General features: G+C 51.1%; 3 protein-coding genes and 1 long non-coding RNA gene across 4 annotated transcripts; 3 read left to right on the top strand and 1 right to left on the bottom strand.

The window, feature by feature from the left end:
• Positions 1–22,613: 22,613 nt before the first annotated feature.
• TRIM63 (tripartite motif containing 63) lies at positions 22,614–40,818 on the top strand (the record flags this gene model as incomplete). Its single annotated transcript, XM_079720240.1, has 12 exons — positions 22,614–22,772; positions 23,679–23,851; positions 26,676–26,844; positions 27,638–27,733; positions 29,143–29,376; positions 30,143–30,165; positions 30,506–30,630; positions 32,879–32,950; positions 39,745–39,778; positions 40,208–40,449; positions 40,531–40,600; positions 40,680–40,818. The coding sequence occupies 12 exons, from the start codon at positions 22,614–22,616 to the stop codon at positions 40,816–40,818; spliced, it is 1,536 nt and encodes a 511-aa protein (XP_079576366.1).
• Positions 40,819–41,100: 282 nt separating this feature from the next.
• Positions 41,101–49,186, top strand: SLC30A2 (solute carrier family 30 member 2). Its single transcript, XM_079696890.1, has 8 exons — positions 41,101–41,279; positions 41,948–42,165; positions 42,885–43,031; positions 43,703–43,856; positions 44,608–44,782; positions 45,524–45,629; positions 47,970–48,104; positions 48,593–49,186. Exons 1-8 carry the CDS (start codon positions 41,230–41,232, stop codon positions 48,736–48,738), a joined length of 1,131 nt encoding a protein of 376 aa, XP_079553016.1. The 5' UTR covers positions 41,101–41,229; the 3' UTR covers positions 48,739–49,186.
• Positions 49,187–51,985: 2,799 nt separating this feature from the next.
• EXTL1 (exostosin like glycosyltransferase 1) lies at positions 51,986–63,636 on the bottom strand (the record flags this gene model as incomplete). Its single annotated transcript, XM_079728451.1, has 11 exons — positions 51,986–52,458; positions 52,610–52,784; positions 53,504–53,664; positions 53,954–54,040; positions 54,762–54,851; positions 55,662–55,768; positions 55,968–56,100; positions 56,625–56,744; positions 57,580–57,687; positions 57,991–58,081; positions 62,864–63,636. 11 exons carry the CDS (start codon positions 63,634–63,636, stop codon positions 52,276–52,278), a joined length of 2,028 nt encoding a protein of 675 aa, XP_079584577.1. The 3' UTR covers positions 51,986–52,275.
• On the top strand, positions 54,567–55,446 carry LOC307070198. The gene is made up of 2 exons (XR_013811534.1): positions 54,567–54,677; positions 55,186–55,446. It is a non-coding gene; the product is annotated as an uncharacterized lncRNA (long non-coding RNA).
• Positions 63,637–69,786: the final 6,150 nt, after the last annotated feature.

The raw sequence follows: 69,786 nt of genomic DNA, 5'->3' as shown, positions 1-69,786 counted from the left end.
CCTTCCAGGCCTCGCTGGCAGCACCTAGCCCCTTCTCCCGCCAGACACCCTCCACCTGCAGTCTAGGGTCTGGGAAGGTGCGAAATTCCTGCATGAAGTCAAGCTCCAGGCAGTCAAATTCTCAGTCCCCTAAGGACACAGCACTGTCCTTCCAGGGATCCAATGCCCAAGTGAGCAAGGCCCCCCAATGGTGCCCCCAGAAGAGACAAATCAACTCATGGAATGGTGGAATGTTGAAGGTGGAAGCGGGCTCAGAGAGCCCCCAACCCACCCTAGTGGCTTAGAACTCAGCCTCTGGACTCAGACAGACCGGGGTGACTAGGAAAAATCTATATCTCTTAGTTTCCTCCACTGTTAACTGGGAACAATATTTTCAAGTCTTTCATGTAATATAAACATTTTCATTTGGCTGTTGAAAGAACGAATGAAATAACTCATATAAGCACAGGGCTTAGTGTGCAGTGTGTCTGGTAAAGAGTAGGTGTTGGTAGTATAACCTCTTCTTTCACACGTTACTTCCTTCTTGCTTCTTCCCATGTGAGTGGCAGACCTCAAGGAACAAAGCTCTTCCAGGAATTTCCCATTCCCCCACCTGAGCTAAAAATTTTACCAGACAGTGCTTCTTTGTTTTGTTAAATGACTTAAAAAAATTAAAACTTTAATTTTTTAGAGCGTTTTTAGGGTCACAGTAAAAGTGAGCAGAACGTACAGAGTCCCCATATACCCCTGTCCTTCCCACCCCCTGCCTCCCCCACCGCACCGCAGCAGTACATTTGTTACAGTCAATAAGCCGGCATCAGCATATTATTGTCACCCAAAGTCCATAATTGACATCACTCTTTGTGTGTATGGGTTTTGACAAACATTTAATGACGTGTATCTACCATTAGAGTACCATGCAGAAAACTTTTATTGCCCTGAAAATTCCCTGTGCTTCACCTATTAATCACTGCCTCTCCCCAGGCCCCTGGCAACCACTGAACTTTTTAACTCTCTCCATACTTTTGCCTTTTTCAGAATGTCATATTGTTGGAATCATACAATATGTAGCCTTTTCAGGTTGACTTTTGTCACTTAGTAATATGCCTTTAAATTTCCTCCATGTTTTTATGTGACTCGATAGCTCTTTTTCGGTGCGTGTGCTGAATAATATTCTATTGTATAATGGGTTGTCTCACAGTTTATTTATCCATTCACCTACTGAAGGACATCTCGGTTGCTTCCAAGTTTTGGCAATTGTGAATAAAACTGCTATAAACATTCACATGCAGGTTTTTGTGTGGATATAAATTATCAACTCATTTAGGTAAATGTCGAAGAGTATGATTGATAGATCATATGGTAAGAGTATGTTTAGTTTTGTAAGAAATTGTCAAACTGTCTTCCAAAGTGGCTGTACCATTTTGCATTCCAAATAGCAATGAATGAGAGCTCCTGTTGCTTCACATCCTCACGAGCATTTGGTGTGGTCAGTGTTTTGGGTCTGGCCATTCTAATGGGTGTGTAATGGTATCTTGTTGTTTTAATTGGCAGTTCCTTAATGACATATTATGTTGTATGTCTTTTCATATGCTTATTGGCCATCTATGTATCTTCTTTAGTGAGCTGGCCAGATCTTTTGCCCATGTTTTAATAGGGTTGTTAATTTTCTTATTGTTGAGTTTTAAGACTTCTTTGTATATGTTAACTTCTTTTTTTCTTTTAATATTTATTTATTTATTTATTTATGTGGCTATGTCGGGTCTTAGTTGCGGATGGGGGACCAGTAGTTGTGGTGCGCAGGCTCTCTAGTTGTGGTGCACAGGTTTAGTTGCTCCACGGCATGTGGGATCTTAGTTTCCTGACCAGGGATCGAACCTGCGTTCCCTGCATTGGAAGGCAGATTCTTAACCGCTGGCCCACCAGGCAAGTCCCCTGGATAACAGTTCTTTGTCAAATGTCTTTTGCAAATATTTTCTCCCAGTCTGTGGCTTGTTGTCTCGTTCTTCTGACTGATTTTTATTAATGATTCAATATGTTTTTTTCCTGTTATTAAAAAATGTATTCTTTTAATTATGTGTCACATGAATAGCAGAAAGTCTTGACTTTGCCAGTGCTTTCATCTATGAGGGACCTCACTTTTGGCAGGTGCACCAGGCAATGTGGCATGCTGCATGCTCTGTATTGTGGCCCAGAGAGGGAGTGTGACTGGTGGAGACTGCACAGCTTGTTCTCAAAGATGATACGTCCAACTCACTTGCATAACCTTCACAGGTAACCAGAGAACTATCTTATTTGGTCTGTATGAGATTCTTGGAATTCTCCTTTTTTTCTTGACTTTAACAAAAGTATGGAAACCATAATATGACAACAGCAGATATTTTCTGAAAAGGAAAAAATTTAAAAACCATCCAATTCATCACACCATTTCACTTTTCTGAGAATTTTGTCTATGTAGCAGATGTTGGGACAAGATAGCATCTTAGGGTATCTTGTACTTTTTTATTTTACTTGTTTCCAGGTTTTAGTTTTCAAAATGATATTTTAGAATGGTTGCATTATATTCTATCTGTTCCTCAAGCATGCCAAGTTCATGGCTACTCTGGAGTGGGCTTCCCCCAGGTTGCTGTGAGGCTGGCTCCTCCATACCATTCAGGTCCCCTCCTTGGGGGGCCTTACTTGAACATCTTATCTAAAACAGTCCCCCCAATTGCAAGTCTCTCTCCATCCCATTATCCTGTTTTATTTTCTCGATAGCATTTATTTTTATAAATTTAATTAATTAATTAATTTTTGGCTGCTTTGGGTCTTCGTTGCTATGCACCAGCTTTCTCTAGTTGCGGCGAGCGGGGGCTACTCTTCGTTGCGGTGCGCAGGCTTCTCTCACTGCGCTGCTTCTCTTGTTGTGGAGCACCAGCTCTAGGTGCATGGGCTTCAGTAGTTGTGGCGCACAGGCTTAGTTGCTCCGCGGCATGTGGGATCTTCCCCGACCAGGGCTCGAACCCATGTCCCCTGCATTGGCAGGAGAATTCTTAACCACTGCATCACCAGGGAAGCCCGATAGCATTTATTACTATCAGAAATTCTTTATTTATTTCTGTGTCTGTCTTCTCCCAATTCCACAAGGACAGGGAACTTTTCTATCTTGCTTGCTCTGTATCTCCAGTGCCTACAACAGTGCCTGGTACATAGTAGCTATTCAATAAATATTTATTTAATTGACTCAAGAATTCAGAAAACCAGAGTTTTTCTAGTCGGTCATTGATTTCCCTTTTTTTTTTTTAACTTATTAGTTGATACTGTAATCACTGTCTTGGGGAATCAGCGTATCAAGGGGTTTGGGAGGAAGGTCTTGGCAAAAGACTTGGGTTCCTCTCTTACCTCTGTCATTTACTAACTTTGTGACATTGGCCAGTATATTTAACTTCTCTGAATCTAGGTTTCCTTATTTGAAATGAGGATAATATTAGTGCCTACCTCATAGAGTTACTGTGAGGACTGAATAAAATAATGCACATAAAGCACTTAGCACCATGCCCATGAAATACAGAGCAAGTAACATTAGCCAACCATTACCAGTGCTCTAAGTATTTTCCAGGTGTTGGCTCATGTAATCTTCAAAGCCGCCCTATTTGCTGGTTACACACCTGTGCTTATTTTGTGAAAATTCACTGAGCTGCACATTTATTTGTATATTTTTCTGTATTTGGATTATAGTCAATAAAATTTTGCTTAACAACAATAACAACAAAAGCCCTAGGAGTAGGAATCTTTATCACCTCCATTTTACAGATGAGGAAACTGAGGCTCAAAGAGGTAAAGTCACTGGTTCAAGATCACAGAGAGTAAGTGGTGAGGCTGAGGCTCTGGAACCTGCACTCTCAACTGCAGCTCTTAATGCCCTTCTCAATGCCTGGCCTGTTCAAACACTCACTAAACAGTAGCTTTTATTACTGTAAGATTTAACATTATTGTTGTTAAAAATTTTTATTATACTTTAAATAATGTTTCAAAGTATACCTTTGGCCATTTATGGCTTTTCTCTGCTTTTAAATTATTTCCCTTAGATACAATCCCAAGGATAGACTTAAGTGGGGCAAATGGGCCCCAGAGTCACCCGAAAGTGACTTGCTCAAGATCACATACAAGTAGCGGTGCTTGGAGTAGGGACATCATGCACAGGTGTATGTGTTGTTTACTTCACAGGGGCACTGGATCCAGGGGTGAGTGGACTTCCCAGAGGAGGTCCCGTGGGAGCCAAGCCTTGGGCAGGGTTTGAACGGGCAGAGGAGTGAGGGCACTCCAAGTGAAAGCACATAGGAGGGGAGAATGAAGAAGATATGATGGTGAAATATGGGAGAGCAGTCTCAAAGGAGTGGAGAATCAGAAAAAGGGGCATATTAAGAGATAGGTAGGGCTGGATCTTTCACTCATTCCACAAATGTTTGCTAGGCTCCTACTATATGCCAGGGATTGTGAATCTATCAGTGAACAAGCCCATCCAATCCCTGTACTCATGAAACAGATACTTCATTGGATGGAGGTGGTGACATTAATTGACAAGGAAATTGAGTAAAACAATTACAGATTGTGATACATTTAAGGAAAGAACAGGTGCTAAATCCAGGGGTAATGGGATGGGGACCTATTTAAATAGAGTGGCTAATGAAGGCCTCTTTGGAAAGGTAACATCTCAGTTGAGAAAGGGAAGAGACTATTTTAGGCAGAGCACACCACACGTGCAAAGGCCCTGAGATGGGTGCTTCAGAGAGGGCATTCAAAGCCAGGTAGAAGAAGGTCTTGTGGGGGTTGTAAGTTCAGAAGTCATTTCAGACAGTCTTGAGCAAAGGACATTTCCTTCCATCCCAGGCTGATCTTTCTTCTGAGTTCAGCTGTATTTTTCCTTCTGTCCACTGGTTGACCTCACAGAGCAGTCACCCCAAAGTCATGTGTCTCCCCCAACCAGCTCCCTATCTCCAACTGTGCTTCCAGTTCTCTATACTCTCCCAGACTGTTGCCAAGCTCTTGATTCTTCCTTCCTCATTCTCTCACTTCTATCCCTTCTTTGGCCTCCTTTCTAGACCAGGGAGGCAACAAGGTACTGTGGTGCAGTGGGTCACACACAACAAGCACTTCGGCAGCACACAGACCAGGGTTCAAATGTCAGCTCTGCCATTCAGTGAACTTCACCAGGCCTTGGTTTTCTGGCAGTTACACCTTGCTGGTGTTTAGGGAGTCAGACGAAATGATGATGTTCGTGGCAGCAGCTGACACACAGTAGGTGTTTGATGAATGACAGTTCCTTGCCCTTTCCCTACCAATCTTGGGAACAGTCTTGTTTTCTTCATACCTTCGCTCTTCATACTGTAAAGCAGAGAGATGGTAAAGATCTGGGGCAAACATTGACTCCCTAAGTCTCTCTCTGGAAGAACCAAATGCCGAAGTACTCCTTTATCAAAGTATTTTAAACTGCTTAATTTGTAATCTTAATACCTATCATTAACTGGAGGTTTACTACATGCTGGTTACTGTGCCAAGTGCCTTATATACTCTCTTCTCATCCTCATGACAATCCCGCAAAAGAATTTCCATTATTATCCCCATTTTATAGTTCAGGAAACTGAGATTCAGAAAAGTGAAGTGACTGGTTTAAAAATCACATCGCTAACGGGCTTCCCTGGTGGCGCAGTGGTTGGGAGTCCGCCTGCCGATGCAGGGGATGCGGGTTCGTGCCCCGGTCTGGGAGGATCCCACGTGCCGCGGAGCGGCTGGGCCTGTGAGCCATGGCCACTGAGCCTGCGCGTCCAGAGTCTGTGCTCCGCAACGGGAGAGGCCACAACAGTGAGAGGCCCGCGTACCGCAAAAAAAAAAAAAAAAAAAAAAATCACATCGCTAATTAAGGCGTGAAATTGGACCTTGAGCCCATGTTTTTCCAGCACCAAAAAACCCAAAAGAAAACAATCCTGTGTGCCCAACCATTAGGCCATCCTGCCTCATAGCCTATCTGCAAAAGCAGGGGGAGCCAACATGTTTCATTTCCTGGATAACAGGAGGCCTGGTGAGATGAGAGATTTTCCCAGAGTCTCATAATGGACTGGATACTAAGCCAGGCATTGGTGGGCCTGGCCCCAGACCACAAACTTGCCCCAGCAGAGTGAACTGGGTGCTCTGAGACCTCAGGGTGGCCCAGACCTTCCTCCCTGAACTGGAATGTCTCCACAGAGCAACAGAACCATAAACACAAGCAGCCCTTTCAACAGGACACTGGGCCTGAGTCATGGAGTATTTATAGATGGGCCTCTTCTCAACTTTGCCAGGATTTATCAAGTTCACTTGGGGTTCGAAGGGTGACAACCTGTTTGTTATCCAAGGTGCCATAGCAGGCTGTTGAGACATCCTCCAAGAACAAGGCCTGGAGTCCTGCCCATGTTTAGACTTGACCTGACCCCTCCACAGCAGACTGAGGCAACGCTCCCTACCCCAGCTGTGCCACCTTCTCCCAAATAACCCCTGCACCCGCCCCAGCACAACCACACACACACATGCACGTGCGCGTGCACGCACACGCACACACAGTGAACTCATGGTCTCAAATTTAAAATGGGACAGGAACGCTGCTTCTCTCAGGAAGACCTCCTGGATTGATCTGGGAAGTTTAAAAACCTTCCCTAGCCCCACTGCTCCTAGGGAGTGAACCTTCTCATTGGTCAGACTATTTATTTATTTATTTATATTTTGCGGTACGCGGGCCTCTCACTGCCGTGGCCTCTCCCGTTGTGGAGCACAGGCTCCGGATGCACAGGCTCAGCGGTCATGGCTCACGGGCCCAGCCTCTCCGCAGCATGTGGGATCTTCCCAGACCGGGGCACGAACCCGTGTCCCCTGCATCAGCAGGCAGACTCTCAACCACTGCGCCACCAGGGAAGCCCTTGGTCAGATAATTGAATTATATATAACATTGTCATAATAACATTGACTGAGGACCTTCTCTGTACCAGATATCATGCTAAGAGTTTTAATATTACCTTTTTTAATCCTCAAATAATTTAATAAGTTGGATATTAATTTAATATCATCTTTATAGATGAGGGAACTGAGGCTCAGAGAGGTAAAGTAACTTGCCCAAGACCACACAGCCAGTAAGTAGCAGGGCCAGGCTCAAAATCTAGGTCTTCCTTGGTTCCAGTCCAAGCTATGGGTGACCTTGGGCAAGTTACCTCCCTTCTGAGCCTCAGTTTCTTTATCTGTAAATTGGAGGCACTAATACCTACTTCTCACAGTTGTAAGGACTGAATAAAACTGGTACATAGTAGGCTCTCAACCGCTAATGACTACCCCCACCTTGTACCCAACAATGAGAAAATTAGCTTGTCTTAAGCTGTTTAGGACAATCAGCCAGGTAACATCTGGCTCAAACTTCAGGGACTTGAATCCAGGACCCAGGCTGTTCTAGTCCCCATGGCCCAACACTTTGTTTCTTTCCAAAGCCTGAGTGACTCAGAACCCAGGGCTGGGGCAGGGGCAGCAGAAGAGGAAGTGAGGGGGTGGAGAGGGAGTTGGGGGGTTGGGGGTGGCTGTGTGCAGAGGTGCAGTGGACTGACTAGGCTCTCTCTCCTGGGATCTATGTTGGATGGTACTAACCTCGGGGCTGCCAGCAGAGGTGTCAGTGCTGAGTTACAGAGTGGCCCCTGGGGCCAGATTTAGTGGTTGAGCCCTGACCTCAGAGGGGTGGCATGGCTGCAGACACTGGGCAGAACCTACTTTTGTGATTCCTGGTAAGCTGGGGGCTCCCAAGGCTCTGAGCCCTGCAAAGAACTATAGGGTGGGTTTTTGAGTCTTTGCCAAGGGCAGCCAGCTCGTCCCTGCTGTCTTCGCCCCCTCCCTCCCCAGTCTAGTGCAGAGCCCCTTCTTGAGGTTCAGACTGATTTGGGTTCAAGGCCCAGCTGTTCTATTTACTACCTGTGTGACCTTGGACAAGATCCTTAACCTTGGCATCCTGATCTAGAAATGAAGACAGTCATACATACCTCACAGGGCTGTGTTGATTAAGTGGGGTCCCCGGGTAGGGCTGTGACCCCTTCCATTTCCCCCCTTTCCTACCACCACTGGGGCCCATGTGGGCAGAGCTAGTTCTCCTGCCCTCCTTCTGCCCAGAGGGGCCTTAAAATGCACTCCTCACGCCTTGACCTGGCTGTTCTGGGGTCTCACAGTGCTTCCAGAAACCCTGATCCTAAGTCCCCTCAGGCCTCCTGACCAGGGCCGAGCTCTGACAGAGGGGAGAGCCCAGCTCACTCAGCTGTAGCTCAGATTTCCTCCTGGACCCGGTTAGAGGCCTCAGTAAGGAGCCCCAGCTCCTTGAATTTTAATCCATAGGAACAGTAACTTTTTAACAGTAAGGATTTCTGTTCAGCCATTTTCGATGCCTGTACAACATTTTTGATATATAAGTTTATTTACACATACATACATATTATTTTTAACAGAAAAAATCAGATTACATATATTTAGCAAGTATTTTTCTGTTTGTGCCTAATAATATATCACTGACATCTTTTCATGTTGGTATTCCATATAGAAAGCTCAATGTCATTTTTTTAATTGGATGAATATTTATGTATATATGATTTTTATTCCATAGACAGTTGGAATGCTTATTGGGGTATGCTTTTGCTTTATTTTTTAGGAAACTTTTTCTTTAAGTAAATATACATTCTGAAAAGGGCACAATCCATAAGTGTACATACAGTTCAAGGCATTTTCATAAAATAGTGTACCTGCATAACCTACACTCAGGTCAGAGACAAGATCACTACCAGTATTCCTGGAGCCTGGTTTCTGTCCCCTTCCAGCCCCCCCACTGAGGATAACACTATCTTGACTTTTTTTTTTAAATTTTATTTATTTATTTTTGGCTGTGTTGGGTCTTCGTCGCTGCGTGCAGGCTTTCTCTAGTTGCAGTGAGCAGGGGCTACCCTTCTTTGCGGTGCGAGGGCTTCTCATTGCGGTGGCTTCTCTTGTTGCAGAGCATGGGCTATAGGTGTGCGGGCTTCAGTAGTTGTGGTGCATGGGCTCAGTAGTTGTGGCTCGTGGGCTCTAGAGCACAGGCTCAGTAATTGTGGTGCATGGGCTTAGTTGCTCCACAGCATGTGTGATTTTCCCGGGCCAGGTCTCGAACCCGTGTCCCCTGCATTGGCAGGAGGATTCTTAACCACTGTACCACCATGGAAGCCCCTATCCTGACTTTTAAAAGCTTAGATTAGTTTGGGCTGTTTTGAACCTTGTGAAGATAGAATCAGACAGTATGTACTCTTTTGTTCACCATTCTTTATGAGATTCATCTATGTCTTTACATGTGGTAATATTTGTTCATTCTCATTGCTGTATACTATTTACTATGCGACCACAACAATTTCTTTATTTGTTCTGTTGATGGACACTGGGGTTGTTTCCAAGGTTTTGCTACTACAAACAATATTGCAGAAAACATCCTTGTATGCAAATAGATTTATAGATCTGAATATCTATCTATACCTATCTAGCTAAGTATGTATATCTTTCTGTCATCATCTTTCTAGTTTTTTGATAAAATAGATTCCTCAGAATACAACTGCTGAGTCACATGTATAAATATATCACATTTTGAATTTGTCGAATTGCACCCCCTCCCGCAAGGTCAAGAGTAGTGGCAGGATCCGTTGCCCTACACCTTCACCAACCTTGGATACTATTAATCTTTAATTTTTGTCAACCTGATAGAGGAAAAATCAGGTTTTATTGTGGTTTTAATGAGATTTTTAAAATTAGTGAGGACCAGTGCCTTGTTTTGTTTGGTTTTGGTTTTGGGGAAGGGGCATTGGCATTTATTCTTTTGTAAGTTGCCTTTTTATAGCCTTTGCTTGTTTTTAGAACGTTAATATATTATGGCTATCGACACGTGGGTTTCTTCTGTTTTCTCCCAACGGTCACTTGTCTCTTAATCTTTGTTTATGGAGCAACTGCAGGTTTAAATATAGTTTGTTTTCCGCCTGCTTACTGTTTATGACCTAGATCATCTGAGGGTGTGTGTGGCAAACCCCAGGTTCAAGCTGGTGGGGGTGGAGAGCAGCAGGCCAGGTGGGGTGGGGAGCTGGCCCCCAAGACTCTCTGGGGTACAAGCACCGGAACATCAGTGTCAGCACTGAGCCCTGGGCCTTGAGTTTGCCATGAGCTTCCTCCAGCCCCTTTCCGGGTCTTCCCAGTGCCGCCCTGGCCTCTCTATCAGTGAAGAGAGTCTCTCTGAATAGCCCAGGGGCCAGGCAGGGGTCAGGGTGAGTCAGGGCCAGGGTTAATGGGGCAGTAGAGGGAGAGAAATTTTAAGAGCAAGGGCTAAGCAGCCCCAACCCTCTAAGTTCAAATCCTGAACTCCGTGAGTTCAAGTCCTATCTTGGTCTGCTCGAGGTGCCATAACAAAATACCACAGGCTGGGTGGCTTAAAACAATAGAAATTTATATCTCATAGTTCTGGAGGCTAGGAAGTCCAAGATCAAGGTGCTGGCAAGGTAGGTTTCATTCCGAGGCCTCTTTCCTTGGCTTGTAGATGGCTGCCACCTTTCTGTGTGCTCACCCGGCCTTTCCTCATGTGTGTGCATGAAGAGAGAGGGGAAGCAGGCTCTCCTGTCTCTAAGGGCACTAGTCCCATTGGACTAGGACCCCAACTCATGACCTTATCTAACCCTAATTACCTTCCAAAGGCTTCATCTCCAAATACCATCACATTGGGGGTTAGAGCATCAACATATGGATTTCAGGGAGACACAAACATTAAGTTCATAACAATTGCCCCAGACTATTTCCTAGACGTGTAACCTTAGGCCTAATCTCTCTGTGACTCAATTTCCTTATCTGTAAAATGGGGATGATAACAGTATTGACTTCATGAATTAATAGATTAATTAATAGCTATAAAACACTTAGAACAGACTGTGATAACCAGCCTCCAAGATGGTCCTCGGTAATTCTTGCCTCCTGGTACTCATATCCTTGTGTGGTCCCCCCACCATTGTGCTGGGTTGATCTGTGTGACCAATAGAATACAGCGGAAATGATAGTGTGAGATGTCTGAGTCTAGCTCATCAAAGACATTGCTACTTTTTACGGACCCTCCCAAGTTGGTCCCCAACATGGGTCCTTCTGCCTGGTGTTGTTCAAGCCAATAGAATGAGACCAAGTTTGTTTCAGAAGCAATGGAAAGCTTTACTCTTTTTTTAAAAAAATAAATTTATTTATTTTATTGATTTATTTTTGGCTGCATTGGGTCTTCATTGCTGCACGCGGGCTTTCTCTAGTTGTGGTGGTGGGGGGGCTAGTCTTCGTTGTAGTGCACAGGCTTGTCATTGCGGTGGCTTCTCTTGTTGCCGAGCACGGGCTCTAGGCGTGCGGGCTTCAGTAGTTGTGGCATGTGGGCTCTAGAGCGCAGGTTCAGTAGTTGTGATGCACAGGCTTAGTTGCTCCGCGGCATGTGGGATCTTCCCAGACCGGGGCACGAACCGGTGTCCCCTGCATCGGCAGGCGGATTCTCAACCACTGCGCCACCAGGGAAGCCCTGGATCTGGTCCCACAGTTCTTATGGTGACATATCCCCTCTAAGCATTGAGATGCCCAACCCCACGTTGAGTTGGGGGGCTTACCCAAGAACATGTATCCTCTTCGTAAGTGCACCAGCCCTGTGTCATTGGTTTGAATCTTTGAAGGGTCAGTGCTCTATTTTTTCATCCATGTAAGTATATCCAGGGTCCTATTAGGGCACCCAGGTACCAAACTCGACAGTTTTCCCTCGTTGGACTGCCTGAGTCACATAATTGTTGGTGCTCTTGACGCCTAAGTGTCACAGCTGGGACCAGCTACGACTTCCACTTGTTAACAGTTTACTACCTGCTGGGAAGAGGGTGTTATTTAATGCCTCCTCCTTGGTTATTGGGGTTCCTCTTAAATATGTTTGACGGTCCTTTCCTGTTTCAGGTTGGACGTGACACAGATCCAACAATCAGTGAAGTTCCGTCCTTCCTGAATATCTCTGATCATGTTATAGAAGAAAGTTTTTTGCCATATGGGGTGACAGTGGGGAGGACGTTTTAATTCCCATAATGGGAAGTATAAATTGGAAGTATAGGGCCCTCATTTTGCGAGCACTGGGGTAAATGTGTCTGCGGAGGAGGGGGCAAAGAAGACTCAGCACGATGGCAGCAATTACCAGGGTATCTTGTGTGCTGCTGGTTTTCCAGGTTTTTAGGTTCACCCAGTCTCCTGGCTGGAAGGAGTGTAGGGCCAGGTCAGTGGGTGCAGGAAGCACCTGGTTACCTTATTCGTTGACAACTTTCATGGTTTTTCCTACCTGGAGGGCAAACTTGAGTTGTTCCATTTCATGGGGGCTAAGGTGTCCCTTCTCTCGGGCTTGGGAATAGGTCTACCAGACATGAGTTCAGATGCACTTAACTTTAAACTTATCTCTTGGGGCTAACTGAATGCAGAGCAGGGCAATCAATAGCAACTTCACCCAATTTTCTTAGGTTTCCTGACATAGCTTGACTAAGGCCCATTCCAAGGTTTGATTGGATCTCTCTACTTTCCCTGGTGATTAGGGCCTCCAGGCTGAGTGCAAGGTCCATTTTATGCCCAAGGCACCCGTTATCCCCTTCATCACTTGAGACACAAATGCTGGACAATTATTGTTTTGTCCAGGGAGGTTTGTCCTCAGCCATTAACATTATCATCTTGTGCCCTTTGTCTAAGGGAATACCAGTCTCCAATTTGCCTCCCATTAAGTGGATAGTAGCCCACTATTTGTGTAAAATATCTCTTCCTAGCAAGGGTATAGGGCATTTGGGGACATACAGGAAAGAATGGTGGGTGAGCATGTGTTCATCCAATTTACATTCTAATGGCTTTATGAATGCCCATTCTTGGGCCTTCCCTGAACCATTTTACATTTTACCCCCATCATTTTACGTCTTGTGACCAGTTTTGCCTGATCTGGGGTTCAGAACCGAGTAAGTGTCAACTAAGACTTCAATAGGCTTTCTCCCCTATGTGCAGTGTCAGCGGGGCTCCTCGGGGGTCAATTGCAACGCCAGCTTAGGAGCCCCCTGGCCTGTCTTTCTTCATCTATTTGGACCACCTGCCTTTGAGGGTAGTGGCCAGAATCTGCCATTTCTGCCCCCCTTCAGGGGTGGCAAGGACATTCTCTCTTCCAGGGTCCCTCTTTTTTACATATGGCACACTGATTGGGTCCTAGTTTCCTTGGCTTGAGATAGCCCCCTTGGTAGGGGCCAGGGGTCACTTACTGGAGTTGAGAGTCTCTGTGGGCAGTTAGTCCAGATTCCTGTACTGACCAGTTGACATTGGAGGGTAATAGCCAGTAGGTGGGCTTGACTCTGGGCCCTTTTATCCTCTGACTTTTCTTCCTCTAGAGCTCTGTTATCTTTGGCGAGCGGTTCATAGGGCTCCCCGGCCCACTTCAGAGAAACTAGCACTGACCAGAAGAGGTCAAGTTACCACTTACGTACCTACTTTGGGATCCTTTTGCACTCAGGTGTCCCTGGAGCCTTTTCCTGAACTTGGATTGAGTGTCCTTGTTCCATTTTATCAGGCATCCTCATTACCTGGGCCTTTTCCCAGTCTCACCTCTTGGCTCACAGGGCTGGCCACTTTCCTTTACCAAACTGAAATGACTATGGAGAATGCTACTGTTGACCCCTGGAGGTCGACGAGGAGAACAAAAAGCCCTGGTGCGGCCACACTGCCTTGTACAGGGGCCAAGAGGAGCACTACTGGCGAGACAGTGGGAAGACTGCTGTAGCTCCCCCTGGTCCACAGGTCCCCAACATTCCCCGGGTGTCTGGTATGGAGAAAAAACCAGTCAGAGGCAGTGGGCAGACATGCACGAGTTTGTCTCCAATCCCCAGTGATGCCACAGTGTGATCCCCTCAAGGGGGCGCAGTCCAGATGACTCAGTGCTGTGCTGTGTGTGCACCACACCCGGTATCAGTGTGCTGGGCAGAGTTACACCGAATTTGACTGAAGCCTGTCAGAGTGAACTCAAAGATCAGAGTCAATCATTCTCAGGTGAACCTCCCAAAGCCTCCGCCATCCTCTTGCTGGAGCCAGGGCAAGTTCAGAGCCTTGTGGATAAGTGCAGGTTAAAAGGGCACGGTGTGCCCCATCCTGGATGCCAAAATTTTGTTACTGACCCTCCCAAGTTGGTCCCTAACAAGGGTCGTTCAGCCCCAATGTAGTTCAAGCCAATAGAACGAGACCGAGTTCTAAGACTGAGTTTGGTTCAGAAGCAAATGAAAGCTTTATTCTTTAATCGAGGAATGGAGAGGTGTGAGCTCATGTTCTAGAGCACACGCTCTCTTCAAAAGGCCATTAGCAGGGCTGCTTTACAGGGTTCCTGTCCACAGGGAGTAGGGGCAGAGCTCTTGTGGAAGAGGTGCAGCTGTGCTGCTCACAGGTCCAGATCACAGTGCTGGGCGCAGCACTCCTGCACATGGCCCACCACTACCATCTTGAATTGCAGTGTCGTGTGCAGCGCTTCGAGCCCATTGAGCTGAAGTGTTGGGCGCAGCCATTTTGCACTAGGAGCTTTGGTCTGAAGTGCCAGGTGCAAGGCCTCTGCATGCGGTACCCTATGAGCAAGTGAAACTAGACTAAACACAAAGGGGGAAGAAAAAGGTTAGACACTATTTTATTACCCAGATTCTATTTGTATTTCCTGGGAATTGTTAATGGGCTTTGCTGACGGCAACTTCTGTCTTGCTCTTTTAGGTCAATCTCTCTGCGGGGGAAGCCATCTCTGCGGGGGAATCCAGACACCATGCTACGAGGATGCTCAAGCAGTCCTGTGGAGGGATACAATTGCTGGGGAATTGACACCTTCCACAAACTTGCCAACCATGTGAATGAGCCATCTTGGAAGTGGATCCTCCAGCTCCAGTCAAGCCTCAAGATAAACTGAACTGTACCCCCAGCCAACATCTTCACTACAACCTCATTAGGGACAGTGAGCTGGAACCACATGACAATAGTATTGACCTCATAAGTTAATAAAGAGCTGCTCTTGAATTCCTGACCCACAGAAACTGTGTGAGATAATAAGTGTTTATTATTGTTTTTTTGTGTGTGTGTGGTATGCGGGCCTCTCCCGTTGCGGAGCACAGACTCTGGACACGCAGGCTCAGCGGCCATGGCTCACGGGCCTAGCCGCTCTGCGGCATGTGGGATCTTCCCGGACCGGGGCACGAACCCGTGTCCCCTGCATCGGCAGGCGGACTCTCAACCGCTGCGCCACCAGGGAAGCCCTATTATTGTTTTAAGTTGCTAAGTTTTGTGAAAATAAGTTGTGCAGCAACAGATAACACACAGACCATGCATGGGGTCATCCGTAGTAACTGTTCAGTAAATGCCAGCCAGTATCAGTCCCCTGATAGAAAAGATTAGCCACAACGTTTGCTGAGTGTCTGTCACTTGCCAGATATGTGCCACGTGCCTGGGCAAATTGAGTCCCTCCTCTGCACCGTGAACTTTCAGCAAGGGGTAGAGTGTTGGCAGCAGTCACCCAGAACCCTAGACTTTCCAGGCTGGAAAGACCCAGAGATATCTTTACTCTACCTAACTCTCATTTTACAGATGAGAAAACTGAGGCCCAGAGGTTAAATAATCTGCTCAAAGTAACAGAACTGAAATGTAGAGGAGCCTAAACTTGAACCCAGATCCATTAGTGCCTGGCAGCCTCTTCCTTGTTGCTCTGCACTCTCAGGGCCTTATAGTAAGTGTTTATTGCATCTCATTATTTATAAAGCACTTTTGATACTTTAGTTCAGGGTCATTTATGTAGAGCCCCCTCCAGACCTTATTCGCAACCCATGTTCCCTGTCGCTGGGGCAGTCCCTTTCTCTAAACGCCATCCACTCCCCAGAGCCCTTGTAGCTGCTCACAATGGTCATCTGGATCTGGGCATAGGGGGAAGCGGCCTATAGGGCTTCCAGCCCTGAGTGGTGAGATCCTGAGATGCTCTGCTGCCCTTCCAGGCCCAGTGGGCTTTGCCCTGGCACCTGGGGCACTGCATCATGACCTAGACCCCATGGACCTGCCTCAGGCAACTGCTCTGGCTTTAGCCTCTGGATCCAGTGACTATCTGTTTGATCTTGTGATTTGGGATGATTCTTCAATGAGGATGACATCAAAGCATGTGACAGGAATCTCAAACCACAAGAAAAACAGTGCCCATACCACACCCTTTCTGAGGGTACTCCAGGAACGAAGGAGGCTCAAGGGGAAATCCAGAGGAAGAGGCGAGGCAGGCCCAGCCCTCCAGGGAAGGTCATGAGGGCTGCAGGGGAACAACACACACCACACCTGTGGAAAGGATCTGCTCTATGATGTACCAAGAAAACATCTAAGCAAGCCGAGCTATGTGGAAATGAAAGGGGAGATGAGGGTGGTTCCTCCCCAGCATCACTGCCCCCAGGCCTTCCATCCTGGGAAGAGTTCCTCTGAGAACCCTGCCACTGGGGAGGGGCAAAGACCTTCAGGGATCATCTCTTATGCTCGTTCCATTTGGCAGATGAAGACACTGGAGGTGGGTGTGGCTTACTGGGCATCACATTGCTTGTCTCTGACAAAGCTGGACATGGAGCCCAAGTATCTGGGCCCCAGGCCAGGGTTCTCTCTCCCAACCAAGAGGCCTCAAAATCTCAGGTTTCTGAAAAGTCCCCTCTCTAGTGACAGTCAAAAAGAGCACAGGGGCTTCCCTGGTGGCGCAGTGGTTGAGAGTCCGCCTGCCGATGCAGGGGACGCGGGTTCGTGCCCTGGTCTGGGAAGATCCCACGTGCTGCGGAGCGGCTGGGCCCGTGAGCCATGGCCGCTGGGCCTGCGTGTCTGGAGCCTTGCTCCGCAACGGAAGAGGCCACAGCAGTGAGAGGACCGCATACGGGAAAAAAAAAAAAAAAAAAAAAAAAAAGAGCACAGACTTTGGGGTTAAATTGGCCTATTCCAGATCTGCCAACACTAGCTGTGGGACTTGGGGCAACTCCATATGCCAAGCTGTGCCTCAGTTTCCTCATCTGTAAAATGGGGATAAGTATGACCTACTCATGGTTGTGACTAGGACTGAATGAAATAGTGCCATGGAACTCTGAGTAGATGCCCAGCCCCTTGGGAGAACTGAATCAGCCAAAAATAGTGTTAGTATTGCTATCACCTTCCATCTTTACCTTTTCCTTGTCAGGCCCAAACCATTCTCCCTGCTGCTTTGCCTGATGGCTACTCAGCTGGGGCCCCCTCTGGCACTAAATCTCCTCCTTCTAGTAACAGACTTTGGGGGCAGTCCCAAATGAGAAGTCTGTCTCTTAGCTGGGTGACTTTCCATAAATCACTTAACCTCTCTGAACTTCAGTTCCTGATATGTCAAAAAGAGAATCATAATAGCCATGATCATTCTCGGACAAATTAGTGACACAAAGAATGGTAGGGAAGGGGATTGTTATAGATTAGAAGAGATTAATGAGAAGAAAAACAACAAAATGCTACATGTAAGACCTTATTTGGATCTGATTTGACAAATTAACTAAAAAGACACTTGAGGGCTTCCCTGGTGGCGCAGTGGTTAAGAATCTGCCTGCCAGTGCAGGGGACACAGGTTTGAGCCCTCGCCCGGGAAGATCCCAAATGCCGCGGAGCAACTAAGCCCGTGTGCCACAACTATTGAGCCTGCTCTCTAGAGACTGCGAGCCACAACTACTGAGCCCGCGTACCACAACTGCTGAAGCCTGTGAGCCTAGAGCCCATGCTCCGCAACAAGACACTGCAATGAGAAGCCCACGCACTGCAACGAAGAGTAGCCTCCGCTTGCTGCAACTAGAGAAAGCCCGCGTGCAGCAGCGAAGACCCAATGCAGCCAAAAATAAATAAATAAATAAAATTTATTAAAAAAAAAAAAAGACATTTGAGACAATCAGCAGCCTCTGAAAATGGTCTGGGATTTAGATAATATTAAGAAATTTTTGTTATTTTTGCTATGATAATGGCATGTGATTACGTAAAAAAATCCTTATCAGTTAGAAATGCTTACCAAAGTACTTATGGGTGAAATGACTCGATGACTAAGATTGGCTTTAAAATATTCTAGAAAATGGAAGTTTGTTGGGGTATAGATGAAGTAAGACTGGGGAAATGTTGAAAAGAATTGAATCTGGGTTTGGTCACATGAGTTCATTATACCATTCTCTCTACTTTTCTATGTTTGGGATTTTCATTAATAAACAGTAAAAATGAAGATGCGTGGAGACTTGCAAAGAGCGAAGCAGTAAAATATGGTAGTTAAGAGCTCTGGGCTCAGATGCGCCACTGCTATTCCACGTTTGTCTTCGTCTGTCAGTCCATAGCTTCACAGCTTGTTCTAATAACTGGTAAGGATACTGTTTTATAACTTCCTGCTTCTGATGCTGGCTTTGCCACTCACTGGCTGGGGGACTTTGTCCAAGTGACTTAACTGCCCTGAGCCTCTATAACTCAGCTGCAAAATAGGGAAAATCATGATCCCTGCCTCACTGAGTTATTTTGAAGACTGAACAAGAGGGAAAGATGGAGGGACTTCCCTGGCAGTCCAGCGGTTAAGACTGGACACTTTCACTGCAGGGGACACGGGTTCGATCCCTGGTCGGGGAACTAAGATCCCTGCATGCTGAACGGCCTGGCCAAAAAGTAAAAAAAAAAAAAAAAAAAAAGAGAGGGATGGATGGAAAGGACTTAGCACAGTGCCTGGCGTGCAATAAGCACTAAATAAATGCTTCAGTGCGACGAACACAGGTTTAGGAGTCAGGCTACCTTGGATATGAACCCCAGCTCAGCTCTGCTACTTGTGGCTGTGTGACTCTGGCCAAGCCAATTAACTCTCTGAATCTCATTTCTTCCTGGGAAAAACAAAGATCAAAATATCTCTCTTGCAGGGCTGTTGTGAAGATTAAATGACAAGACATGTTTTGCTGCCCAGCATGGCCCATGTGAGAATTTCCTTTTCTCACCCCTTGACTTTCAACAGTGCTGGCCTTGCCAGCTCCCAGGCTGGAGTCGATCCCACTGTCTATTTGCGTGGCTTTTGCACCTGAACTGCCAAGTGTGGCTAGAGAAAGTCAACAGAGCCACGTGAATGACTCCTGTCAAATGGCAAATCCGTGTTGAGAGACACCCGCGAGGCTCTTCTGCCCACAGACAGTCCCTCCACCCCTCTCTCGGGCGCTTCCTCTTATGCTTCACACACTCATGTTCCTCTTCTCCCTGCCTCAGCTCAGAAGGTGACCTCAGCTCTCTCTTGACTGACGGGGGTTATCACTATGAGCACATTTCTCTCCATCTCCCAACACCGCTAATTCTAACCTCCATCCTTTCCTCTTTCTCATCCTCCCAACTCAAAGGTTGGAATGTCCCTCTCCTTCCCAAGGCTTTTGGATTTATGCCATCAACCTCACCACCCAGCTCCACTGTCTGTACCATCTCAGCCAAGAAAAACTCACTCAACTACCTCAATCTCCCCCAAGTCTGACAGTAACCTTGCTGCTTCTATGTTTAATTTGCTTATTCACTCATCCACCCATTTAAGAAACATTTCTTTGTGCCTACTACATGCCAGGTGCTGGAGGTACAGAGACAAATAGAGACAGTCTTTGCCCTCAGTCTTCTAAGTCCAGAGGGAGAGCCAGACTCACAGCTGGCAAGATGACAAGTGAGATGTAAAGTGAGATGTAAAGGTGGACCCATGTTTGATGCATGGGATGTGCAGGAAGGAGGAAGGAGGAGCCCCAGGATGGCTCTCAGCTTTCTGGTCTGTGCAAATGGCTGGATGGGAGTGCTGTCCACCGAGACATGAGACAAGGAAAACGGAAGCAGGAGCTTGGTTGGGGGGGAGGCGGGGAGGAGATGGTGTGTTCTGTTTGGGGTATGATGAGTTTGAGGTGCTATGAGGACATCCCAGTGGAGATCTCCAACACGTCTTCAGCTTAAGGGAGAGAGGGGTCTGAACTGGAATTAGAGATTCGAGAACCAGTGGCATAAAAGAGTTGGAACCATGAATGGATATAGAGTGCTCTTCTGCAAGGAACAGATTAGTTACACTGTCCTGACATTTGTTATCTCACATTTTAGAGGGCACTTCTGGGGGTGGGTAGACTGGCAGCACAATGATGGCATCAACGACCCCAGTGCTTTCTGTAGTTCGTCTTTGCCATTCTAGGGAGTTGATTTCCTTTTCAGACTTGTCCCTTCGTGATTGCAAGATAGCTGCCTCACCCTCTCCCTCATTCAAAGGCAAGAATGAAGCTTTCTTCTTGCACTTTCCTTTTTATCAGGGAGGAAATCCTTTATCTTTAGCCCACCTACACTAGCCCTTGGATCTCCTTGACCATAACTATGCCACTTAGGCAAAAGAGAATGGGATTCCACGATAGGCTGAAGCCTTTGTCTCCTGTGGCAGTGAAAAGGCCCTCCTTCCTGGAGAACGGTGTTACCTTATGCCTGAACAAAACTGAGCAAGGAAGAAAAGATGGCCTCTTTTCAACTCTCATCCTCCTCCAGCCCCTGGCTGGCCTGGCAGTGTTGACCTACAGTTCAGTAGAGACTTGAAGAGCTTGGACTCCTGAGTCAAGCGTATCTGGGTTTTGTCCTAGGGCCCCTTCTTACAGCCTGTGTGACTTCATACAAGTTATTTTACTTCTCTGTGCCTGAGTCTCCTCATCTGCGGAATGTTGATGATACAATAGTTCTTACGTTGCTGGCTATTGAGATGATGAAGTGAAAATAATGTGTATGAATTGCTTAGCCCAGTGCCCAGCATATAGTAGGCGCTCAGCTAAGACCAGCCATTGACATTTTGGGAGGACTACCCTCTCCTTGAAATCGCCCACTCCTTGTCCTCTAGGCCCCCTCCTCTTTCTGTGACTGGTTGCCCTTCTTCTTCTCCTTCCCGTTCCCCTTCCTAAGGTTGGCTCTTACGCCTTCACTACTTACTAGGTCTCGTCTCAGGGCTCCAACCATCAACTCCTCTCCAGGCTGAGGCCATCAAACCTACTCTCCTGCTGCCCCTCTTTCGTGAGATCATGGACACCCCTCCTGTAGGTTCTACAGCCTGTTAGGCTCATCCTGAGGCCTGATGTTACTGCTCCCACTCTTGCCCCAGCGCCTTATACCAATGTCTCTTTGCATGACATTCTACCTCAAAGACAGCCGTTGGAACTGCTCTAATGACTTCTACCTGCTGACATGGACGACGGTCAAGAAGGACGTGGGGAAAAATTTAAATTTGTGCAGAGAGCAGACAGGAACATCTGGATAATGTCTAAGTGGTTAGGTAGGGCTTCGTGGCACTACGTGATATTTATTTCTATCTGCCTCCCTCCCTAGGCTGTGAGTATCTCAGGGCAGGGAAAAGGATTACTCATTTATCTATCACCTTGGTGCCTGATGTATAGTTAGTACCCAGAAAATGTCTGTTGAATGAATAAGATTCCTGGCTTTGCCACTTACTTTCCAAATGACTTTGAATAAGGTCCTTCCTTTCTTAGACCTCAGTGTCAAAATCTATAAAATGGGGCTTCCCTGGTGGCGCAGTGGTTGAGAGTCCGCCTGCTGATGCAGGGGACACGGGTTCGTGCCCCGGTCTGGGAAGATCCCACATGACGCGGAGCGGCTGGGCCCGTGAGCCATGGCTGCTGAGCCTGCGCGTCTGGAGCCTGTGCTCCGCAACGGGAGAGGCCACAACAGTGAGAGGCCCATGTACCGCAAAAAAAAAAAAAATCTTCAAAATGAGGGAAATAGACTCTGTCTCAAGGGAGCCCTTTCAGTGTTAAAGTGGAATTAGGGACTTTCCTGGCAGTCCAGTGGTTAAGACTTCATGCTTCCACTACAGGGGGTACGGGTTCAATCCCTGGTTGGGGAACTAAGATCCCACATGTGGTATGGCCAAAAAAAAAAAGTGGAATTAGTGGTCGAAGGATGGAGGGATGGGCTAGCCTGAGCATGTGTCGGGGGCGGGGACGGGGCGGGACCAAGGTCTTTAACAACATGCTGTGCTGGGGATGGGCCTCATCTGGGGAGCTGCCCAGGACTCCAGAGGAGGGGACAGACCTGATTTAGGTCAGTGAGAGGGCACCGGCTATTAACCCCACAAATCCCAGTGGCCCACTCCCTCCTTACCAGCCTACTGTGGGAGGAGACTAATTTTTGGAGGAAACTCTGGGTACCCAGTCCTGTCCCGAGCCTGTCTATGAACAAGCTGTTCTTGTTTACGACCCCCGTCCCAAGGGAACAGCGATTGCTCATCCTTACATGTGATTTGAGAGGGCTGGTCTTTCAGGCCTGGAGGAAACTCAAGCCTCGCCAGCAGCTTGGCATTGGAATGCTCAGCTGGTCCCTTCCTGGGGCTCATGTGACCAGTTTCCAGCTATAAATATCAGAGGGGCCACAGACCAAGGCAGAATTCGGGCTCCAGGAGAAGAAGGCAAAGAGGCTCCAGGCGGGTATTTTGTGACAAAGGCAAGACCCCAGATCTGCTTAGAGCGAGGCAGGTAAAGGAGACAGCCAGGTGGGTCCCCACGTATCCTGACAATATGGATTATAAGTCAAGCCTGATCCAGGATGGGAACCCCATGGAGAACCTGGAGAAGCAGCTGATCTGCCCCATCTGCCTGGAGATGTTTACCAAGCCAGTGGTCATCTTGCCATGTCAACACAACCTCTGCCGGAAGTGTGCCTGTGACATCTTCCAGGTCAGTGCTGGGCATGGCCTAGAACTGGGGCCTCAGGCAGCTACTCAGTTTTCCTGCAGTGAAAACTAAAAGAAAACTTCTCTCTTAGCCCAGGACCCTTCCAAACTGGGGCTGTTTTATCCCCCTCTGAAGTGAACCCCTGCAGAGGCCTCTGGAAGGGGCCGAGGGGGGTAGGGAAGCAGCTCTGGCTGCCCCATTCCTTCTCCATGACGCACATTTCCCCTCCCCACCCTGCCTGTAGCTATTCCACCCCTGTCCTGAGCACCGCAGTTGACTCTCCAATCAGGATTCCAAAAGCCTCAAGTGATAAGTGGGAGAGACGGGCGGAGAGGGGAGAGAAACCAGACCCTGGGGGCTGGAGCCAGCTCCAAAGTGGCAGGGTGCCCAGAGTTTTAGGAGGAGGGTGGCCGAGAGGCACTGAGCCATAGAGGCATCTTCCCCTTTGAAGCTGTTCCCTATAATATGGTGCAGGAGGGACTTCATCTCTCTAAGAAAAGAATGGGAGCCATGTGCATCCTGGTTGGGAGGCAGGCCTCAAAGTTCCCCAGAAGCACTTTACAGAATGATCTCTCACTATTTTTTCTTTAAAGTAGCAGCCCTAGGAGCTGGCTCTAATTATATGCTCATTTCATAAATGGGCAAACTGAGGCTTGGAGAGAAAAAGTTGCTCGCCCGAAGTCATTCAGAGAATTACTGTGACTTGAGCCTAGGTCTGCCGACCTCCAAACCTGTTGATTGCTTGGTTACTTCTCAGGTGCTCCCTGTGTAAGCGGGCTGGTTCTCTCATTTCAGGATAGGGAGCTTTAAGTCATCTTGGAGCGAGCAGGGGGAAGGATAGTCGGAGGTCAGAAAGGGAAGGAGTTGAGGAGGGAGCCCAGGCCTCACCTCTGCTCTTGTCACCAGCAGGCTGCAAATCCCTACTGGACCAGCCGGGGTGGCTCGGTGTCCATGTCTGGGAGCCGTTTCCGATGCCCCTCCTGCCGCCATGAAGTGATCATGGACCGTCATGGAGTGTACGGCCTGCAGAGGAATCTGCTGGTGGAGAACATCATTGATATCTACAAGCAGGAGTGCTCCAGGTCAGCTCACCCTGCAGCTGGGAGGCCATCCCCTCTCCCCAGCTCATCCTCTGAGCCCAGCTCTCCAAGGCCCCATCCTCCTTCATCTGCTCAAGATCCAGTCCCCTAGCTGGAAGAGCTATGCTAGCCAATCCAGAGAGCCATTTCCCTCTTCCCCAGGCAGGAACGGAGGCTCATCTTATCCCACAGCCCTGGCTTTTGGTGTCACCCAGTGAATGGGAGGGGATCCAGACATTAGGCTGTCCTCCTGGAAGATACTGAGACAGAATCCAGGGGAAAGATGAGTTGTAAGAAGGAGAGAGAGGCACTGGAGCCAGCTAAGTGGCCCTGAGAAGCAGAGAAATCACCCAGTGAGAACATAGCCAGTTTCTCTATAGTGATAACACCAGCGCGAGACACTGGGAATGCTTCCTGCTGCTGCTTCATGACAATCCTATGGATCAGCATGGCTTTCATCATCCCTATTTCATGGATGAGGAAGCTGAGGCTCAAAGAGGTGAAGTCAATTACCCAAGGTTTCCCAGCTGACAAGTAGAATTGCTGGGACTGGGCCCAGTCCATCTAGCTCCAAGTCTCCCTATTTGTGAAATAGCCACTCATGCTCAGGCAGAATTTGTGTGTGGTCGAAGTTGTGCAGTGTTGGGCCTCAAACTGGGGAGAGACACAGCTACCAGGGAGATCTTTACAAATCAGGACATCCTGACAAGACTTCCAGGCTGCTGACCTCATGGCCCTTGTTGTCCCAAACCTTCACCAAGTGCCTGCCTACGGGCAGTGTCTGGCCCCCCAAAAAGGTGACAGACCAGTCCTCGCTTGAGAAAGCTCTGACCTGAGAACTGTGTTTGCTACTCTGACTCTGTTACTCATGCAGTGTAGAATAGTGGGTAAGTCTTTGGGCCTCCTTTTCCCCTGTCTCCAGAAAGGGACAGTGAGATTTGTTATTGTGACTGTCAAGTAGGATTTTGATGGGAAATGTTAAAGATATCAAATATTTATTGAGCAGCTACTGTGTGCAGGTACTGCACTAAATATTTTCCGTGCATTATCCCTGTTTAATTCTCACAGTAATCCTGTAAACCGTTCTTACCCTCAATTTCTAATGAGGAAATGGAGGCTCAGAGAGCATCAGAGGTTTGTCCTAGGCCACTCAGCTAGCAAGTGGTGAAGCTGAGAGGGAGCCTGTCTGACTGCCTGCCCAGTGAACATTCTTAACCGCTACTGTCTCTTATGTAGCTAGAGTTTCAACACTACAAAAATGCAATGATATCGTTGATGATGATAATAATAATAATAAAATTAATATTGCACCAAAATAGTAGCCCACCCAGTGTCGACCTAGGAAGAGCACGTTGTCAAGGCCTTTCCACAGAGTTGAATGATGATGATAGTTTCTGAGAGTCTGCTCTGTGCCAGGCACTGCACATTCAGTACAGACAATTCCTGCCATGATCCCAGTAGCTCTGGGATGAAACCAAGCCTCAGAGAGGTGAAATCATTTGTCCAAGGTCACAATGAGTAAGTGGCAGAACAATCTGGATTTGAACCCCTATGTTGGTGCCTGGGGCTGGGAGGATAGGTAACTGGGATGACAGAGGACACAGGTACCAGACCCTCAGGATCTTGCCTCACCTCTGCACCTACTGCCACCCCAGAGCTCCCTTCCCAGGGGATAGAGGCAGGTGGCAAAGGGAGAGCCCTGCCAGCATGGGGGGACCCTGGGCTAAAAGATGCAAAAAGGTAAGTCTGGAAAGGGGCTTATTTAAGACCCTGAGGGGACAATAATACCCAGGGTGTGATCAGCCATGCAAGGTTCTTTGGAGGGGAGGCACTGACATGATGGGGGACAGTCATTCTGAGCTGCCTGCTGTGTTAGGGGCAGGGAAAGCAGAGGTGTGTAGATGTGCTCTTGGCTCTAAATGAGCATATAGTTAGCTGGGGCAGTAAGACCTAGACCCCAAAAATGGAATCTCGGGGAGGAAGTGACCCTGAGAGAAACACAGAAAACATGCCAGAGGCTCTAAAAGAAGAGAGAGAGACAAAGGGAGAAAGTCATCTTAAGAGTGTGTGTTTGGGAGGAAACAGAAAGAAGCGATTCTGGACCCTGGAAAGAATCTCAGACTGGAAATCAAGGCTTGTGCTGGGCCATCGGATGGCCCTGTGTTGCCCATGTTCTAGTTGTGTGACTTGGGGCACACATAATGCCTCTCTCTCAGAGCCTCGGGGCACCTTCACGGCATGCTTACTGATTTTTTCTTTCTACCTGTATTTAATTACCACTTTCTCCATGCCAGGTACTGTACACTGCAGATTCAGGGGTGAAGAGAATAGGCGAGTTTCCCTGCTTTGATGGAGATTACAGTCTGGTGGATTAAATATAGAATTCAATGAGGCCATGGGTATAAATTGCTTTGCTCAGAGCCCAGCCTGCTGTAACCAAGAGCATGGGGACTATAATTAGAGCAAATGCACTCTAGCCTCCCATGCCCTGACTTGCTGGGTGACCTTGGGCAAGTCAATTCACCTTTCTGGGACCCAGTTTCCTCTTCTCGAAAATGGCTCAAAATGACTCTGGGATTCTGCAATCCTTCCCATGTCCTGTACTGGCAAGGCCTAGGGCCAACTCCATCACTGGAGTTTGAATCTTAGTCTTGGTGTCATTGGCTTCCCTGGTCCTGGGTTCTCAGAGGATGGAAAGAAAAGGGTTTGGGACACAGCCCACCACTGAGAGCTTGGGTCATGGACCTGGGGTGGCCTCCTGGGGCTGGGGGAGGAGACAGGGACTCGAGACTCCCACCTCGTGACTTATCACTCTTCTCCACTTCAGTCGGCCCCTGCAGAAAGGCAACCACCCCATGTGCAAGGAGCACGAAGATGAGAAAATCAACATCTACTGCCTCACATGTGAGATGCCCACGTGCTCCATGTGCAAGGTGTTTGGGGTCCACAAGGACTGCGAGGTGGCCCCACTGCAGAGTGTCTTCCAGGGACAAAAGGTGCTGACCTGAGCTACTTCCACCCCCAGCCCGAGCCTGCTGGACATATGATTCAGGATGCGGATTTGATCCCTGTAGATCTGCTGAGCCGACCTTTCAGGAATAGTCACCCTGGAGGGACTTCCCGCCCGCAGGGCCAGCAGCCCTTGCCTTCCGTGGGGAGGTGGCTGAGCTCATGAGTTATACTTAGAGCCGCTTGAGAGCATCTGGGTGTGGCCCCAAGGGAGAGAGCAGATCCCAGGGCCAGGCCACCAGGGCCCTCTCTGGCCACGACTTCTACCACCCAGTGTGGTTTGGGTCCCGGATACCCCTTCCTGTGCTGGTCACCTCTCCCTAGATCCCTCTGCAGCAGGAGGCAGGTGAGAGTCCTCTCCCTGGCCCTCTGGGCCTGTGGGAGCCCCACCATGCTGTACATGCAGAAAGCTGTGTCTCTCCTTTCTATACTCTTTCCTCCCCACCTCCTACTCTTCTCTTGATCTCTCTCTCTTCTAGAATTCTCCAACCTCTTTCTTGTATGGATCCCTCCATTCCTAGAAACAAGCCCCTCCTCTGCCAGCACACTGCTGTGTATTTTGGGCAGCTCATTTCCCCTCTCTGGGCCTAATCTGTAAAATGAGGGATGCAGTATCTCTCTGATATTTTCTGCTCTGGAGCTGAGCTGTACCTCAGAAAGAGGCTCTTTCTAGCAGAGAGGGGAGTGAGGGTGCCGTTTTGCTGCCACTCCCCAGAGGGCAGGCCCTGAGACTATTTTTGTCTCTCTTCTCCTGATCCCTCACCCCTTCCTCCCGTCTAGACTGAGCTGAGTAACTGTATCTCCATGCTGGTAGCAGGGAACGACCGTGTTCAGACCATCATCACTCAGCTGGAGGACTCCTGCCAAGCGACCAAGGTGAGGGGAAGACTAGCTCTGCCTGGGGGTTCGAAGCCTCCCAGCGCAGCTTGGTCTCTGGGGTGTTCAAGCAGGGAAGGTGGGGGAGGGACTGACTAATCAATTCATCCACCCTCTCAACAAACGCTTCCTGAGGACAGCTGTGTGTCAGGCTCTGCCAGAGGTGGTGAGGATGGGGCGGTGAGCAAGACAGACCAGGTCCCTGACTTCAGGCAGTGTCCCGCCAATAATTCCCAGCATTTATTCAGCACTAGTAACTTTTAGAACATTGTTCTCCAGTGTGCTGTAGGCTAAAGCTTCTCAAACTTTAATGTGCATGCGAACCCCCCTGGGATCTTGTTAAAATTCAAGTTCTGATTCAGTAGGTCTAGAATGAGGCATGAGATTCTGCTTTTCTAACAAGCTCCCAGGATTTGCCCGAGTTGCTAGTCCATGGACTACACTTTGAGTAGCAAGACTGTAGAGACAGAAGGCAACTTTTCTATCCCTGCAAAAGCTCCCATGATTTTCCATCTCCCCTTGTGGGGACCTGGAAATGAGATGGGGGAAAGGGATCATTACATTTCTGGTGGACAAAAGAGTTGTGTGAAGGATAGGTTTAAAGGAAGGAAGAAGGATGTTGTTATTACCCATAGCAACATAATAACCTAACAACATAATAACTGGGAGGGGCTCCCAGGCTGACAGAGGATACTACAGCCCCCAGTCTGATGAGATGCTATTATTATACCCATTTTATAGGTATGGAAACTAAGATTAGCATCAGTGTTGGACAGAAGGAAGCCTCAATGTGGAGGCCACTAGGGGAGGAGCAGCTTCTCCACCTCTCTGATGACCAAATGCTGCAGAGCTTCCCAAATCGGGTCTTGGTGCTAAAATGGGAGGAAAACTGTGACTCGGGGAGGCCCACATACATCATCCCATCTGATCTTAGAGTCTCTACTTTTTTTTTTTTTTTGCGGTACGCGGGCCTCTCACTGTTGTGGCCTCTCCCGTTGCGGAGCACGGGCTCCGGACGCGCAGGCTCAGCGGCCATGGCTCACGGGCCCAGCCACTCCGCGGCACGCGGGATCTTCCCGGACCAGGGCACGAGCCCACGTCCCCTGCATCGGCAGGCGGACTCTCAACCACTGTGCCACCAGGGAAGCCCAGAGTCTCTACTTTTGAGGAAAGGTGTAGCTTTCTCTATGACCCCAGCCTCCAAATGTTACTGGTGTACTAAGTGGCTAGGAAACCTTAGCAAATGCTTTCTTCTCGCTAAGGCTTCATTTCGTGTTCTGTAAAATGGGGGCGCAATAAATCTCCCCCAGCTTCAGACTTTTTATTCCTAGCACACCCATCCCAAGAAGGAAACGTTGGGGATAGGAAGGAGGGCCTGCAGGATGTGACTCCAAGATTTCTGTCCCCAGGAGAACAGTCACCAGGTGAAGGAAGAGCTGAGCCAGAAGTTCGACGTGCTGTACGCCATCCTGGACGAGAAGAAGAGTGAGCTGCTGCAGCGGGTCACACGAGAGCAGGAGGAGAAGCTCAGCTTCCACGAGGCCCTCATCCAGCAATACCGGCAGCAACTGGAGAAGTCCAGCAAGCTGGTGGAGACAGCCATCCAGTCCCTGGACGAGCCTGGTGGGGCCATCTTCCTCTCGGTGAGCAGGACTGGGAGGGTGTGGGCACTTCAGCTCCACAGCTCTGTCTGAGGGTCAAGTTGTGCTCCATCACTAATCACCGAAGAATGTGCCCTTGGGCAAGTCATTTAATGCTCTCCAAGCCTCAGTTTTCTCAGTCTGTAAAGTGAGCATGTAACAGTTCCTACCTCCTTTCCTCTTAACGGATTTTATGAGGATCATATAAAAGGATGTTTGTGAAATGGCTTTGCAAGCGACAAAATACAGTGTCCATGTAGAGACTATTAATTGAGCACCTGCCATAGGCCAGCCACTGAGGTGGAGACACAGGTGAATGAGACACAGCCCTACCCTAGAAGAGCTTCTTGGGGGAGACATAAAAGGATCAGCTATAAGATTTTGTGAAGGAAGAGTAAAGTTCAATAAAAATTTCCTAAGCACGTTCTGTGGGCCAGGCTTTGTGCTATACATTGGGTATAAAAAGGTGATTAGGTATCATTCTCATCTTGAAGATTTCAGAGTTTAAGAGGGTTTAGACTGACACTCCTAGAATCCAAGCTTCCTGCCAGGACAATGGGAGGGTCCTAGGATGATGAGCAAGGTGTGTGCAGACGATGGACAGAGGGAAAATCCGAATTCTGTTCTGCTGAAGCTGAGGAGCGGGTCACAGCTGGGCTAGGGAACGGCACCAAGTGCCCATCTGCAGAGCCCAGTCACTGGTTTTGCTGACTTCCTGGGGCTACCCTTTCTGCAGTCCTAACCCTTTGCTCTTTCTTTTCCCCCACAGAGTGCCAAGCAACTCATCAGAAGGTCAGTGTCTCTCCAGGGCTATGATCCAAGGCCCCAGCTCCCATCAGGGCCTCTGACTTCTGTCCAGAGGGCCTCCTCCTTTGCATTAGGTCTGCTGGGAGGGTCTCACCCCAGGATAGCTTTCCTGGCCTTTGCACCCCTGCTTTCTTGGACCATCCATTCTGCTTGTGACTGGAGAGGAAATACTCCATCCTCCAGGGGGAGTCACTGGGTGCAAGTCCTGGGTGTGGGCACAAGCACGCGCACTGGTATAAGTTAGGGCTAAAACAACTCCTTCCTTCTCTGAGGCCAGAGATCTCACTGTGCTCCCACCCCACCCCTTTTTGTCTCTCCCCTACAGCATTGTGGAAGCATCCAAGGGTTGCCAGCTGGGGAAGATAGAGCAGGGCTTTGAAAACATGGACTACTTTACTTTGGACTTAGACCACATAGCAGATGCCCTGAGGGCCATCGACTTTGGGACAGGTAAGGGGCTATTTCCCCCCCAAAATCAGCTTCCCTCCCACTGAGCCCCACATAGAGGCAGATACACTAGCAAAGATGCCCAGATATCAGCTAAATTCATACAGCCAACTTCTCGATGAGCCCAGAGCCCACCACAGTGCCTGGTACATAATTGTTGCTCAATTAATTATGTATGGACCTGCTATAGGGAGGAACCTGGAGCAATAGAAAGAGCTTGGCAACGGAGTCAGGCAGACCTAAGGTCAAATCCGGTTCTATCACTTCTTATCTGTGTGGCCTTTTGGATGCTCCCTCCACCTCTGAAGTTAGGAGCTTCATTTCCTAGCTTTAAACTTAGGTAACAAATGGGCCTACTGATAATGACCACTGAACGATGCTGTTGCAACAAATAAGATATTTCTTCAGAAGCCTTTGTAAGATGCTAGACGTATACTAGTTATTGCCTAAAGCTAGTCTTGGCTTCAGCTTCTTACTGCTATAATCGCGGACACTCAGGCACATTCATTTATCTGTAGTCTGTCCTTGCTTCTGTTTGTGATTACTCTCCCATAACGTACATATAATAATTGTAACACTATAACCATAACAATAATAAAGGAAAAATAATAAGAGAAAATGAGGCAACCAGATGGAGAACAAAGATTTTGATAGTTTGCTCAAGGTTACACAGTTGAAAGATAGCTAGTTAGCAACGAAGAAAGAGAGGGCGGATCCAATTCTGCTGAATGTTGCATTTGTCTGAGAGGTGATGCTCCAATGATCTGCTGAGAGAAAGAAAGCGGGGTAGAGGTTGTTCAGGAACAGGGAAGAACTGCGAGTGGGCTGGCAAGAGAAAGAGAAAAGCTTCTTGGCACCTCCTGCACCTGCTCTCCTGCAAGCTTTCAGACTCTGATGTGTTAAATCTAGTCCCAGAAGCCCAAATATACCCTATTCTTGGGTAAGGACAAAATGCATCCCAAAGCTGAGATGTCAATGGACTCGGGTGTATCCACTGCTGCAGAGCTGCTCCACTGTCACCCTCCCTAAGCTAAGATATTCAAGAGTGGATCATACTATGTAAACAGTCCGACATTGTGACGATCTGCACTGCCTTCAGTAATCTCCCTGAGCCTCCGTGTCCTCATGGATAAATGGGGAGAGTACCCACAGCTACCATGTATTGAGCACTTTCTATATCCGGGGCACTGAGCCCTAGATGTGAATCTTGTTGTTTAATACAACAACTTTAAGAGGTAGTTCTCTTGTCATCTCCATTTTGTAACTGAGGCAATAAAACCAAGGAAAGGTGAGAGACTTGCAGAGGCCACATACCAGTAAGTAACCCCGCGCAGATTCCACCGAGGGCCTTATGGGGATTTTATGAGGCAGTGCGTGTACAGTCCTTAGCGCAAGGAAGCACTTGGCACATAGTAAGTTCTCAGCAAATGCTGCTATGAGTAGTTAATTGTGATAATGGTTAAACCACCACAAAACCGTTCCCTGGGTTGTGCACAGATCCCAATTGTCAGTTTGGAGGAATTAACTCTTTCAAGCCTCTCCCCAGATACTCTTGACAAATGCTCTGAGTCTGTAGTGACCCCTCAGGGCCCCCAAAGGCTTAAGGAAGTGGCTTGAGAGAGGGGGTGGGGAAGGGACACGTTCCCTGTGAGTAGAGCTTGAAGGCGATACCCCAGGATGGGAGAGTGGGCACAAAGGTTGCAGCACAGTCACTGTCTGAGGCTCAGTTTCAGACAACTAAGGAGCAGATGGCCCCAGAAGGGCTCCACGCCCCACATCCACGCCTCTGTAGGCTAAGAAATGCGGAAAACTGAAGAAGGAGTGCTAGGCAAGCAGATTTCAAAGGCTGAGCAGATTCCTTCAGAATAAGGACTCTGATCCCTGAGAATCAAGGCGTTTTTGTCCCATTTTCCCCAGGTAAAGTTGATCTGTCTAAGAAATGTGCAGCGGTACACAGTGTGCTTCCCCAAAGGTCCCTCCAGTTGCAGGCAGATCAAGTGACAGATGCTGCTGCTGCTACTGGAAAAAAGGAGGTCTTGAGCCTCCCTCGCTTGGAAGGGTGTGGGAAGAAAGGAGGAGGCTGGGGAAGGAGGACACAAGCCCATCACCTCCTGGGCCAGTGATGTCACTGCGTGGCCGTTTGACCCCGACTGGTTGTGGAACGAGTGCTGTCTCCAGCCTGGATCTCCTTTGAGCCTCTCCTCTGAGACACCAGCCCCAACCGAATGCAATTGTTCTTTGTCACACACAGGTGAGGAAGAGGAGGAGTTTATTGAAGAAGAAAATCAGGAAGAGGAAGAGTCCACAGAGGGGAAGGAAGAAGGTGAGAAATCCATCTCCCTCCTTTCATTCATTCATTCATTCAGGGACAACATGAGATCCCTACTGAGTGCAAAGTGCTGTGCTTGATGGTGGGGTGATGTTTCTTGTTCCCTGAAGGGGTTTTAAACCTATTAAGGTAAAGTCGTGTTCCCTTTACTCTTAGAGAACTCCCCCAAACTATTCATAATAAAAAGCTCCCCTTTTACATCTAAATGACCTTCCTAAACAGAAAGTGACACAGCGTAACAGAGGCAAAAGAGAGCACCCACAAGGCAGGCTTGGCCCAATGTTCAAAATTTTAAAAATTAGTTGTCAACATTTTTTAAATTCGTAGATTTTTTTTAAAAGGATTTTTTTTAAAAGAAGAGTTCAACTAAGACTTTGGATTTTCACCTTGTCAAAATTTGGAAAGAGCTAACAACGCTGGGCTTGCCCTTCTCCCTAGTCTCAGAGAGCTGGCTCTGGGAAGCAGTTGCCTCCTTTGGATGGGACATCCATTTGCTAGTTTGCCCAGCCCCACCACTGTCAGCCTGCCTGCTTGACCCATTCATGTCACCTGGCCCCATAGGTATCTGAGTTTCCCAACCTGGCAGAGTATAGTTAAGGGCCTGGGTTCTGAATCACAGCTTTACCACGGACCAGCGGTGTGTTCTTGGGCAGTTCACGACTTTTCTGAGTCTTGACCTACTCATCTATGCAAGGGGACGTACCAGTACTGACCTCAAAAGATTAGACTGTAATTAGGAGTAAATTAGGTAATAATTTAACACAGTGTCTGGCACATAGAAACGTCATGTTTGCTAATGTTATTATTTTTCAATTCAAGTTATTATTGGAACTAAATTCCAATCCAACTAAAAAATACAAAGTAGGGCTTCCCTGGTGGCGCAGTGGTTGAGAGTCCGCCTACCGATGCAGGGGACACGGGTTCGTGCCCCGGTCCGGGAAGATCCCACATGCCGCGGAGCGGCTGGGCCCGTGAGCCATGGCCACTGAGCCTGCGCGTCCGGAGCCCGTGCTCCGCAACGGGAGAGGCCACAACAGTGAGAGGCCCGCGTACCGCAAAAAAAAAAAAAAAAAAAAAAAAAAAAAAAAAATACAAAGTAGCCTTCTAGAGTTTTTTGCATTGGATCTGAAATCCATAGCATTTAGGCAGCTAAGTTCTATTGCAATTTTTTTTTTTTTTTTTTTTTTTTTTTGCGGTACGCGGGCCTCTCACTGTTGTGGCCTCTCCCGTTGCGGAGCACGGGCTCCGGACGCGCAGGCTCAGCGGCCATGGCTCACGGGCCCAGCCGCTCCGCGGCATGTGGGATCCTCCCGGACCGGGGCACGAACCCGTGTCCCCTGCATCGGCAGGCGGACTCTCAACCACTGAGCCACCCGGGAAGCCCTCTATTGCAATTTTAAAAGGAAGAGGCCAGGCAGGAACTGGAGTCTGATAATTTTGTCACTGCATCCTGGTAAGCCCTGGATCCTCCTGAGTCCCTATCTCACCTTGTGTTTCTTCGTCTTTTTCTTTCTAGACACCAGTAAGGAGATGGATGAGGGAGAGACCGTCTAGATGCAGAGAGACTGGGGAGGGTGGGGATGGGCCCAGCTGCCTTGGTGACAGGCCCAGGGTGGGAGGGGTCAGGGCCCCTGGAGGGGCAATGGGGAGGTGTGTCTTCTCTCTGCTCAGAGAGCAGGAACTAGGAGCGGGACCTCACCGCTGTGTCCAGCGTCACGAACCAGAGTTGGTAACGTGCTTGAAACAACCACACTGGATACTTTTCTACGTTGGTGCAAAATGGAATATTTTGTACATTTTTAAAATGTGATTTTTGTATATACTTGTATATGTATGCCAATTTGGTGCTTTTTGTAAAGGAACTTTTGTATGATAATGCCTGGTCATCGTGTGACGGGCGATTGTTATAAAGAAGGGAAGGAAGCCAGGTTGATACAGCCACCCACTTCCTTTCCTTGGCGGGAGGGGCTCCGTAGCACTCACAGACCTAGGAAAGGATAAGGTACTGTATTTCAGTGTCTATTCCTGACATAAGGGACAGCGACTGAGTTCGTGTTACATGTTGTTTTAATAAATGCACAACGTTTTCTTCCATTTATTACCAAAAGAGCTGGGGTTTCATTCAGCCTTTTTTTCAGAGGACAGTTCAGGGTAGACGGACAGAAGACCTGATAGGAAGAGTGCAGCAGGAAGTAGACAGTGATGGGAAGCCCAGGTTTCTATCCCAACAAAGAAGTTGTCCTTTAAACCCGTATTTCCCAATGAGAACTATGTGGAAAACTGGCCCTGAGAGGACCCTCCAGAAAAGGGTTCAATGCCTTATTTTCTGGTTCTCCAGAAAACAGAGCCCAAGGCAAAGAGTAAACACTTTAGTTCAGCTACGTTCCCAGGACAGCCAGAGTGAAGGGAAGTGGAAGCAAGTCAGGAAAGGAGGGAAGCAAATACAAAGTATCGCGTTACCCAGCTGGCCACAGCTCCACCAAGAGACCCCTGGCTGCTTGCTCAGCCAAGGGAGATGCTTCTAGCAGGTTACAAAGAACAACCTGCCTCAAACAGTTCATCAGAGGGAAAAAGGGAGAGACCTGTCTGCTGGCTTCTTTCACCTCCCATCTCCCAGGATTGGAGTTTGCCTCCCGGAGAGTTAATGCCCTTGCTCTTCCATTGCATCACTCGGCCCTTTGGGCAGCTGCGGGGGAAGCTAGAAGGCACCTGTCAGCGGACCCTGCAGGTGGTGGGTGGAGCAGAGCCTGCGGGGGGCCAGTGGGGTTGGGTGTGTGTTTTGTGTCAGTCTCAGCCTATCAGCAACCGATGTTGTGATTAGACTGGCCCTTGTAGTTCTTATTATGATTTCAAGATGCCCTTAAGTATGAACCATCAGGAAATTCTGAAAAAATAAAGGTTTATTACTTACAAGATCTGCAAATTACATAGCATCCCTGGGGCCATGCAGTGAGTTCGCGGGTGGAGAGAGGGAGGGAGAAAGCAAGAGCCTGGGTTCCGCTTTTATTGGGGTCTAGGGTGGGGGCCTAGGGTTTCAAAGGCTCACTCTTTACTGGTGAATTTAGAACATAAGAGAGGGAATTTAAAGCGTGGGAAGAGGAAAAAAAGCGAACGGCTCAAATGGTCAGTGAGCAAAATCAACTAAGATCTCCAAAACAAAGGAGCCTCAGTGGGGAGACACGGCCTGGCTCTTTATCTAGTGCTGTGGCTGGCAAGGTGTTTATTAGAGATAGCCCTGAAGTGGTTGCCTCTTGAAATGGATGGCAGTCAAAGCTCAAGTCAGACACTCACATTACAAAAAAAAAAAAAACCAAAGCAAAAACCTGTCAGGGCTAACGGCAGGGGTGCTAGAGCTACTCCGCAATGGTCCCCATGGAGGCTCTGCTGGAGCCCAGATTTACTCCAGGGAAGGCCAAGACAGCCACCCGTGCTAGCGGATGAGGCGATAACCGCGGCTGAAGTAGCATCCAGGCTCTCCATGTACAAGGGGCCAAGGGTCTAGGAGAGAGGTGCAGCTGAGTGAATCTGAGGTGGTGCGTTAGTTGGGTCTGAGACACCTCGGATTTAGAAATCTGAGGAACACTGCAGAGTCTGTCCCAACTTTTCGACATTCAGAACTCAGTAGCAACTTAAGGGCTCTGAGCAGTCCTGCCATAATGAAAGCTGTTTAACTTTATACAAATTACTGGTCCATCGGGTTCACGGTGTTTGGAATACCACCTGATCTTTAAAGCTCTTAATATTTCTTGGTGGATTGACTATATAACCCAGCATTTCCCAACTTATTCATTCACATGACATCCTCCAGAGCTAGCATTCTATGGAATTCACTTTACAAAAATGTTTTAAACCCTCACACCTCTGCCCATTTTCACTTCTGGGAGTTTTTCCAAGGCTAACTCAGTCCTTAACTTTGAATTTCAGGTAATCAGATTTTGCTTGCATTTCTAGTCCTTAAATTCTGAAGCTTAAATTTTTTTGAAAAAATTGTGTAACATATTACATACACACAAGTGCACAGAACTAATTTTAGAGTTAAGTAAACTACTGTATAGTGAAATCCTATGCTGTTACTTAGCAGGTCAAGAAAAGGAACATTATATGTTTAACTGAATCACTTTGCTGTACATCCGAAACACTGTAAATCAATTATACTTCAACTAAAAAAAAAAAAAAAAAAGAATAGGGACTTCCCTGGAAGTCCAGTGGTTAAGACTCCACACTTCCACTGCAGGGAGCATGGGTTTGATCCCTGGTTGGGGAACTAATAGCCCCCATGCTGCGCAGTGCAGCCAAAAAAAAAAAAAAAGAAAGAAAAAGGAAAAGAACGTTATCAAACCCAAGAAACGCATCATGTTTCTCCCTCCTCCTGCTTGGAGGTAGCCACTATCCTTTTTTTTTTGTTTTTCCACTGGACCACCAGGGAAGTCCCACCACTGTCCTTTTTTAACAAGCACACACTTGCTTTCCTTCATAGTCCTAAATTATCCTCCTATAAAAGACTGAAGGAATTTGAGGCCAGAAAGTTAGAAGCTTTCATCACCTTGAAATCACAAGAATCGGGATTACAACCTGTCCACATTCTGTCTCCAGATTTCTTCTCCAGGTTACTGATCACATGTGAGATAGGCATGTCCATCCACTATCTTGTCACTTATCAGAGGGAGGAGGGAGGGCAGTCAAGGCTCTGTAGTCAGAAATTTGAATTCCAGGGAGATACCGGTTCTTTGCAGATAAGGGAATCTCTTCTTTGCCACTCAAAGGGCCCTCACAAACCAGAACATTTAAGGGTGGTATGAAGGGTTCTTGATCAACAAGTTTCTTTTAAGATCATGCCGTAAGGAAACTGGTTTCAGAGGGTTATTCCATGAATCTTGAATACGGTTCCATAGGCTGCTGCATTAGAATCACCAGAGGTTTATTTTTCCCTAAACCTTTATTTCTGGGAAATTTCAAACTTATGGAAAAGTAGAGGGAATATTATAACATACCCTCCATACTCATCGCTCAGTTTCAACAGTTACAGACACTTGTTTCTTCTCCATCTTTACTCCCTCTACCCACTGGGATTATTTTAAGGCAAATCCCAGATATCAGGCCCTTTTATCCTTCAATACTTTAGATAAAGGTTCTTTTCAAAATTATAACCATTTGTACCATAAAAAATGAACAATAATTTCACAATAGCATTAAACTCAGAAGTTTAAAAAATATAGGTTCCCAGACCCCCTCCCCAGGCCTACAGAATCAGATTCATTCTGATTCATGGAATGTAGGTGTTGACCAAAATAAAAATGCACAACACAAAAGTTGTGAGTTAAGTTTTATTTGGGGTCCTTACTAAGGAGCTGCTCCGAAGAGGTAAGGGAAGAGCCAGGATATATATGAATTTTTTTGCTGGGAAAAATATGTAGTCTGCTAATCACAAAAAACAGACTCAAGTTAATGAGTCAACTTGAGATCAACTCAAGTTAATCTCAAGTTAATGATTTTAGTGCTTTCCTATGTAAGGGAAGATGCAAGAATCTGGCATCATTAAAATTTTTCATTACATGTGCATCTTAACTACCTAGGGGCCAGTATATCCAAAGCCCAGAATACTTCTTATTTTTCTCCATCCTGAATTCTCCTCAGTGGCTGACTGTAGTAGCTAATGGCTTGATCCTTGTAGAACTGGAATGGCAGGAAACATTTTTTTCTTTATAGGGGAATCTACATTTTTAGAATAAAATTGTTGAGGTCTGCAAATTGCTAGGTCATTAGCATAGGACCTTCTGGGGATCTGTGAATAGTATACAAGTGGAGCAGTTTTTCAGTATACCAAAGTCTTAACTAATTAGTCAAACTCTTGCAAATCAATTAAAATGCATCCTAGAAAAGTATTAATTTAAGGGAAATTTGGCATAAGAGTTTTTTTTTTTTTAATTTTTACTTGTTGACAGTTTGCTTTATTTATTTATTTATTTATGGCTGTGTTGGGTCTTCGTTTCTGTGCGAGGGCCTTCTCTAGTTGTGGCAAGCGGGGGCCTCTCTTCATCGCGGTGCGTGAGCCCCCCACCATCGCAGCCTCTCTTGTCGCATAGCGCAGGCTCCAGACGCGCAGGCTCAGCAATTGTGGCTCACGGGCCCAGTTGCTCCGCGGCATGTGGGATCCTCCCAGACCAGGGCTCGAACCCGTGTGCCCTGCATCAGCAGGCAGATTCTCAACCACTGCGCCACCAGGGAAGCCCGGCATAAGAGTTTTAATAAAATGAATATATGTGTCTGGATCCAATTTGTAAATCTCCACATATTGAGAATTTACAATGTGCTTTGCATTAAAGGGAACGAGAGGGACATAGATGACACTTTTTTAAAGCATAAATGTTTTGCCCTCAAATAAATTATAAGGTTAACCTGAGCATAGGGCAGCTTGAAACTATAACACGACTGAGATGGCCCACCAAGAAACCCCTGTGAACTGCACCTACCTCACTTACTCTCATCTGATTAAGTGACTAGCCCTATATTTATATACTTCTTTATTTCAATCCAATTCACAGGCATTTAACTAAGTGCTCAGTAGGTGCTCAGAGCTAAACTAAATTGTAATAGAAGTACAAAGTACATCCCAGCTCTCAAAGAGCTTAGAATCTAGTGGGGGGATCAGGTGAATATATGTCTGAGATGATAAAAGCTTATGTAGAGGTCCTCAGACTTTACTGTGCAGAAAATCCCCTGAGAATTTGTAAGTATGCCGATTCCTAGGGTCTACATCCAGGGATTCTGATTCAGTTGGTCTGTTGCAGGGACCTGGAACCTGCATTCTAACACCTTCTCCAGGTAATGCTGAGCTTGCTGGTTCTAAGAGTACACAGGAAAGCCAGGAAGCCTGCGGTAAAAGTTGTCCACACTGAGAGTCCAGAGAAGGTGGAAAGGCACTCAGTGGGGACCCAGTCTAGGCAGGCATGTCGCTGCCATCCTCGCTCCGAGCACTTAGTTTCCTAACAAGATGACTCCTGTCGGTGAGACACTGAAGGAGCCCCTCCTTGTCCCCAGTGGTGTGGGATAGGGGCTCACATCCTAGTCTCTTGTCTCTGTGAAGGGCCATAGCCGAGACAAGGTCTCCAGGAGCCTTGATGATGGGGTGACTGGTCAGGGAGGTCCCCAGCCCAAAGCTCTTTTTATGTAGAGGGCCTATCAGAGGCCCCTGCCCCTCCTCCCACCCAACCGCCGGGGGAGGGCGAAGCTTCAACTGGGTGGGGCACCAAGCCGGCAGGAAGGGCCGGCCGGCTTCTTCCGGCGGAACACCACGCATGGCACCTTCCTGGGGCTCCTGGGAATTGCTGCGGAGCAGTGGAGAAAGGATGGTGTGGTGGTAGTGGTGTCAGCTCTGTCTAGGTGGCGACTGCTGCTGAAGCGCGACCCTGCTGGGTGTAGCGGTGGAGATAAAGCCGGCCACCCCAGATCTAATCCGAGCGCGCAAGACGGGAGGAACCGGCGCTGCTTCAGTGGCGAGGATGGATTAGTCAGTGCCAACCAGTCCTAAGGAGGGCTACTGCCCCAGCCTGAGGGCAGGCATACCCCGCCCGCAGGAGACCCCTGGCCTGAGCGGAAGGACATGGGGGGCTCGGGCGTCTGCAGCCTGAGAGTGGAAACCGATCAGTGGTTTCCTGAGGGCAAGACACAACCCCAGCCTCAGGAGCCCTTATTCTGAGTTTAGGAGCCACATTCCTGCTCTCAGGGGACCCAAAGCGGCTTCCTACAAGCCGGGGCCCGAGAACTACTCGGTGGGACACAGCCGGCCCCGAGCCGAGGAAGGCGGGCGCAGACTAGTCCCAACTCGGAAACACCAAGCAGCAGAGCGGGGCGGGAGCGCTTAGGCTTTGTGTCGCAGGCCAGGTGGGCTCCTTGGGCCCCGGGGGCGCAGGGGACGTGGTGCTAGGGGTCAATGCCGGGGCCCTTTGCCGCCAGCTGCCCCCTCCCCCTTCCCTGCGGGCTTTTGCACACGACGCGCCGCTTCACACGGGGTAGCGGGGACCGGGTAAAGACAGCGGGAGCGGGGCGCCACGGCTGGCGTAGTGGGGGCAGCAGCGGTAGCGACAGCGGGACGACCCCTCGGCGGCCTCGGCACGGCCAGGCGGGAGCGAACTCGCGGCAGAGCGGGCGGGCGAGGGGCGCACGCGCCGGGGCGGCGGGAAAGGCGCGCAGGGCCCTCCGGGCAGGTGAGTGAGCGCCGCGGAGCGTCCCGTGCGCAACTTCCAGGGAGCACACGGCAGGGCGCGCGGGGCCGCATGGAGGCCACCGAGAGGAAGCATCTGTTGGACGCCAGGCTTGGAGCCGGGTAAGGCGAGAGGCTGGGGAGGGGCGGGAATTTGAGTGGCATCAGACCCAGCTCCTCATTTGCTATCCTGCCAGTGGTTGGTTTTGACGGCGGCTTGAACTGGGACCACACAGGAGGGGTGGGGTGAGGTGAAGGAAGGAAAGGGGAAATGGAGCCTGGGCACGGGGATCATCCCTCCCCTCTTGTGGCTGAGCACAGATCCTGACCCCTGCGCGTTAGTGGAGAGTGCGTGCCTGGAGCCTTACCCCGGGGCCAGCACTTTGCCCGGGGGCAGCCCCGCCCTAGGAGGCCCGGTGTCCCCAGACCGTGAGAGGGGGAGATCTGCTCTTCTCCCTGAATGTAAGCTCTGCTTCTTCTCCGCGCTCGGCTGGATCGGCCCAGCCCCTTGGCCAGTTCCCAAGGTCTTTGCCTCCTCCAGGCCCTGGGAGGGATGGGGGAGGAGGGAACACACCGAGCCAAGACTCCTGGACTGGTCGTTCCCCAGCACCCCCTGCAAAGAGGGACTTCTGGTCACTCCGCAGAGTCTGTCGAGCTTGGAGTATACTTAAGCTCTTCTTCCAAATGGGCACATGGGGACAACCAGACCCCGCAGAGAGGTAAGACTGGAGTCAGCCCTCTTTGCTCCCATCTCAGAGCTGAGTCTCCCCTCACCCTTCCTCCTTGGACAGGTCTTACAGATCTCTGTGGCAAGATGGGGCTGGCTGGATCCCTCTGTCTTCACCTGGCCTGGACTTGCAGCCCGTTGAGCTGGCTACCAAGAGCAACCATTACTGTCATGCCCAGACGGGTCCTGGTAGTCACTGTGACTCCGAGAAGAAGAGGGCCTGGCGCCAGCTCTGTGTGGCCTGTGCCTTCTGCCTGTTGTTCATGATTGGGGAAGTCATTGGTAAGGACTTTTTTGCTAATAAAATGAAATTGGCACATAGATAGTCTGGATGATCCAAAAGGCTTTTCTCCTGGATGTTCCTGTAGTATTAATACTAATAGCTCCATATTTTATATGCACACTATCTCATGTAATCCTCACAACAACCTTGCACTGTCATATGGGTGCTCTTAGTCTCCTTATTTTACAGATGATGAAACTGAGGCACCATAAAATTTAGTAACTTGCCCAAGATCACACACAACTAGTAGGTCAGGGAAGACCTGAACGCCTAGAAGGAAGGAGCATTTACTGAGTGCCTGCTGTGCTTTCCAGGCCCATTCTGGTTTTTTGTTTTTGCTTTTTTCTTTTGGCCATGCCATGCGGCTTGTGGGATCTTAGTTCCCCGACCAGGGATTGAACCCGTGCCGAGGGCGCAGTGAAAGCGGGGAGTCCTAACCACTGCACCACCAGGGAATTCCCCTACAGGCCCAATTTGAACTCAATTTTCACATTCACCCTCTAAGTAGATTTTGCTAATCCCATTTCACAGATGGTAGAAGTTGAGGCTCAGAGAAAGTAAGTCACTTGCCCATGGTTACACAGCTAATGGTGCAGAGGTCTGGAATCCATTGTCTTTCTCCAGAGCTCATGGCTTTCCTGCTGCACACACACTCTGGGAAGTTGACTCCTTGGGGAACTGATAAGGACCCTCCATCCTATTGGCCCTGCCCCTGCAGGTGGGTACCTGGCACATAGTTTGGCAATCATGACAGACGCAGCCCACCTGCTCACTGACTTTGCCAGCATGCTCATCAGCCTCTTCTCCCTGTGGATGTCTTCCCGGCCAGCCACCAAGACCATGAACTTCGGCTGGCAGCGAGCTGGTAAGGGCCCTGGTTGGGATGGGGATGGAGTTGGGAGAGGGGGTAGGTCAAGATTAGGTTCTTAGGTGGGTGCACTGGGTCCCTGAGTAAGGGCAGGAGGGTGATTTGGGTGGGGGAAAAGGATGTCAACTTTGGCTTCTGTCCTTTGGGAGCTCCCCGTCTGATGGGGGAGCCCTGGTCCCCTGTTCTTCTGGGAATTCCCACCCTGCAGGGAAGGAGAGTCCACCTTGCTAAGAAATGAAGTGGCCAGACTTCAAGAATAAATGACTGTGCATTAACTCTGCACATAACTCCATGGATCAGCTCTAGGGGGAGGGGAAGTTCAGCAAAGCCTTCTGAAGTTCATCTCTGGGCTGCATTGTCATTTTCCTCTTGGTGGCAGATGGACCAGCCTCTGTTCCTCAGAAGTCTTAGTTTGCCAGCTGAGCAATGGGTATATATTTTAATGAGTCAGCTTCAACAGAAAAGGTTGACCCAGATGATTTCTTGAGTTTCTTCTAGCTCAGATGTTCCCAGATGTATGAGTGGTGGGGTAAGGTGCAACCACACCAGCCATAGCTCCAGCAGAGCCCAGTCGGACCCAGGCCCAGACTTTGGGGGGAGGAGGAGGGGGCTCCTTAGCCTTAGGGCCCCATGCTAAGATTGGTATTGGGGACCGGGTTCTTCCTCAGAGATCCTGGGCGCCCTGCTCTCTGTGCTGTCCATCTGGGTCGTGACTGGGGTACTGGTGTACCTGGCGGTGGAACGGCTGATCTCTGGAGACTATGAGATCGAGGAGGGGACCATGCTGATCACTTCGGGCTGTGCTGTGGCCGTGAACATCATGTGAGTGTGGCCTGGGTTCCCTGTGAGTCTTTCCCCCTCCCACTTCTCACACGCATACCTACATGCCTGCTCTCGTTAGAAGGAGGAGGTGCCGCACTCCAGGATAGGTCGCAGGATCAGAATTTCCCTAGTGGTCTGAGCTCTGGCACCTGGAACACCTGGGTCCTGCCTGAGGCCAAGGGCAAGGCCATCGGGAACTGTAAACCTGGGGCAGCATCAAGTTCCCACCCCATACATGTCAGTGAATAACCAGAGAGGCTTCATACCTGTCATGGGGAGGGGTGAGTTTAGTTCTTGCAGGAACAGGTGTCCCTAGGGGCAGAATCCAAGTCCTTTTTCAAGGTGATGTGCCTGAAGTTGGTCTCAGTGAGAGGCAGGGTGTGTAGAGCGCTGGGGTCTCTTGGGTTCTCTCACCTTTGCTCAGTGGCCTTGGGCAAGCCACTTCCTTCTTTGGGCCTCAGCTTCACCATCTGTGACATGGTGAAGGCCCCTCTGTGGGGCTTTCCTGCCCTGAGACTTGGCACTGGGGCATCTTTGTGCCCAGCTTCAGCCTGGCATTGGATGGAGCTGAGCCCCTTCTCCTTCTCCTGTTGGTACTCAGAACCAAGGCCATGTGGGTTGGGCTCCTCACGTGGCCAAAGGGATCATGCAGTCTGGGGAGGCCAGTCCTGATGGGGGCCTCTACCTGGCTGATTTGAAGCCTCTATCTGCTACCTCAATGAGCCCCTTGGCCTTGTCTCCACTTCTGTAGAATGGGGTTGATTCTTCACCAGTCTGGCCACGGACACAGCCATGGCCGTGAGCACAGCCACGACACCAGCCAGCAGCAGGAGAACCCCAGTGTCCGAGCTGCCTTTATCCATGTGGTTGGAGACTTTCTGCAGAGCTTGGGCGTTTTAGTGGCAGCCTTTATTTTATACTTCAAGGTTAGAGCTGGGGACACAGGGAAGTGGGCCGGGTGGGGAAGGGAGGGTAGATAATCTGGAGGCTTCTCTCTGCACAGGACCCTTTCCAGATTCTAGCTCCCTCCCAGCTCTGGGCAAAGGGTAGGAGAGGGGAGGAACATTTATCCAACACCCAGTAAGTGTTAGCACTTCTGATCTTGATAACAACCCTGAAGGGGAGGTGGTGGTGTTTTCTGCAGCTCAGAAAGGCTCAGGGACTTGCACAGCATCACCCAGCTGGTAAGTTGTGAAGCCAGATTCAAACCCAGGACTGTGTGCTGCCTGGGTGTTGCCCATCATATAGAGGTAGTGCGGTGTAGTGGAAAGAACCAAGGGTTGGGTTTGAAGCCTGGTCCACCCCTTGCCAGCCGCATGATGTGGAGTGAGTCCCTTGCTCTAATTGAGCCTCTGTTTCCCCTTCTATAAAATGGGGATGTTGGACCATATGGTGCCTAAGATTCCATTTAGCTCCGTCCGTGTCTCAGCCCCTTGGGCAAGGAGGGGTGGGAAGGTGCAGTGCCTTATCCCAAACCGTGGTCTGTCCTGCCTGTCCTTTTGGACACAGAATAAAAGGTAGAGAACTGGGAGGCACGGTCAGGGTGAGGCTCATGCCCACCCTGCAGAGAGAGCCCCTCTCCCTGACTTAATGCTGGGTGGGAGCAGAGAAGGGAGGCTGAGGTGTTGGGTGGTGAGCCCCAGCTCTGCCTCGCCCTTTTCCTGTAGCCAGAGTACAAGTTTATAGACCCCATCTGCACCTTCCTCTTCTCCATCCTCGTCCTGGTGACAACCTTGACCATCCTGAGAGATGTGATCCTGGTGCTGATGGAAGGTAACCTGGGCTTGGGGCTCCCTTTTTGCTCTTGGCTCTCCAGCTCTAATATAAGTTCAGGTGTGTGTGTGTGCGCGCGTGTGTTGGGTGTAGGGTGCATCCCAGCACATTGGCGGGGGGCCATGGTCTGGAGCCTGGCATAGGTTGGAGAACCTCCTGGGGCCCCGGGCTGATCTTGGCATTGAGCAGGGCCCTCAGGTGTGGTTGTTTCTGGAAATGTCCTCTGGATCCTCCTTTCCTTCCTCTTACCCCCAAGGGTGCCTCCTCCCTGCTGGGATGTGTCCTCCCTGCCTAGTCAGGGGGCTTCCGGATGGTGTCTGTAGCACCTGGCCCTCCAGTCCTTCCTCATGTTTCCTGAGTCTCCACTTGCCTTCCCTTGGGGGGTGAGGTTTATGTTTCTCATTGCACAGTGGGGTCGGGGTGGGGGCACACTGAGGATCAGAAAAAGCCTGTTGGTATTGGACAAGACTGCGGAATCCACTCCAGCTCAGGCCTTCCTTTCTGAGGACCCCACCTCCAGAGGACGTGGCAGGACTTCGAGGGGTGCTCAGTGGTGGCAGATGGTCTGCCCTGAGTTACCACACTTATTCACCCGGCTTGCTTGTGCTCAGGATCTTGGGTCATAGGTCTCTGTGTGGTCAGGGTTAGTCTAGATCCTGATTTGGGGTCAACAGGAGTGCTTGGCTGCAGGTCAGAGCTTTTTCTCCAAGAATTGACTGACCCAGATAAAAGTGATGATAAGGATTCCCCATGCGGGTGCAGGGATCCCCAGGTTCCCTTCTTTAAAAAAATTTTTTTTTTATTTGAAGTATAGTTGATTTACAATGTTGTGCCAGTCTCTGCTGTACAGCAAAGTGACTCAGTTATACACATGTATACATTCTTTTTTTTTTTTTGAGGTACGGGGGCCTCTCACTGTTGTGGCCTCTCCCATTGCGGAGCACAGGCTCCGGACGCGCAGGCTCAGCGGCCATGGCTCACAGGCCCAGCCGCTCCGCAGCATGTGGGATCTTCCCGGCCTGGGGCATGAACCTTTGTCCCCTGCATCAGCAGGCGGACTCTCAACCACTGTGCCGCCAGGGAAGCCCTGTATACATTCTTTTTTAATATTCTTTTCCATTATGGCTTATCCCAGGAGATTAGATATAGTTCCCTGTGCTATACAGTAGGCCCTTGTTTATCCATTCTACATGTGATAGTTTACACCTACCAACCCCAAACTCCCAGTCCATCCCTCTCCCTCCCCGCCACCTTGGCAACCACAAGTCTGATCTCTATGTCTGTGAGTCTGTTTCTGTTTTGTAGATAGGTTCATTTGTGCCATATTTTATTTATTTATTTATTTTAAAGTAGGTTTTTTTTGTTTTGTCCTGTGTTTTAATTAGTTTTTTTTTGGCTGCGTTGGGTCTTTGTTGCTGCCCGCGGGCTTTCTCTAGTTGGGGCGAGCGGGGACTACTTTTCCTTGCGGTGTGTGAGCTTCTCATTGCGGTGGCTTCTCTTGTTGTGGAGCACGGGCTCTAGGCGCGCGGGCTTCAGTAGTTGTGGCACGTGGGCTCAGTCGTTGTGGCTCGTGGGCTCTAGAGTGCAGGCTCAGTAGTTGTGGCGCACGGGCTTAGTTGCTCTGCGGCAACTAAGATCCGCTCCGCGGCAACTAAAATCCACTCCGTGGTAACGGAAGATCCGTTGCTCCTGATCTTCCCAGACCAGGGCTCGAACCCATGTCCTCTGCCTTGGCAGGCGGATTCTCAGCCACTGTGCCACCAGGGAAGCCCTCATTTATTTATTTTTGTTTTTATTTCTGTTGCCTTGGGAGACTGACCTGAGAAAACATTGGTACGATTTATGTCAGAACATGTCTTGCCTATGCTGTCTTCTATTAGTTTTATGGTATCAGTGTCTTATGTTCAAGTCTTTAAGCCATTTTGAGTTTATTTTTGTGCATGGTGTAAGGGTGTGTTCTAACTTCATTGACTTACATGCAGCTGTCCAACTTTCCCAGCACCACTTGCTGAAGACAAAAAAAATTTTTTTAATAGAGCATATACTGTGGGACTAGGCACTGTTCTAGGCACTGAGGAAAGGGTGGTAAACCAAACAATTGTCCTGCTCGCATAGTTTCCACTTCAGAGGGAGAGACAGCAAGAAACTAACAAATAAGATAACTTCTGACAGTGTTAAGTGTGAAGAGGAAAATACAACAGGGTGATATGATGGGGGTCATTTGGGAGGTGGGGGCAGCATCAGGCCAAGGAGGTCTGAGTGAGGGGACATTTGAGGAGCAGGAACAAGCGTGGGTGGGAGGGCGCCCTTTCCTTCAGCCCCTGTCCCTGCCATCCTCAGGGACCCCCAGGGGCATGGACTTCATGGCTGTGCGGGATCTGCTGCTGTCGGTGGAGGGGGTGGAAGCCCTGCACAGCCTGCATATCTGGGCGCTGACTGTGGCCCAGCCTATCCTGTCTGTCCACATCGCCATCGGTGAGTAGTGGGAACACTCGGGGTGGGTGAGAGAGAGGCAGCGGGAGGCCCGGGGCCATCCATGATGGGTCCAGATGACCCCAGATGCTTGCAGTGCCCATGCATTGGACCTGACCCCATGCTGAGTACTTGACATACATTATTTCATTTGGTCATCACAGTCCCATTTATAGATGAAGAAACTGAGGTTGGGGGGTGGGGGGTGGTAAGGTCACTTGCCCAGGCTCTTACAGCTCATCAGTGGCAGAGGAAAGATTCCTAGCCTTAAAGCCAGTGCTTTTCCTGCTCTTTCAGGGTTGTGCCAGGTGTGGGAACCAGAGGGTTGCCTGGTACAGGAGTGAGACTGGGGGTTTCTTGATGTTCATCGTCCCCTATCTTGTTCTGCTGGGGGTAGGATATGAGACTGAGGCTCCTAATCATTCCTAAGGGCCCAAGAGTGAGTAATCGGTTCTCTGGTGCCTCCCCTCATGTGTCCTCTCTGCCCCCAGCTGGGAACGCAGACGCCCAGGCTGTGCTGAAGGCAGCCAGCACCTGCCTGCAGGGGAAGTTCCACTTCCACACCATGACCATCCAGATAGAGGACTACTCTGAGGACATGAAGGACTGTCAGTCATGCCAGGGTCCCTCGGGCTGATTGCCTGGCCAGGCACCAACTGGGGCATGGACAGGCCTGCAGACGGCTGGACTGAGTGTCCCCCCGGCCCAGCCAGGACTCTGCCTACCCCAGGTGGGTTACAAACCAGGTCCCTCTCCTGACTGCTGCTCCATGTTCAGTGTGGAGGAGGCTCGTCCCACTCCAGGAACGGGCTCTTCCCTGTCTCCCCCATCTGACTCCCGCCAGCCCCAGGATGGGAACTCTGCAGGTGTAAAGCTGGTGTGACCCCGCTTTTCCAGCTCCCGGTGGGGCAGGGTTTGGGCCTCATCCTCAGCTAATGCCGCCTTACCACTAGCCTCTGGAAAGGCAGTGGGGCATAGTGAGGGGTGATAGAGGGGAGACTCATTGTCCCCTCACCTACCTGCCTCATTTCCCATTTTCAGTCTGTCTGGTCTTTGCCTTATAAATCTGTAAAGAAGCCCTGGGACAGAGCCCCGTTCCTCTGCCTCTAACAATACGCTACAAGGAGGCCATGGGGGTTGGGGAGTTGTGAGGACTCTGCACACTCATACGGGTCCCCCCTGAGATGGGGACCCAGGGGGCACCTGAGGCTGATCTGTGCCTGAGTCATTTCACTGAGAGCCAAATGTTTCCTTTTCCTGGAGGTAGGGGGCTTCTGACTAGGTAAGGACCTGCTGGTTTCCTCTTTCTTTATCCCCACCCCCCCCGCCTCGCCAACGCCCAGGAAGCTGTGCCAACACAAAGGTGTCCTGGCGGGAGGGGTGGAGGTGGGCAGAGATTTCAGCTTGGGTCCCCCCCAAACAGCCCCACAGGCCCCGGGCCACTCCTCTTGCCCTGATTGTGTCCCGGGGTTGAGGAGCCTGACACTGGGTATGGTTGGGTGAGCTCTGTTGACGGTATGGCCTGGCCTGCTCAAAACTTGGGGATGGAGGACAAAGAGGGTACAACCAGAACAGGAGCCCCTGGCTTCCTGAGGTGTGTGTGAAGATTCCTGAATTAGGAGGTGGCTTGTATTTCCAAGATGAAGCCGGGGGACCTGTCCCCAGTCTCACAGAGGAGGCAGCATGCCCAGTCATCAGGTGGCTCTGATCTAGTGGTCTGTCTCTGCCCTTAGGCAGGTCAGCGCCTCTCTCATCTGCGGACTAAGAATGTTGACACCTGCCTCACAGGGTTGTTGTGAGGACTGGAACCAAAGTCAGCTGAGCATATGGTGGTTGTGGAAGAGTGGGTACTTTTATCATCATTCTGGAAGGATGGCCTGAGGGGCCAGGTGGGCTTCCCAGCCTCCAGGGGCAGCACTGGGTTTGTCTTGACTCTGTCCTGACCCACAGCGGGAGGAGGAGGGGTTGGTCACTCGCCTTCCCCTCTGAGCCTCTCTCTTCCCATCTGTGCAACGACCTGTTTGTGCCTTTCCAGCACTGTCATCCGGGGTTGGCTGTGATCTAGGTTTGAGGGTTCTTCGGCCCCTTCAAATCTGAGGGAAGTTGTGCTGGCTTGGAAGTGTGTGTGTGTGTGTCCGCTGGTGGAGCTCCACTCCACCCCAATCTTAGGAATCAAATTCCTCCCTTCCCCCAGCCATGGCAGGCTGCAGGAACCTGGATCCTGGGCTTTGCTATATTCCAAGTCCTTACACACCTCTCAAGAGACAGTCATTGCTGTCCTCCATTTTTACAGATGAGAAAACTGAGGCTCAGAGGGGTTGAGTCACTTGCCCAAAGTCACACAGCCCTAGGCCTCCCCCTACAGCAGGGGCTAGGGACCTGCTCTGGGCTGCATATTGGTACTGTATGAGCCCTTGGGCCTGGCAGCCCACAGGCAAGGCCATGCCAAGGTAGTTCAGTGTTCTGGGTGCTGCAACTGTGAGTGGGGAGGGAAAAGGTGTCTCTTTCTCCCAGCTGGGCCTGGCACTTGGAGTCCTCCCCACCGTGGGAAGTCTGCCTGGGTTGCAGCTGTGTGCTTCCTCAACAACTGTCCTTGACTCAGGGCCAGACTGTCTCCCCTCCCCTTAAACTCCCAGTTCCCCCTCCATCTCAAGAATATAGCAGCCCCACGCCTCCCCAAAGAGCCTTCTCTGCATCCCACGCTGTGACTGGCTCTGGGGATGACCTGAGTCATCCAGGGGCCAGAGGTCAAACTCGAGGATGGACGTGGGAGGCCTTGGGGACACCATGTTCTGGCCAGAGAGCTAGTCACTAGTCACGGGAGTTTCCAAAGCTGCGAGGCCATCAAAGCAGAAAAACACCGGATACCCTGGACCTGGTTTGGACCCACCATCCCCATTCCTCTAGAGTGGCCCCAGCTCCCAGGCAAGACCTGAGTCCCCCTCCCCCCGCACAGCTGCTGTAGAGGTATTTATAGCCTGAGCAGAGGGGCAAAGACACGCGCTTTATTTCGGAAGTGGTCATTCCAGTTTCAGGTGGGTGAACCCAGGAGAACCCAGCGTCCCCTCCCCTTCTCCACTCTCACCACCTGGGCGCTCGGGACCGCCCTTGCTCCCACACAGCCCACCTAGAAATGGCCCCATCTTAGTCCTAAGTGTGTGGGTCAACCAGTTTTCCGACTTCAAGCTGCGCACCACCAATCTCGACGTCCCCGCTCCCCCTAATCCCACCCGATGGGCGTTTCGAGCTTCCTTCCCTTTCCGGGGGGAGGGAGCGCGGCGCGGTGCTGACCACTAGTGGTCCAGGCTGGTAATGCAAGACGACGGCAGTGCCTGAGCCGAGGAGGCCCGGGCCCAGGCCCAGGCCCAGGCCCGGCAGGGCCACCGGCGTTCCCATACCACCCCCAACTGTGCTCCGCCAGGTAGGGAAAGGAGCCCCGAAACTGGCTCCCCGGCACTTCTCTATTCTTGGGGCGCGAGGATTGCGCCCAGGATTCTGCGAGAAGCTGCTTTCCGGCCGGACTAAAAACCCGGGGGGGAGTGGGGGTGGGAGGTGCAGTTTTGTGTCTTACTCCGCACACCCTGTCCACACCCCCGCCACTGTCGCCACAGAGCCAGGCATATAGTTGATGTCATTTCCGTCTACCTGTTCGTCAAATATTTGTGGCGCACCTGCCAGGCCAGAGAGACGAGGACACGGCACTGCCCTCCCGGGACTCCCGGGACTCCCGGGACTCCCGGGTCAGTCCTGGGGCCTGACGGTGTACCTTAAGAGGCAGCATGAATAGCGTCGGGACTAAGGGACACACCCGGCTGTGAAAGCGCAGAGGATCCGGGGCGGGGGTGGGGGTCAGGCAGGTTCGTGGAGGAGGCGAGGATCTGAAAGAGAAGTAGATGTCAGCTCGGCAGAGAAGTCGAGAAAGGCATTCCAGGCAAGGGGTCTGCGAAGGCAGAGGAAGGGTCCTAGAGCCAGCGACGTGGGAACTGCCACTAGCGGCTAGGCTGGGGGGTAGGGGGCGAGGCGGTGGTTGGCCAATCGGGTACTGCCGTGCTGGCTAAATGGCAGCCTTGATTGGGTCTCCAGATACCGCAAGGGAGGAGGCGGAGCCTCCCCCCTCCCCCGAGGCAGTTGCAGCGACCGGTGGGAGCCGGGCCGGGGTCTCAGCTAGTCCCTCCTAGGGCTTCTCCAGGCTGCGATACTTCTTACGCAGCACGGACACCGGGTCCTTGAAGAGCACTGGGTCCAGACGGAGGCGAGAAGATACCAGGGGCATGTGGCCGAACCCTGCCGCCATCTGGTTGATGCAGTTCTGGGCTGCGGGCTGCGGCTCCTGCCTGAGCCCCGGACCCCCAGGCTCCTAAGGGGGGCGGGGAGAAATGCGTTGGAGGGCTTCTCTGTCCTCGGAACCCCATCCTACCCCCGCCTCGTGCAGCGAAAAGGGTTAGGGTTGGAACGGGAATCCCTTCCCCAGCCGGGGCCCAGTGCAGACCACGCCCCTAGATCCTCACCAGTGGAGGAGGCCTGGCCTCCTGATGCCACATCCCATAGGGCACCTTGATAGGGGGCAACTTGGTGACAGATGCTACTAGGAAGTTCATCAGGACATCCACACAGGTGGGTGCCTCATCTGCCAGGGTCCTCAGAGCCTTGGGCAGGGAGTGGGTGAAGAGGGTGTGGTAATACCTGGGTAAGGAGGGAGGAGTGGGAGAGGCTGCAGCCGAATCCACCCCCACCCCAGGCCCCATTCTTCTCCCTCCTGACCTTACTCTCCCTTTGACCCCAATTCCTAAGCTTCTTGTGAAAGTCCTGCTCCCTTTTCTGCTGAGCCCTGGCTGCCTCAGAGAGCTCCCACCCCAAGTATGCACCACTCTCCACTACTCTGTGCTCTGTGGCTTGTCTGCAGCCAACGGTGAACCCCCTGCCCCCTCCCTCACTGCTCCTTGGGGCCCCCTTCCCTGGGCTCTGAAGTCTGAACTCAGAGCCAGAATGAGGGGAGGATCAGCTAGTTCCAAGGCCATCAGACATGGCAGGCCAAAGACCAGCTTCAGGAAGGCTGTGGATTCACCCACCCCCAAATCCAAACACTGTCCATATCCTCTGCATGGCTCTACTTAAAATACAACTAGCTGCCATTTGTTGACTATCCGTGTGCCAAGGACTTCATGTATTTTTGTTATTTGATGATCATACCAGCCCTGTGAGGTGAATACACTTTACAGACAAGTAAACTGAACCTCAAGAGAGGTGAGGAGACTTGCCCATCACAGCACTGGGAAATGGCCTTGAACCTGGATCTCTGAGCTCTCGGCTGACTGCTGTGTCCACTCCCGCGCCACCCTGCTCCTGGTTCAAAGGAGGGTTCTCTGGCCCTCTGAGCCCAGTGCCGGGGCTGGCATCTGTACCTATGGTAGAAGGCAGCCGAGGTGAGAACCATGGAGAATTCGTTGGTCCTTTTGGCAGTGTAGCCCCAGCCACCCCGGGCTTCATCCCAGAAGTGGCTCCACGTCAGAAAGCCGACCATCCGCTCCGGGAAGCTCTGCCACACCACAAAAGCGAAGTCCACCTGGGGAGATATTTAAGTAAGGTGTGAGGAAGGACTTCCTGCCCAGCCAGGAGCCTCCCGAGACATGGAGGCAAGGCCAGCCTGGCTGAGGGGACTCAGGGGAGAGGAGAAGGGAGCTAGAAAATTTCCAGGGGATGCTTAGGGGAACTTTCCCAACTGGGAGGTAGAAACAGTGCTTTTGCAGCTAGGAGCTGAAAACTCCTAAAGCAGGAGGCTGGACTTCTTGATCTCTGGTCATCCCAGCTCCCGGGGTCTGAGGGCTGCCAGGGCTCCTCTTGGGAGTCCTCACCTCACTTGTGGAAAGACTGCTATGGGCATCCAGGCTGAGGATGGCATCGGTGCTGATGGCACTGTACGGGAAGAAGCGGTCACTGACCTGCAGGGGGAGGGAGTGGAGGGCAACTCAGCCGTAGGACCCCTCCCCAGGCTCCCATGATGAGTGTCTGCACATCTGCTAAGCAGGAGCCCCTGCAGACATGGTGTAGAAGGAAGAGCAGTGAAAACAGCAAGTCTGCCTGGAACTCGGACCTGAGGACCTCATTTTCCCTCTCTGGAGTTCAATTTGCCCTTTGGTAAAATGGGGCCATTGGTGTCTAGGGCCCTTCCAGTTTTGACATTTCAGGATTCCTCTATTGTCACACTAGATGTTCACCTCGACCCTGGAAGGGTTGTCAAACATCCTTCGTTTGAAAGAAACAGGTCCGGAGAGATGAAGGGACTTTCCCAGAACGGCACAGGCAAGCAGGTGTGCCACACCAACCCAGGTTCTTGGAAGCCACCCCTTCACCCCCACCCAAAATGCTGCCACCTGCCCAGGCTTCCCCTCTATCCCTTACCCGGGACAGCGATGTACTCTCTCTGCCTTCCTTCATCACACAAAACCCCAGTTCTCCGGAAGCACAGTTCACAAGGGCCAGGGATGGAAGAGAATCATTTCTATTAGGCCTGCAGCTGAAACCCATGGTCTGATTTCTCCAGGCCCAACTTGAAGTCCAGCTTTGGCTCAGGCCCAAGTAAGTCACACTGTGTATGTCCTCCCCAGATCTCAGGTTTCCGGGGGTGAGCCCACCCTTCGACATCCCTCCCCCATCTCTCACCTTCCTGTGCCCATCAATGACTGTCAAGGGCACTGCTGTCTTGGGCCACCTGGTTGGGGGTGGCTTCTCACTGCTCCAGAGAACCAAGATCTGGAAGGAAAGGGGGATGTTCCTGAAGTCTGGGTCAGAAGGCCAGGGTGTGTGTGGGGTGTCCCAGGAGTAATCTTTCTCAGGGTGGAAGAAGTTTGGAAGAGCAGCTGTATATGTGAGTTTGGGAGGAGTTCAGTTAGAGCCAAGGTCCTTTCATGACTGCCCTGTTTTTGCCTCTGAGCTTCCGGAAGGCATGAATTCCAGTGACACGAAGCTAGCTACCTGTAGCATTAGAACTCAAGTCGCACCTAGCCTGGGCCCTGACCCCATGCCCCATCCCCATCTTCTCTCAAAGGTTTTCATTCTCTTCCTCCTGCTCCTTTATCATTCCCAGCCCAGTTCAAATGTCCCATCTTTGAAGCTGATCCGTCTGCACCCTGGCTGAGCTAACTGCTTGTCTCCTTTCCAAGTACTCTCAAGAGCCTATCTGGCTTCTCTGGAAATGATATTTGACAACCTGTGTGCTGGGAAGTGCTAACTGAATATGAATCTGGGGCAGAATCCTTTCCTACTTTTTCTCTGCATCCTCAGCATCAAGCCCAGGGTGCTCAGAAAAGGCTGGATGAATAAACGAATGCATGTATGTTTTTCAGGTGGCTTTGTCAGTTTCCATGAGGGAAGGGGGGACAGAGGTGGGGGAAAGGAACTAGAAACTTGGGACTGAAAGAGGAAGGCAGCAATGGTACTTGAAAATCCTTCCCGTGCCTCCCCCCAGAATGTGTAATCCTTGGCGTCCAGATGTCTTCAAGGGCTCTGCCCTGTTTTGCCCCCATCCTGGATCCTGGCACCCCAGCTGGCAAGGGGGCAGACCTGGGCACAGTGCTGGGAGCCTGCCACAGCCTGGATGAGCTTCAGGGGGGGCTGGCCTGGAGCCCCCCCCCAAATCAGGGCGCTGAACCTGCCCAGAGGACGAGAGCCTGGAGGAATGAGACACAGGCTATTAGGGCGGGAGGGGACAGAACCCCCCGAGAATGACCTGAGTTGGGGACTTGGGGAGCCAGAAAAGATGTGGGAGATTTGGGGAGGGGCTTGGTGGGGCTCTATGGTTGAGGCTGAGGCAGAGACTTGGGGAGAGTTGATGAGGGGACTTCAAGTTGCCCCATCCCTAGGGCATACCCTGTTGTAGGTGGTAGAAGGGGAAGTCCGAGGGGCTTGGGGAGAAAGTGGGCAGGGCCAGGATTGCCCCTGGGGGGCTGTTCCACAGTAGCGAGGGGTGAGCAGAGGCTCCAAAGATCCGGTCCTGAATAATCTGTGAAATGAGAGAAAGCTGTGCAGAGGGAGCGGCCAGTGTGGCCATGGGCGGGGTCTGAGGAAGTGAGGACCTGGTGCAGCCCCACACCTCCCGCTTCAGGAATCTGGGGAAGGCAGCATCTGCAACACCAGATCGCTGGGGACAGAAAGGTTCAGAAGTCCAGGGTAGGGGGTCACTCAGTGATGCTGTCTTCACTCATGGCAGCTACCACTAACAGGTCATGACATTTTTTCCGGACCCAGAATCCCTCCAAGCATACGCCCCAGGCAACCAATGCCCATCAGCTGGAGTTGGCACATGCTTTGAAATCTGTCTGCTACAGGTGGGGAAACTGAGGCCAAGACTGGAGAAGGAACTCATTCAAGAGCTCCGAGCCAAGTCTCTGATTCATCCCGGAAGCATCTTCAAGGGGGAAGCCCAAACACCAGGGCAGAGGAGGTGTCCGAAGAGAGGGGCATGGAGAGGGGCAGGGATGACACAGAGCCAAACACCAGAGCCCCCGTCAGGTGAATTCCCCTCACCTCCAGAGCGGTATGGATGACCTTCTCCACTGAGGAGAAGTAGGCATCCCAGAGAAACTGGGTCTGCTGACGCAGGGCAAGGACCCGTGTGAGGGGCATCTCCTGGAGGGCAGTCAGGACCTGGGGCACAGAGGGAGCAAAGGAGAAGGCATGGGGCCCTGGCAGGCCCTGACTCACCCTAGGGTGGGGACAACCTAGGTTGGAGGTCTGGGAAGCAGAAGCCCGCTCCCCACATTTCTCCAGGTGGGTTGGCAGCTGCCAGCCTTGGCAAAATCCTAGGTAACTTAGCAATCAAGAGTTCAAGGGTCACACAGAGCTGAGTTTAAATGCCACTTAGGAACCGTGTGACTGTGGATGAGCTACTTAATCTGTCTGAGTCTGTTTCCTCATCCGTAAAGTGGGAACAATAATGGTACTTGCCTCGTAGGGTGATTGTGAGGATTAAATTAGATGATACATATTAAGGGCTTAGCACATTGTAGAGGCTCAGTGAATGGAGGCTATTCCTGTTAACTTCTTACACCATTCTCACCTCTCAGGGGGTTCAAGGCTCATGCATATGTTTTTCAGAGCTGGGCAAAATGAGTTTCATCAGATGGAAGAGTCACTCTGCATTTTGCTTCCCCACCCCAAGCTCCATGTAGGCACTCAGATTTTGGATTTTTTGTAGCTTTCCTTTAAACTAGGTATTTAATCAGTCATGGACCAGTGGGGTTGAACCCATGGAGATCATCTGGTCTAACTTATCCCATTGTACAGATGGGGAAACTGAGGCTGAAAGAGGCTGAGTTCTTGCTCTCAGAACCCCAGAGGCTTGGGGCTGGGTGCAAAATCATCACTATACACAGATGGGGGATAAGAATGAGGACCGAGACCAGCCTGGGGGCCGGGATCCCGGGGTCCTCCCATGTCCCGGGTCTAGTCCCCCCACCCCATTGGTAGGGCCCTGAGCTACCTGAAGTGGGAGCCTCTCGTCAGCTACAATGGCCGCCTTGGTCCAGTCGATGACCTCAGAGAAGGGCAGCTCCCAGCGAGGGCTGAGAAGCACAGGGATGCAGCCAGCCTGGGGGGTAGGGAGGTCACTGGGGAGCCCAGTCCCACCCTGCACACACTCACCCCTCCTCCCTTTTCCAAGTCAGCAACTGCTGCATTGGGGGCAAGGGGTACAGAGGAGAGAAAAGTGGGGTTTTTTGGGGGGGGGCTGTTCTGCAGAGGGTGCAGTGAATATGGCTGTAGGCACATCTGAGTCCCAGAGTAAAGGAGTGGGCAGCTCACCGGCCCTTCCCATTGGCCTGGGCCCAGACTGCCCTTCCAGCTCAGGAGTGTAGGGGGACAGGGATGGGGGATGCCCAAGTTGGGGTTGTACCTGCAGGGCTTGAAGGAAGTGCAAGACATCAGGACTGCGGCCAGGGATGAGGCAGAAGGTGGCATTGGGTAGCGTCGCCCCAGGGTGGGTCCTAAGGAGCACAGGAGGGGGCCCTGCACCCAGGAGACCTGAGCCAGCTGCCCGTCACCCCCCTGACTCCCCTGACAGCCCCCCAGCCCTCCACACTAACAATCCCAAATTCACAAGGTACCAACCCACCACCATGTTCTCCTACGTTGACAGACGCTCTTGCACGCGCCCAGCCATACACTGCCCCTCGCCCACAGCTGGGGTAGCAGCTCTAGCTGTGCCGCTGCCCTTGGTGGTATTAGACACCTCCCTTCTCTTCTTAGGACCTTGGTTCCCTCGTTTGCAAAATGGGAGGTGGTGGGAGCTGACGTTTCCAAGGCTGGTCTGACTTGGCAAGCACGCGTTTGCCCTCCCACCTCTTGGCCTCATGCAGACTTCTGGGCCGCCCGCACCTGAGTGGCCTCCACGCCCTGCCCTCTCCCCATCCTCAGAGCCCAGGCCCATGAAAGGCTCTTCTGTCAGGAGGTGGGCTGGGCCCGCAGCCTGGAGCCACACAGGAAGCCGCTGCCCAGAGGCCCCTTGCCAGAGGACAGGCCTCCTCTGTTCCTCCCACCTCCCCCCAGCAGCCCCAGGGCCACACTCAGGCTGTGTGTGCCTGTTGGGGGGAGGGGGAGGAGTCACAGCCTCCTCAGAGCCACCACCCTGGAGCTGCCCAGACAGGGAAGGAGTGCCCATGACCTGGCTATGGGGTGTGTGTGTGTGTGTGTGCAGGACTCCAGGGCTCACAGGCCTGCTCAGAGTGGGACTGTTGAATAGGGCCTAGAGGGTCCCAGGACCCTCCTCAGCTACAGCCTATCTGGTCCTGAGTCTGAACCTTCAAGAAGCAATCCTAGGAGTACTTAGCCTCTGGACCAACCCTCATTGAACAGATGGGGAGATTGAGCCTCAGAGAGACCCGAGGACGGGCTCAGGGTCCCAGAAAGGGCTGAGGCAGAGCTGGACCTAGAACCAAGGTGTGCTAACTCCTGGCCCCAGGTTATCTGAACCGCCCCAGACCTGCTGCCCAGGGGTCTCCCAGAGGACCCTGCCTTCTTTGCCCGATGCTCAGGTGTCCCACCTGGCTTCTTCTGGAAGAAGCTACAAGTTAAAAACAGGACACCCTCCACCTCATTGAGAGCCACAGCACCAGCCAGCCACAGCCCTCTCCTCCTCCCCCAGTAAAGCCCTAAGGGACTGAAAACCCTTAAGTTTAAGGCTTCAGAGAACCCAGAGCCAGAAAGCCTGCTGAATAAACTGTATCAGTCGGTCCTCGCTAACGACTACTGTTCCCTCTGTGTCTTTGTACCTCCTTCTCTCTCAGCCTGGAGCACCCCTTCCTGCCTTGCAGCCTGAAGAATTCCTCCTACTTGGTCTTAATGTATAAAGTTCAAATATCACCTCCTCTGGGAAGCTTTCCTTGGTCTCTCCAGAGATGGCTCCCTCCTCTCTGCTCCCACAGCCCTACGTGCACTGCAGTAGTAACGAGCCAAGCTAACGTTTACTGAGCATGTCCTTTGTTCTAGGTGCTTTACGTGCATTGACTCACTTCATTCTCACAGCCACCCTAAGAGATGGGAGGTATGTGCTGTTAATATTCCATTTTACAGATGAGGAAACTGAGGCCTAAAGAGGTCACACAGCTCTGAAGTAGAGGAGCCGGGCAGGCAGCTTGCCCACCCTCTCTCTGCTTAACAATGTGTGTCACACCAGTGACTTGTCTGTCTCTCTAATAAGACTAAGCTACTTGAGGGCTGAGGCTGTGCCTCCCTCATCCAGTGTCCCCAGGGTCTAGCAGGGCACCTGGCAGAGTATGGGCACTCAGTGGGGGCTAAATGAATGAATGCTCAGTGTGCAACAGAGGAGAGACCCAGGACCAAATGGACTAGATGTCTGAAAGGTCAGTTTCGGCACAAATTCTAGTAATGGAGCTGGCTGAGAATAGCCAGTGGGTGGCCTTGGGAGGTGGTGAGTTCCCCATCAGAGGCTAGACGAGCACCTCCGTGTGTGTGTGTGTGTGTGTGTGTGTGTGTGCTGTGACCCTGTAAAGTGCTTGGCATGGACTTGGGGCCTCAGTATCCAAGGCTGCTGTCAAGGTGACTCCACCCATGGCCACAGGCAGGGCTGCATTGCGACTTCCAGTGCCCTGCGTACTTTGGCCTTTGCAGTCCTTCAGCCATAAAAATATTATAAAAATTATATTCGATAACTGTGTTGGTATAAAAATGAACATACTAATATTATATATGAAAGCATTTTCTTCTATTTAGAAGTTCACTTTTTTCTTCTGATTTTCAAAGAAATGAGAACATTTTCATGGGCCCCTAAAGTATCATGGGCTCTAGGCACTGCACCTCGTGTGCCCAGTGGCGACAGGCCAGGGGACCTTAAAACATGCATTAAATTTATGTAAAAAAACCCAAAAAGCAGGGGAGAGCATATACACATGTTTATATACACCCAGAGCACTTCAGAAAAGACACAAGAGAAACTAGAAAGGCTATTTGGCTCCAGGAGGGAAAACTGGGTGGCTGGAGACAGCGGTGGGAGGGAGTTTTTACTGTATACCCTTTTGTGCCTTTGGAATTTTGTACCATGTGAATGAATTCCCTATTCATAAAAATAAATAAATAACAATTTAAACGGGTGGAGGCTTATTCTAAAGCAATATGAGACTGTTCAGCAAAGGTGGAAAAATACGGGCTTTGGAGCCAGAAGCGTGGTTTAATCCCAGCTCTGCTGCTTCTGAGCGCCTGATCGGAGCAGTGAGGGAGGCTGTGGTGAACCGCGGAGCTTGTCACCAAGGCCCTTGGCTGGCTGCCTCCACGTCTCTGAGCCTCAGTTTCCTGTTCCCTGAAATGGGGATCATAACACCTCCCTTGAAGGGTGCTCGAGAGGATTAGCCATGAATTATGTAAAGCGGCGGAGCAGGCTCTCCCCAGATGTCTACTTTCTCCCCTCCCCCCTTCCCCCAGCGGAGTGAATGTGGGACGGTGGCAGGGACCTGAATCGCCTCTTTCTCTGGCCAGCACTTGTTTATTCAGGCCACCTTCCGGGCGCTGGCCTGTGGCTGTGGGCCTCCCTCTCTCTCTGTCCCTATACTTGACTGGCTGCTCAGGCAGCTGCCTGGCACGTCAGGGAAATTGAGGCTCCAGCTACTCCAGAGATTACAAGTCCTGTTGCCTGCAGGTGGGTTGAGGCCAAAGACAGAAACGCTTGAAATTCAGAGGACAGTTAGAGGCTGTCAGGCATCACACCTTGGAAATACACTTATCAAAAACGCTACTCAGAGGGTGGCCCATGCCTATTAGAAAACGTTGGCCAGTTCTGGCCAGTTTGGATTCAATCAGTAAACATTTAGTGAGCACCTACCTATTGTGTGCACTCCCCAAGTTTCAGTTTCTCAAAGAACTTCAGGCTAAAATAACTTTCATATTCACCAGTAACCGACTGCATTTAGCTGTAACTAGAGTCAGCTGAAAGAAGAACGTCCTGTAACCAAGAATGGCTAAGTGCCTAATCAGAAGTAAGGCCAGGCAAGGTGAGCAGAGAACCTTGTCACCAAAGGTGAGCTCTGTCTGAGTTTGGAGTTTGAGGTACCTGATGGGATCCGCAGCTTTTCGGGTGATTGCCGAGGATGCCTGCTAGGGATGGGTCCTATCAGAAGGGTCATGGGGACTGAAGGGCCGTTCTGCTCTTACCCCTAACTGCGGGGCTCCCTGGAGGCCATGTGCCTTCAGGAGGTAGAGAGATTCCATTCCCACAAGAGCCCTGTGGCTGAGAAAAGCCCCAGAAGCCCCAAGCAGAGGCAAAAATGGAGCTTGGCCACCTGAAGAATTCCTGGGAGGGAAGTGGAGCTCAGAATAAGCCATGTTGTTCTAGCAAAGAATAGGGAGATACTTGAGACGGGGGACAAGGGAAGGATTCTAGAGTGACAGGTTCCACCTCCAGTCTGCCCAGCCAGACTTTGGATACTGCTGGCCTCCTGGGGGTTGCAGAGGGGTTAGGGTGCTTAGGCGTTAACTGCTTTACCACCTGAGGTGTGTCACCACAACTAGCCCAGGTAGAGACAAGTTTCTAAGTGAGCTCTCCCTGTCCCCAAGGGTCCCCATGCCTCTTGTATATATTCAGGCACTCTCACTGGTAGGAATTCTTCTGTAGGTCTGACTTAATTCGTATTTGCTATAACCAAAGCCTGTTACCTTGAGAGGTTAATCCCGGAAACTAGACATAGGAGCAGCTTCCACCTGTGACCATGGCTCTGAGGTATTTGACAGGATTGATCATAAACTCTTGCTTAAAACACAGAATTCTAAGGCTGAAGGCTTTGGAGCCAGGCAATCCTGGATTAAAACACTGGCTGTGTTCTTTCTGGCTGGGTGGCCTCAGACAAGTTACTCAACCTGAGCTTTTGTGTCTGGTACACCAACACTTCAAAGATAAAGATTAGTATTATTTTATTATAATCGTTTATAAAAAGTGCTTAGCACATAGTAAGCACTATAGAGTTGTATGTTAAATAAAATATTAGGGAAGGAAGGATTGGAATAAAAGAAGAAGAATAGGAGTGAGTCATGTTTTATGCTTTTAAAGATCCCCAAGGAAGAATTCCAAAACCTTCCTTGGACACCTCTTGCAGCAAATCACCATCTCGGTGGTAGTGTTCTCTGTGGTCTAGCCTGATTCCCTCCTGCTGCAGCTGAGGCCTACGTTTGCCCATCTCAATCCTGCCCTCTACCCTGGCCCCTGGGCTCACTCCCATCACATACCCTTCCCATCCAGCCCCCAAGGGGAAAGCTCCACTTACTGCTTGGGTCCACGGTCCTGCTCACAGTGCCCATCCCAGGGGCAGGCAGAGAAGTCGGTGCCTGCCACATGCCACCTGCCCCTGTCCTCTGCCAGGGCTAGCAGGGCCACCCCGGGTCGAGGACTGTGTTGCTGCAGCTGGCCAGGTGCCCCACCTCGCAACGGGTGGGCTTCAGGGAGAAGCGGGAGGGCCACGTCAAAGCCGGGCCGGAAGGTGTCCACTGTGGGACTGGCCTCGGCCACCATCGCCTGTCCCAGCTGGAAGGTCCGGGAGCAAGGGGCTGGATGGAGACTGAGGACCAGATGGTTCCTGCCCCCATCCCACTGTGGGGGCACCGGGTCACACTCTCCAGTGGGGCTGTCCGGGCTGAGGAGAAGGAGGAGGCAGGCCTCGGCAGCGCTGAGCGTGTGGTAGCGGGAGCCCTCGATGGAAGCCAGGATCCTGCGGTGAGTCTCAGAGACGGGTCCAGCCGCTGGGTACACGAATACCTTGAGACCACCACCTCTGCATTTCGAGGTGTCAAAGCAAGCTCCCCAGTTGCAGCTGTCACCACGGAGGGCTTGAGGAGGTTGAGGGCCATCTTCCAGGAGCTCCCCAGGCTTGGCGAAACTCTGCAGGAGCTCTGCGTCCAGCCAGCGGGGCCAGCCTTGGGGGGTTCCTGCCCGGGGTCTGGTGGGCACTGCCAGGCGGAGAAGGGGGAAGAGTCCCAGCAGGACGAGGAGCCAGGAGGCCAACAGTGCCAGCCAGAGGGACTTCCGTCTCCATGACTGCATGTGGCCACCCACAGCCAGGACTGCAGGAAGCAGGAGAAGCAGGGGCCTGAGTGTAGGCCTCTGGGACTGGGATCCACCTTCTAGGTCAGCACCCTCATCATACAGATGGGAAGACTGAGGCCCATCGAGGGCAGGCTGCCTGCGTAAGATCAAACAGCAAGTCACAGGCCAGGCACCAGGAGGCCAGGTAGGACCCAGCTCTCTGGCCCTGCCTTCCTGCGGTCAGGACTCTGCTTCCTCGGCCTTTGGACAACCAAGCCAGCCTTTGCCCTCCCAGCAGGGCCCCCTTCCCCTGGCGCTGCTCAGGCTGATGCAACCCCTGTCCAGACTGCAAGGCAGTGTCCTTCTGCCCTCCTGGCTGCACCCCCTGACCTTGGCCTCAACGGAGAGGAGGGCCGTCTGCCAGGCCATGGGGGGCCCATGAGGGTTCCCACAGGAGGCGGCTTGGCCGGGGTGCAGGGCTGGGTGGAAGCAGGGCTGGTCTCCCCAATCCTCCCCCTGCCTGAGCAGCCCCTGAGCAGCCTGGCCACACCTGTGCCCACTGGCAGGCACTCCTGGGCTGTGGGCCCTGCAGCTGGTGCTTAAATTAGACCCTGCATCCCATGTGGGCTCTCAGAGTCAGCTGAGGTCAAGGCCTGAGTGCAGCCAGTGGCCCCTACCTGGGGGGCTGGGAGGGCTCTGGGTCCTGGTCCTCTCCCACCCTCCCACTGTCCTGGCTCAGGCGGCTCGGCCCCTCCTCCCTCCAACGCTAGTAGCTGGTCCTGCACCCTCTGGCTTGGAGCTATCAGGGTGCAGAGGCCAGGGACCCCGTGCCAAGCCCCTGCCCCATGGTCCCCAAGCCCCGCTGGTATCTTGCGTCCCCTCTCAGGGCAGCATCTGGCCAGTCTAGATCTCTTTCCTAGCGGCAGCCTGGCTCCTCCCCTGCCAGCCCTGATTCGCTCCTGGCTGGGAGGCAAGGTCTCCACTTAACCCCTTCCAAACCCGGATTGCTATTCATAATAACCCCCAGGGCCCACACCTCACAGTTGGCCTTGAGCTCTGACAACCGCTGTCTCTGAATTCTCACATCAACCTTCCAAGGTCAAAGTTTATCACTGTTGTTTCCTATGGATGAGGAAAGTGAAGCTCAGAGAGGGGATGGTATCTTATAAGGTGACCCAACGAAGGAGTGGCAGGGTGGGGATTTGAACCCGGAGCTCCTGACCTGAGTCCTTAGAGCCTCCCACTGGTCACCACAGATGGGGGATTCGCTCCTGGCTGGTAGGCAGGCTCTCCACTTAACCCCTTCCATCATGATGAGATGAGTGAGGTGTCAAGGGGTTGGGGGGCTGGTATTGGGCAAGATGCTCCCAGCTATTCCCAGGATTGCTCCCTCTTCCTTCAGCTGCCCCGCCCTCATCCTCCACCAGTCCTATCCAGCTCCAGCTTTTTTTTTTTTTTTGCAGTATGCGGGCCTATCACTGCTGTCGCCTCTCCCGCCGCGGAGCACAGGCTCCGGACGCGCAGGCCCAGCGGCCATGGCTCACGGGCCCAGCCGCTCCGCGGCATGTGGGATCCTCCTGGACCCGGGCACGAACCCGCATCCCCTGCATCGGCAGGCGGACTCCCAACCACTGCGCCACCAGGGAGGCCCTAGCTCCATCTTTTTCAGGCCCGTTCGTGGCACCTTGCACTCAGGCGCACAGGTCAGCCCTTGCCTGGAGCTCTGGGGGAAGGGTCTATAGGACCGGATGCTTACTCCAGTTCATATGGGGAGTTCTTTCTGAGGGTGAACTGACTCTCCATTAGTCCACACCCCACTGAGGGTTTCCCCCCGCTCAGTTCTTGGGTCTGTGCTCTAGGAGGGAAGTCAGGAATGGGTGATGTCACCCACTGAGGAATCGCTGAAATGATGAGAGAGAGAGACTCTGGCTGCCAGAAGCCCCAGTCTGACGAGGGCAGCCACAGGGAGCCAGGCAGACCTGGAGTGGACTCTGCTTCTGTCTCTTACTGGCTGGATGATGTGGGGCCCCTGCCGCCTCTTCTCTAGGAAGGCAATAATAATATCTGCCATGAGACAGTAGCCTGGTCAAAGCTAGGCCTACCCTGTGGGTGTCCCTCAACAAATGGCAGCCTCCTGCCTTCTTGACTTCCTCTGATCTCAGAGGCCCGCTGATCTGATGAGAGAACCACCATGGGAATGTTATCCCCTCAGTGGGCAGCCAGTCTGGGGTGGGGCACAGTTCATACACCCAAGAAAGTCCTCAAAATGGCCAACAGAGGGGGAGTCTGACCTCTTTGCACTACAGGGTCAGTCACTAGGTGAGGGGCTGACTTTCCTGCATGCATCGGGTTCTCTCCCGCAAAGAGGGGCCGTTGCACATGCTGCTCCTGCCTTTCACCTTCCTCTGCTAACTCCTCCTCACCCTACAGGGATCAGCCCAGGGCTCCCTTCCTGTAGGAAGTTTCCCTAACTATCCTCCGGCTGGGTTACGGAGCTCCTCTAGGTTCTCATGCCATTTCTTCATCCTCTGTGCCTGTACTCACTCATTCATTCATCCAGCAAATACTTAATGAGTACTAAATATGGGCCAGGTTTTGGGCCAGGCACTGCGGATACAATATTGAAGAACAATAATAGCTCACATTAGCTAACATTCATATTATACTTAGTATGTGCCACGCATGGCTCTGAGTGCCAGTGCATTAGCTTATTTAATCCTCTCTTGTGAGGGCTTCGAGGGAGATACTATTATTATCCCCATTTTCCAGATGAGGAAATGGAGGCCCAGGGAGCTTAGGTAACTTGATTCAATTCCCCCCACACCTCAGCCTGGATTTGGACCCAGGCCATCCGTTTCTTTAACTTCTGCACCATTCCACCTCCTGAGCTAGAGGCACGGCCCCACCCTCCCAGGCTCACTGTCCCAGGGAAAGAGAGACCAGTAACCAGGCAATTACAGGACGAGGGAAGGGGGACTGTGGGAGTGCCCAGAGGGGCTGCCTAACCCAGGGGGCCATAAAAGGCGTCTGAGACAATGACATCACTGAAGCTGCCTGTGTGGGGACAGACGGGAAATGGCAGAAGTGGAGGCAGGGTCAGCTTTTCCTACGGGTCAACCCACAAGTCACTCTTTCACTTATTCCACAGCTACTTAATGAGCCACAACTATGGGCCAGCCGGGTCCTCAGGGAGTGATCCAAGCAGACAAAATCTTGCTCTGGTGGCACTTACTTTCCTGAGAGAGAAAATCAGCAATAAACAAAACAGATAAGTAAAATATCTCACGTGATATTTGGCAATGATGCTCTGGAGAAGGGGAGGGTCTGCAGTGTTAACTGTTAGAGGCCGGCCTCCCTGAAAAGCTGAACTTTGAGGTGAGGGAGTGAGCGGAGGATGTTTCTAGGGGAAGCTCATTCCACCAGGGCACAGGTTCTGGGTGGGGAGTCTGCCTGCCGTGTGCAAGGCCTGATCTAACCTTGTTTCCACAGCACCGCTCGGACTCCAGCTGAGAGGCTGACACAGCAGCAGAGACGGAAGCAGGGAGCCCCATTGGACCAGGTGAGTCATGCAGGTGAGCCCTGATGGTGGTTTGGACCATGGGTGAAAGGGGTGAGAAGTAGTCATTTTCTGGATATATTTTGAGCCAGGGAAAAGCAACAGATTTGCTGACGGATTGGATGTGAGGTTTGGCGTGAGCCACAGGCAAGATGGAGCTGCCGTCAACTGAGATGAACTGAGTGGGGAGCCGATTTGGGGAGGAAGGTCAGGACTTCGGTTCTGAGGCTAGGAGTTGTGTTCCATTCATCTTTTTCTTTTTTAAAAATAAATAAATAAATAAATAAATAAATATTTTTTGGCTGCATTGGGTCTTCATTGCAGCACGCGGGCTCTCTCTAGTTGCGGCGAGCAGGGGCTCCTCTTTGCTGCGGTGCACAGCTTCTCACTGCGGTGGCTTCTTGTTGTGGAGCACAGGCTCTAGGCGCGTGGGCTTCAGTAGCTGTGACACGCGGGCTTCAGTAGATGTGGCTCGCAGGCTCTAGAGCACAGGCTCAGTGGTTGTGGCGCACGGGCTTAATTGCTCTGTGTCATGTGGGATCTTTGCGGACCAGGGCTTGAACCCGTGTCCCCTGCATTGGCAGGCGGATTCTTAACCACTGCACCACCAGGGAAGCCCCCATTCATACTTTTAATTCCAGCATTCATATAATAAATGGCCAACAAATGCTTGTTGAATGAGTGAATAAATGGATGATGGACAAAGTTGGGAGGGTAGGAGGCCAAGGCCAGCTGGTGAGGGGCTTGCGGGGACCCTGATACTGTTCCAGCTCTCCCACCGCCAGCCCTGAACACCCTGGCTGGCTCGTGCGCACACCCACACTTACACCTCTACACAAGGCCTCTCCTACTTTCATGTCTGCAGGGGCCCAGCCGGGGCCTAGGCTTGTCCAAAAGTGAGTCACAGAGTTGCCCTGGGCCTTGCATGGAGGAAGAGAAGGCAGGGCATCCTGGAAGGCAGGACTGCACTGGGCTTATCCTAAAAGTACATCTCTGGGCTCTGCCAAGGGCTCCAGGGCCTCCATCAAGCTCTTTAGGGCTCATCAAAGCCTCCAGGAGTTCCCGTCCCATACTTGGGCTCTGAGCAATGGGACAGGAGCCAACACTCTGGGGAGAGGGGAGCGGGAAGGGCAGGAAGGAGAGGACAGCAGTGAGTAGGAGGAGGAGGAAGAGAAGGCTCGGCGCCTGGTTCAGAGGCTTCTGGGATGAGGCAGAGTCTTGCTTCCTGCAGGGCAAGGTTGAAGAAGGCCTTTATGTGGATTTGAGGATAAGGAGGTGCTCTGGATGGCATCCCGGAGCTCTGAGCACTACAGTGTTTGTTTCATTGCCATGGTGGCATCACGCTGCCTGGGGGCTGCCTGAGCGTGGGGTTTCTTCCTGCCTGAAGTGCCAGGTGTCATGCAGGCCAAGGTGCCCAGGTAGAAAATGGGCGCTAGCATCACTGTTTGATCTGAAGTGTTGCCTCTTTGCACCCTGAGTCTGCCTCCCTCCTGGCCTTCCTCCTCTGGGTTGGGCCTGAAATCTCCAGAAGGACTGTATCTAGTCTCCCAGGAGGAAGGGGCCTGGAGGCCTGTATAGTGCTGTGGTTAAGAGCACTTAGCACGCTTGTGTTCCCGTGCAGGCGACTTTACCTCTCTGTGCTTCTGCTGCTTCATCTGTAAATGGTGGTAACAGCTCCTTCCTCAAAGGCTCGCTGGGAAGAGGATTACGTGAGATCGCCAATGTTTGGCATTCAAAACACCACGCCTGGGGGGCTTCCCTGGTGTCGCAGTGGTTGAGAATCCGCCTGCCAATGCAGGGGACCTGGGTTTGAGCCCTGGTCCGGGAAGATCCCACATACCGCGGAGCAACTAAGCCCCTGTGTCACAGCTACTGAGCCAGTGCGCCTAGAGCCCGCGAGCCACAGCTACTGAAGCCCGCGTGCCTAGAGCCCGTGCTCCGCAACAAGAGAAGCCACCGCAATGAGAAGCCTGTGCACCTCAACGAAGAGTAGCCCCTGCTCGCTGCAACTAGATAAAGCCTGTGCACAGCAACGAAGACTCAACGCAGACAAAAATAAATAAGATAAATTAAAAAACAAACAAACAAAAAACACCATGCCTGACTCTCAGGCACCTAACAAATGATGTCTTCTCTCCCACCTCAGGCCCCAGGGCAGTGAGATGACTTGCACAAGGGGCATCAAGCTGTCCATCTGGGTAGATTGGGACCAGGACTTGGGTTTTCCTTCCTGTGCCTGTGTTCTTCCTGCTGCATCCTCATCTCTGTTCTGGAAGAAAGAAGACACTCGGAGCTCCAGGACGCAATCACCGTGGAAACCCATCTGCTTCGTCTTATCTGCTGCTGTTTTTTCCTCCCTCTCTGAGCCATCTGGGTGTCTCACTACAGAATTAGCAAGAGCGGGGGCTGGAGGCTGCGGGAGACTCTGGGGTTTCAGCTCTCACTTGCTGGAGCACAGATAACCCCAAACTGTGGTGAATCCCCACAGGGCCCTGCAATGTCGGTCCAGCTCCAGCTAAAGTGAGTCTGCCCCTCTAGGCACCACCAGGATGCAGAGCGGACAGATGCAGGATGCAGTTGTCTGCCCACGGCGACAACTCACACCTGGACCC

This window comes from Hyperoodon ampullatus (genome assembly GCF_949752795.1).
Source record: "Hyperoodon ampullatus genome assembly, chromosome: 2".
Taxonomy (NCBI): domain Eukaryota; kingdom Metazoa; phylum Chordata; class Mammalia; order Artiodactyla; family Ziphiidae; genus Hyperoodon; species Hyperoodon ampullatus.
Note: the sequence above shows the minus strand (reverse complement) of the source record. Positions and strands in the feature narration are given on the sequence as shown.

Coding starts and splice junctions, on each gene's coding strand:
- SLC30A2 (XM_079696890.1), top strand. CDS start 41,230: ATGGAGGCCACCGAGAGGAAGCATCTGTTGGACGCCAGGCTTGGAGCC. Junction 42,166..42,884: donor CATGATTGGGGAAGTCATTG/GTAAGGACTTTT, acceptor CTGCCCCTGCAG/GTGGGTACCTGGCACATAGT. Junction 48,105..48,592: donor GTCTGTCCACATCGCCATCG/GTGAGTAGTGGG, acceptor CTCTGCCCCCAG/CTGGGAACGCAGACGCCCAG.